The following is a 72,089-nucleotide window of genomic DNA, read 5'->3' on the forward strand; positions in this document are numbered from 1 at the left end:
TAAACGTCCGAACGCACATTCCACCTGGTTGCAAGCCCGGTTAAGGTGAGCATTAAACTGTTCCTTGCTCGCATCCAGGTGGCCGGTGTAGGGCTTCATCAGCCACGGCATCAGGGGGTAGGCGGCATCAGCCACTATGCACACTGGCATGTGCACATCCCCAACCGCAAAGTTGTGATGCGGGAAAAATGTTCCTGCCTGAAGCCTCCGGTAGAGGTACGAGTTCCTGAAGATGCGGGCATCATGTGCCCGCCCTGACCACCCAACACAAATGTCAGAAAACTGGCCACGATGGTCGACCAGGGCCTGGAGGACCATAGAAAAGTAGCCCTTTCTGTTAATGAATTGGGCTGCTCGATGGGGCAGTGCACAGATTGGAATGTGTGTCCCATCGAGCGCTCCTCCACAGTTCGGGAAGCCAAGGGCAGCAAAGCCAGCCATGACGCTGTCCAGATCTGGTAGACAGACGAGCCTGTTCAGCAGCTCCGAATTGATGGCCCTCACCATCTGCAGAATGAGACAGACAACAAAATGTTAGAAGGGGTGCCTTATCTCTTAGGAGGAGAACCCACCACCCACCTTCCCTCTCAAACACCCCGGGAATCCCCTCCTCAGAACTCCCCCCCCCCAACAATTCAGGGTGAGTGGAGTAGCTCTCTCCCACTCACACTCCATTTTGCCCTTCCTGACAGTCTCCCTTCCCCCCACCCCAAACTGTGACTGTCCCCAGACAATGACTTACCTCCATCAGGATTTATCTAACAGTAGACCTGCCCACTCCAAATTGGTGTCCCACGGAGTGGTAGCTGTCAGGGGTTGCCAGCTTCCAGAGGGCAATGGTGACCCTCTTTTCCACGGGGATAGTGGGCCACAGGTGGGTGTCTTGCCGTTGCAGAGCAGGGGCGAGCCAGGTACACAGCTCCTGGAAACTGGTCTTTCGCATCTGGAAGTTGTGTAGCCACTCTTGGTCATCCCAGGAAACTGAGCACTCCAAACCAGCACTGCAATGCCTTGCTTACCTCCTAGAGGGACAGCAAAGGCAGCTGCAGAAGCAGAGCAACGGGTGTTCAGGGGCGTCCCTTTAACCACGCGTCTCTGCAAAGGGCAGGCAGCAGCACCCGGAAGGAAATGCTGCCCCCATGCCCTGGCAGAAGCAGTTCCGGGTGGCTTTTAATTTCGAAAGAGCGTCCAGCTCTAATATCATCAATTCACAGACACTTACCTTCCTTCCTCCCCCCCCCCCATCCCCCTCCTGTTCTGCAATGTGATTTGTCCTTTTCATATTTGTTCATTTTTTTTAATTGTATTCTTTGGTATATATGGTTGTGACTACTTTCTTCCACTATTTGATCTGAGGAAGTGGGTCTGGCCCACGAAAGCTCATCATCTAATTAAAGACTAACAAGATGGTTTAAGTGCTACATTGTCCTGCATTTTGCTTCAGCAGTCAGGACGCTCTTTTTCGAAAAAGTGGATCGATTTTCCGAGCCGCGTATTGTAGTCTAGACGCGCTTTTTCGAAAGAGGCTTTTTCGAAAGATACTAGATATACCAGGGTATGTCTACACTACCCCGCTAGTTCGAACTAGCGGGGTAATGTATGCATACCGCACTTGCTAATGAAGCCCGGGATTTGAATTTCCCGGGCTTCATTAGCATAAGTGGGGAGCCGCCATTTTTAAATCCCCGCTGCTTCGAACCCCGTGTAGCGCGGCTACACGGGGCTCGAACTAGGTAGTTCGGACTAGGGTCCTATTCCAAACTACCGTTACTCCTCGTGAAACGAGGTGTACCGGTAGTTCGGAATAGGCACCCTAGTCCGAACTACCTAGTTCGAGCCCCGTGTAGCCGCGCTACACGGGGTTCGAAGCAGCGGGGATTTAAAAATGGCGGCTCCCCGCTTATGCTAATGAAGCCCGGGAAATTCAAATCCCGGGCTTCATTAGCAAGTGCGGTATGCATACATTACCCTCCTAGTTCGAACTAGGAGGGTAGTGTAGACATACCCCTAGATACTAGACATAGCCATGGTGAGGACTGGCCTGCCTCCCAAGGCCTGTGAAAGCGAGGGATCATTGTCAGGAACCAATCCTTGCAACAAACCTCGGTGCCAACTCTGCCCACATATATACACTAGCAACACCATCACAGGACCTAACCAGATCAGCCATACTGTCACTGGTACATTCTCCTGCACATCTACTAACATAATATATGCCATCATGTGCCAACAATGCCCCACTGCTATATACAATAAGCCAAACTGGACAGACCCTATGTAAAAGAATCAATGGACACAAATCAGATATTAGGAATGGCAACATACAAAAACCTGTAGGGGAACACTTCAATCTTCCTGGACACACAATTGCAGATCTAAAGGTAGCCATCCTGCAGCAAAAAAACTTCAGGACCAGACTTCAAAGAGAAACTGCTGAGCTACAGTTCATCTTCAAGTTTGACACAATCAACTCTGGATTAAACAAAGACAGTGAATGGCTTGCTAACTACAAAAGCAGCTTCTGCTCTCTTGGAATTCACACCTCCAGATCAGCTACTAGAAGTGAGCCTCATGCTCCTTGATTGGATCCACCTCATCATCTCCAGCCTGATCCTGGCCTGCATATTTATACCTGCCTCTGGAAATTTCCACTACATGCATCTGACGAAGTGGGTCTTTGCCCACGAAAGCTTATGCTCCTACACTTCAGTTAGTCTATAAGGTGCCACAGGACTCTTCAGCGCTTTTGAACATTCAGACTAACACGACTACCCCTCTGATACTTGGTCCTATACACTGACATTACAGCTAGAAGTCTAGCCATTTTAGAGTTTCTGGTTTCTTTATGGATGAAAAGTGAGCAGTTAAAATCTATACACCAACTGATTTTAGACTTAAATGAACCTATCCACAGTAGAGAGATCTTCCATTTCATAATTTTTCTCTGGAAAAAAAAATTGGGGATGATAAAAAGGAAAAAAAAACAATAAAGAGAATCTGAGTCCCAACAGTTAAATATCCTTCAAAGAGCAGGTAAAATTAACTAACCCTTTAGTTAACCAGGGCCAGATTCTCAAATGTGGCCTCCAATCATTACTATAAAATTATTTGCACACAACAGGGCTAATCACTCTACCGGTGTGAATTCAGACTCACTCCACTGACAGTGACTCTACAATCATGCATGCAAAATGGGTAATTCCATGCATTTGTGTCCATCATGAGAAATATATACAGGTTTTAAGTCCTCAAAGAAATGTGCATGCAAATTTTATGAATGTACCCTAGGAAGTTTCATATCAGCAAGTTGAATCAGAAAAGCAGAGCTAGGTGATTCTTCCCCCCCCCCCCCCTCCCCCCGGAGCTATATTATCCAATGAAAGGCTTACAATAAGTTTGCACCTTTGACATAAGATGATGATGTATGTCTGGATTTTCTGGTATGCATCCCATTGCTGTTGGCTGATTCTGAAGGGAAGAGAGTAGAGAGACAGGTCCATATAAGGGCTTTGTGGGAAAAGAGGGAATGTTTAAAAGATTTATGAAGAACACTTACAGTAGCATGAGAATTACAAAGCAGACGAGTACTGTATGAAATACTTACTCCCCAAAGAAAAATATGTCTAAGGTCTGTCTCCAGGAGGTTCTTACTGTCTACAATTCTAGTCAAAATGATGGCACACCAACACTCCATTAAGAGAAGTCAGCACTTTATACCACCTCTCCAGTTAATATAGTTAGCTTTCTATATCTTGTATTACAAAGAAGAGCCTGGGCCACTAGGAAAAGAACTTAATTTTTCCAACATCTCGTGGTCGTATGAAATTAAGCAGCTTAGTGAAAAAGAGTTTTTAAAGGGTGCAAATCCCAGCTCTGTGAAGCAAAGATTGGAGAGCTCATTGAAAGATACTCACATTTTGCTAAAACTTTCTGGCAACTTGAGCCCCAATTTTAAGTTCAAATTTCATGATACTGATGCTGAATTGTTATTGACGTTTTGTCACTGAAAAGATTAAGCTAAAAATATTAAGCCAAGAACATTAGAATGGTAGAAAAACAGATAAGGCAGAATAAAATTATTTTATGGCCCTAATTTTGAGCTAAAAGTATTACCTCAGACAGATTAGCATAAATATTGATTTCAGTGTAGTTACTCCACATTCACACTGTGTGTTTTGAGTGAAAATTCTGGCCATTTCAAAGGGCATTTGGTCACATTACTGAACACCACGTAGCTTGATATGCTTTTCAGCTTCTGACCATGAGATTCTTAGAATTGGAATATTATCGTCCAAGTACCAGGATTAAGGCACATCGGCAGAGCTGTGCGAGATGCATATCACCAGCTCATATTAGGTCTAGCTCTTGCCATTACCACTAATCTATCACTCTGGTGAGCAAGAATTTGGAATAGTTAGGGTGATCATATTTCCCAAAGGGAAAATGCGACACTGTGCAGAGCTCGACCCAACAGTTTTCCCAAGCCACTCCCCTCCCATCACCAGTCGCTCATATCCTGCTCCTCCCCTCCCCATCATTCAAACCATGTCTGTCCAACACAGACTGAAACCTTTCCTCACCTCGCCTCCAGCCCATCACCCCCTGCAACAGGCTGGCATTTCTGCTCAGCCTCCTATGCCGCACACACACACATTCTTTGACACTATACCACATCACTTTTTTTTTTTTTTTATACAAGAGTTGGCATTTGTCCCATTTGCACTTGTCTTTTTGATCAGCTGGTAAAAGCAAATGGGAGAATGCCCTCTTTTGCCCCCCAAAAAGTCAGGATGGCTAGCACAGGGCTTGAAAAAAATACTGTCCTGGCCAAAATGTGATGTATGGTTACTTTAGGATAGGCTCCAAAGGTGTTGTCAAATATATTAGAAAGTTAACATTTGAACCTCTGATCCTCATTCCCACATAGGCCCTGTCAAGCTTAGGGGAGTTTTTCAAATATTTTTTTATTATTGCTAACAACAGTTCACTTCCGCTGGTGCGGACAGAGACTCTGTCGAGTGGAGACAGACCATTGCCTTCGGTTAGTCCTCTGAGCAAGGCTAATTATCATGGTGACTATCACTGTTTGCTGGATCACCTGCTGCTGGTGGAGAAGAAATATTAGCAGTGATGGAAATATTTCCTTAGTGTAGACAGGACCAAAGAGCTCAGAATTCTAAGTGACATAAACAAATGCATTTTTTATATGGATGCAGGAAGACAAGAAGAGAAAGTGAAGTTAGTTACAAAGGGAGTTCTGCCAAAGTAAGGATTTAGCTAGGCACAAATACAGTCCACATAAATGATGCAGTATCCTTGGACCAACTAATCAATGTCACCCCTTTTGGGACTCCAATAACCCTAACAGTCTCCAACATACAAGCAAATTTGCAACTGCTTCTCACAACCATAACCTAATCCCGTGACAGATTCTCCCCACCTCAGACCTCCATCCAGGGGTGGATATAGGGCAGGGCGAACGGGGCGGCCGCCCTGGGCCCTGCGCTTAAAAAAGCCCCGCGCATGCGCCGTGGCGCCACCGCACATGCGCATGGCGTCACGGCGCATGCACCGTGGCAAAGGGGAGCCCCGCGGAGTTATGCTGCCCGGAGCCCCGCAAAACGGTCATCTGCCCCTGCCTCCATCAATATTAACACCAGCATAATATGGTATACTATAGGCAAATCTGAGCTAGTACAGTGATCACTGTATGTAGTAAGAATAAATAAAGAAATAGAAGGGACAATGCAGTTTCCAAACATCGGCAATTGGAAAACATCCTAGGATTAAAAGGTTTCAGCAAAGGAAGAAAGAGACAAGCTAGCATATTTAACACTTTCTCATTGTTGCTAACAGAATTAACGTTCATAATTAATTAATTTATGGACACCTGCTTGATATCAACAGAACAGACACACCCCTGCAATTACTTTCCCTTACAAAGGCACATTTATTTCATTCTGATGACACATGGCTTTTCTAATTTCCTGTGTAACCACCTCCAGCTCTCTGTATATCTTCCCATTTCAAATTGCCAACAGGCTTCATGCATATCTGTAGATGTTTGAAAACAGCAGGAAGAGCTTTTTGATGTTTCTAAAAATGTTCAACCAAAGTTTTTTCTGGGTAAGCACAACAGCGCAATAGCCTCTGTTTGCAGAATCTCTCCTTTAGCTCATGTCATTCATATGAAAGGACTTCAGTCTTCTGAGAAAGAGTGATTTGCCATATCGTTAACATCTGTCCAAACTGCTGTAGTCAGAAGTCTTTCTTATTAATGACAATGCCACTGTGAAAATAAAGCAGCAGGAATCATAGTGATATTGGTACATTTTCAGTAGTCAGCAGAAGACCTTATTTTCTATGATTAGCTCTTAACAATGTCAAGTGAGAAATTTAAATTAACGAGCACTTCACTTATTGAAATTTCAGCACTTTTGCTATTTTCATTGATTTCTATTTACTTTGGCAAACTCAGACACAAAGGACATATTTCTAGATGTGACTAAGCAGACTAGTAATATACTAGCAAAGATGGATAAAGTGATTAAACATTACACTTAACTCTGAGACTACTCTGAAAAATTAACATAATAGAAGAAATAGGTTATTTATGAAGCACTCTTATGGTTTCTGTGTTCCAGTCAGTGTCACCTTAAAGTTATTTTCTTCTTGATCTTTCCATGCTAATGACTGGCCTATAGTACTTTCACTGGATGGTAAATATGGTGTCAACATTTTAATATAATCCATTTAAGTTTGCACTATTTTATTCATTGTTCAATACATACCAGAAAAACAGCAATGTGTCATAGCTACATTCTAGCCTCCTGGCAGAGACCAACATAAAGGACTCAACAATACTTAGCCCTTGTAAAAGTGAAAAAGGTTGAGAAGCACGCAAGGAACTTTTCCTCCCACACCCTTTACATTCCCTGCACGGGGTCCAGCTGCATTTCCTGTTAGCACCACCTACAGTGCTAACCAACTCAAAAGGTACAGAGAGGGTGAATGAAAAGACAAGGCCATGGCCCCACTCCCAATGGCTTGTCGAAAGAAATGGTCAAATGGAAAAAATAGAGCATGAAATAGACAGGTGAAGCTGTAGGATGGCCCACCCTCCAGGAATGTCGAGGAGTCTCCAGGAATTAAAGATTAATCTTCCAGATGCTGCAGCAAACAGATCACTGAGAACTCTCAGAAGGAATATCCCAGTGGGGGGCAGCACTACCTTGGCACCAGGAACTTCTACAAGATTCAACAATCCATTTTGGGATCCTCTTGGGTATAGGGAGGGCAGGACTGACTTCAGCTCTGCCGGAGGCTCAGTCAGTAGGATAGCCATTTATTTTTCTTCTGGGTGGGTGTATGAGCCAGAGTCTTCAGGAGAAGCTCCCATAGTAAGTCCTAGAAAATCTGACAGCCCTACGCAGTAGACTGTCTCAAGTCTGAGAGCATATGACAGCAACTGTTCTTGGAAAGTTCTTTGGCCTGTATTGTCCAGGTAGTTAGATTAGATTATCACAATGCTCTCTTCAGGCCTAGGAATGTAATCTATGAATCTATAACAGTGCATTACAGTGCACCTGGAGTTTGCTGCCAATCACATCCCAACACCAGTTTGGTTCTGTCCTGACCTTCAAACAGGCTTGTGACCCAGAACTATATGCTGAAGTCAATAGGAGTTGCCATTATAGCCATATGGATGTAACCAGTAGTGAAATTTTACCCTACAGCAGCAGAATATTCCTATCTTCAAAACAGAAGCATGTTTACAGGCAAATTCTGCAAGGTGATAAGATGTCATGCATGCTCAGGGTCTTGTATTTAATCACCCAAAAGATGCATCTACTAAAGCTTGGTAATTAACATGAACAGTGGCCCTGTGTCCATAAAATCTTAGAACCATATGCTGTTCTGGATTTGCATGTGCAAAACCTTCTGACATTACCGAAAGAAACGTGCATGCATCAAGAATTGTATTTGATCCTTAAAGAAGAATCTGTTACAAAATTGACAGATGTGGAAAAAGAACTTCACTTATTTTGACCTCTTTTATGCCACATAGACCACATACATTTAAGTCCATGGGAATTTTTCCACTGATTTCATTAGAAGGATCAGGTCTGTAGGGATTTGCCTAATTGTATTTGTAAGTAAAGTATGAAGCCTATATTGCTTGAAGATTTTGACACCAATACTTTCCCTCCTAATGGCGCACATCCTAGAAAAATAATTCAGGACTGCTAGGCCCAGGGCTTTCTTCTTGAACTACAGGAGCTTGGCCACAGCAAAACACCCTAATATTTACAGAAGGCCAAACCTGCCATCCTTACTAATGATGTGGTGAAGATGACTCACAGAAGCCTCTTGTTAAAATTCTACCACCAAAGTAAAGGGAGGGTTGATTTTGGATGGAGTTCACCCCTTTCTCCAGTCAGCTAAGTCATCTTTAGGGCTCAGACACTTCTGAAGAGCAAATAGTTTGGTTTGGGGAAAGGATCAGATTTCAATCATTTAGTATTAAAAACAGAAAGGTCCTTGATGAGCATGCCTTAACCCACACAACGTCTGAACCAGCAATCCTTCATTCGAGATCACTATACTCAGCGATTATACACTGCATACTGATATTAGTTTGGAAGCAAGATAAATTAAACTAAAAAAAACTTTATTGCAGAATAATAGTGTTCACATGGAAAATTATACTAGTGTAACTATAGTGCTATAGTTATACTGGTATAGGTTGAACCTCTCCAATCCAGAACTCTCTGGTCTGGAAACATCCGTTGCTTGGAATGATTTTAATTAGCTTGATGTCTACTTTTCATGGATGTGACCAACTTTCCTGTCATACAGTTTGTTTACAGCCACCAGTCCTAGGTCTCAGTGTTCCGTATTATTTAGCTCCAATTTACCCCTAAATCCTTAAATGTAGGTAATGCTGCTAGACAATACTGACCTCCCATGGTCTGGAAAATTCTCTGGTTCAGGACTGGTCAGGTCCCAAGGGTGCTAGACTAGAGAGGTTCAAACTGTATAATTATGTCAGTAATTTCCACATGTGGACAAAACAAAAATGTGAACATTTCCCTCAAGTGCCCTTATCCTGTATGTTTGTGAAGTCATCTCGCACTCTTTCTTGGTTACAGCTACAGTATATGAAGGTTTCCGCTTAACTGGGAAATTAAGAGAAAACATTTACCAATTCCTTATTTTTGTTGTCAGGAACATGGGTGCCTGTGGACAAGTAAATTTTAGCCTGAGCTGAAGGGAAAAATATTTCGTTTCGTCTCCTTGCTTACTCATTCAAAACTAAAACAGTTGTAGTTGTACCCGAGTAAAGATTACAGGAGGTCCAGAAAGCCTTTTATTTAGATCACCAAGCCCTCAAGCTACACCTTTAAAACTTTTGGGAAAGTTTGGATTCAATCAAAAGAAATTGTACTGTAGCTTGAATTTCTCTGTCAGTAAGCTACACAATAAGAGACAGAAATTCTGTACTGTATTAGAAGCACTCCATGATTTTTAGAAGAAGAAAGTGAAAAGTCACTTGTCAGAAACTACATTGGGATACTTGGTAGGCAGCATGTAATTATTTGAGCTGGATTTTGGCAAGAGTTTGAGGATTAACCTTGTTTGTAAAAAACATGGGCTTTTTAATTAAAAAGTCAAGATATGATTTTGCATCTCATTGTTGGAAACATCTTAGAAAGGCTGTTGAGCTACTATGCCATGTGATCAGCACTACTCCAAGTAAAATTATAGCTGATACTTTTTCCTATGGTGCTTCTGTAGCAATGCTAAAAAAAAAAGCTACAATGTGCACTCACTAAAACAAACACATTTTAATTAATAACCCTCTTCCCTGCATCCTTAAACTGTGTGTATTTATTACAACCAATGCATTACAATTAACTGAAGCAATGCATACAGAAACATTCAATATGGCAAGATAAGAGTATACTTACCCAGGTAACAAGCGATATAGCTGTGTACACAGCTACCAGCAAGCTCTCTATAGTTTGTAGACAGGTATTTGGTACAGTTGTGCAGGAAAGGAACTACCTTCCCCACAAAAATTTTCAAGATCTTGAAAGAATTTTATGTCTGGAATTAGAATTAAAAGTCAAAATTTCATATTTTATGAACCAGTCCTCCCCCCAAAAAAATGGGATTGGTTCAGCAGCTGAAACATTTTGTTTTTATTGCAATCTTTTTTTATGTTTTTAGTACAAATTAAAGTTTCTAACCAAAAAGTTGGGTCACAAATCCAAAACTTTGTTTTGAAAAAGGTCAAAACTAGATGTCCCAACAATTTCAAAGTTTTAAGAAAAAATGGCAAATTAGGAGATTCAGTGAAACTGAGCCTTTCCTGTGGATAGTTTTGGTCTCAAACCCAGATTTTCTGGTGAAACATTTAAATCAGAAAATTCCCAATCAGTTCTAGTTTGGGACTAAGATTCTTGAATGCAGTTTTCAAATGTGAACAAAGAGATTCCCTTTATTGTACTAGGTAAAGGAAATGTACCAACGAATATTGTACACAGCTATAACATAACATATACAGCTATACTAGCTCCATTATATAAGAATGTTATTTTATAGACACATTAGCCCAGGTTTTTATGCCAATTAGGTAAGTCTTAAGTAAATAAAATCCTAGTTCTACAAAATGTAGCCACAATGTGCTGTGTTTTTGTGCTGCACAGTAAAAGCCTCCATAGGAACTACTTAGTTTAATGGGAATGGAGAGATGAGGGGGATGGAATTTCCCAAAGTTATGCTATTCACCCTCAACCTTGATAATAAGGCCAGATATGTTCTTCAAAATGCTGTTGTCTGCAGCTACCATACACATGCTGCTCCTAGTGTTCAACCCTGGATTCTGTGGCAAGGGCACAGTTGAGATCATGCCATGATGAAGTGAAGGTAATCACAGACTCACAGCACTTGCAGGTAGCCACCCCCCAAAAATGTAACTGAATTGCCTCTGGAAAGAGAGTTAGATATTATTGTAATGAGTCATGGTGGGGTGGGAGGTATCATGCTTGACTTAAGGGCAGGCTTTTCTTATGTTGCCTGTGGGAACCGTTTTTGACAGGTGATCAGATAAAGAAACATGATTCTCCCCCTTCCCCCACCCCATGCAAGAGCAAAATGAAGCCTCTGTCTATTGCTAGGATGTGTCTGGAGTGGGGGGGGGGGGAAGAGGACAAAAATTATCTTTTGTGTGGAAACCATCTGGCAGGGAAGGAGAATATTTTGGAGGATTATGATCTCACTATTAAGAGGAGTGGTGCTATGTAGTATGGATACAATTAAACAGTCATCTCTTCAAAATGGAAGCTGAGGAAATAGACTTTCAAATGTGGGGGGGGGCAACGTGTTTTAATTAGTTTGCCATCAGAACCTCCCTCTTGTTCCTCAGGAACAGTCTGGACTAGACCCCTCTTGTGGTTCTCTGACCCTATGATAAGAATTAGCTTAAAATAATAATTTAGAGAGCACTGAGACAGATGGTATCAAATGACAGACACTTGGCATTTTCTACCTTGCAACATCAAACTTAACAACCTGCAATTCAGAGTAACAAAGGGAGTACTCATTGCAACTTCAAGTTGAGAGGATAAAAAGGTATTGCTCCAGCATTAACTCCTCTCTTTCATATTGTTACTGATATGGAAATATACATTGATTGCCTGTCATTAAAGAATTGTTTTGCCCCACAATGCAGTGGTTTGCGTATTTCCCCAAAAGCACTGGGGGAATGAATCATTACTGAAACAATTTACTTTCAGTTAGTGCATGAATGCCTTCCCATGATGCTTTGATGCTTTGTTTGTCCTCCTATAAAAATTATTTATGACCCAAGTGTGATCTTTTAAATCAGAATACTTATTCGGAAATCAAAGCTCTAGCATGCTAATGCAAGTAGAAGCCCTGACTAATTTTTCAAAGCCACGCTGAATATTCAAAAGCTGGAACTGAAGGAGAGGAGTTAACATTAATTAATATTTGAAGCAGTAAAATAAAAGCAACAGTGAAGCTAATTTTGCAGGACAATTAATCATGAGTCTTGCTAATTACACATGGGATTTTGCAAATGATTTTTTTCTCAGGTAGCAGAGTAAAAATGATAATCCACTACCCATCAAAATCATTGGCTTTTTACCAATGTCCCCAGCAAGAGCAATTAGTGAGAACAGCAGAGCCCTAGTAATTGCATGTCAAGAGAGGAGAATGTTAGAATTTTAATTGCTCCAAATAAAGACCACTTGCTTATACATACACCTGATTGTCCAAAACAAGTCTGCAAACCAGAGCAAGAATGTAACCACTTCCAGGTGTCTGCATAAAAATAACTCTGTGGGAGAAGCACTCTCTAAGCAACACTTGCAGTTTCTGAAAGAAAATATCAATATGCACTTACATTGTGAACTGCAGTGTCATCACTTGGCTATAAGAACTGCAACAAAAATATCACCCACTTGGGGGAAATGTGCATATTTTTATATTTGCCAAATATTTATTGCTGACATTTTTTGAAAAACTTTAACTATCTTCAGGGTGCCAACAGCTTCAAATTTACTGAATTTTAGGATCACCGATAAAATGTTTTTAACAAGACATCTCAAGAGAGCATAAAATAAAAATTACCATATTCATGAGTGCAAGCCTGTAAGATTGCAATGCTATAAACTGGATGTCTATAATTTGCATGTGACTTTCTTAATTAAAAAAAAAATCTCTAGTAATTGGAAACCCCAGAACTGTTTGCACTTCATCCCACAACCTTTACATTCTACCTTCTTTTGTTTAATATATGTACACACAGACACACACAATTGCAAATTATCAATAATATTTAACTGTGTATCAAGATCTAAATGATGATGGATACATTTAAATATTGCTTTCCAGGAAATTACTACTCTACTGGTCATGAAGTAGCTTAACACATTTATAGTTTAAACATAATACCCATGTTTTGCTCTTCAAAACATGCACCATTTACTCTCATTTTTAAACCAAATGACCAAATTGCCTTTTACGTGCCTCTGGTTCCTATTGTCTTTTGGTCTTTTCCTTCCATCTCTAAGTACAGCATATTGAGGTGTTAAACTGTGTATTTCCTGCTATTAGCTTTGTTTGTTGGGCATCAAGATGACAGCAGTAACCTTTACTTGCCTCAGTATATTCTTTGCATGTTCAGAATCAGTTTACACTGTTTATTACACCATGATTACTTAAAAGAAAAAAAGCAGGTCATACAGAGTGCTGCTTTCTTTCCTGAATTACCAGCAGATCACAGGTGTTTATCAGACTCCCGGAGGTGATTCAGGTAATAAACACTAGTATGGCAGCTTAAATGGTTACAAGCTTTTCCACAGAACTGAGTCCTTGCAGTCCTATCATTTTGCATATATTGCTCACAAATGGCAAATTATTTATGCAGCCTCTTTAAGTGATTGCTTATGGCTTTTATTTTATTTTTCCAAAGCAGAAACCTTTTTAAGATGTGACAGTTTGTTCCCATGACAAGGCAAAGTATACATTTATCCATATGTCTGATTTGTTTAAGTTCCTGTAGATGCATTTTGCCTGTGACCTTGCTGTGCCCTCCCATTAGTTCAAATGCCATTTCTGAGATAGCACCAAAGTCATAACAACAGTTACTTTATCTGTAGTTGGGTACTGAGGATAACAAGAATATCCAACGTTCTGTTATGGGATGAGTTTTGTTTAGAAGTTCTTTATGGGAAGTACAAAGACAGGAGTGGAGGTTGAAGCTGTCAAACATTTTCATAGGCTGGCCCATACCTTAATACAAAGGTGGGTTGCCTTCCTTCCCATTCACGAGTGTGCAAACTACCACCCTCTTCCATTCACAATGACAGAACAGCTCTGTGGCTACCACCCAGGAATTGCTTACATGGAAAAGCAGTGTTAGTGGAGTGTTTCTGTATATTTAAATGTAATTCAGCAGCTGAGAGAAAAAAAACAGCATGATGTGAACAGCCAGCTTTCCATGGACCACCAATTTGAGAACTACTGTGCTATAAAATGTAAGCTGTGACCCAGTCCTGTGACCCAGTTCAGTCCTCCTGAGGTGTAACAGTTAATTCAAACTAAGGACTTAGTTCGGATTAACTTCTGACTGCCGCCTGTAGCCGCGGGCAGTCAGTTCGAACTAAGGGGATTTAAAAATGGCGCCCGCCTGGGAACATGCAAATGAAGCCCGGGGTATTTAAATCCCGGGCTTCATTTGCAAGTTCGAATGTCTACATTAGCCACCCTAGTTTGAACTAGGGGGCTAGTGTAGACATACCCTAAGGGTGCATCTACACTGCACCATAGGTCAAATTCAGATACACAATTTTCGTAGCTCAAATTGCGTATCTTATTTCAAAGTTATTTTGAAATAACTTATTTTGAAATTTGGCGCTATCTACATATCACTTATTTCAAAATAAATTGCTATTCCGAAACGTCCCTTACTCCTTGTGGAATGAGGCTTACAGGGACGTCAGAATAGTGAGTCTGTTATATTTCGAAATAACAGGCTTGCTGTGAAGACCCGGGACAGTTGTTTCGGAATACTCCGGTATCCCGAAATAGTGTTTCAGTGCAGATGTAGCCTAACAGTCTAAATAGACAGATGTATTATCCCCATTTTGCAAATGGGGAACTGAGGCACAGGAAGATGAAGCAGTTTGCCCAAGATCACACAGTAAGTCTGTGGCAAAGTCAGGAACACACATTCTGAGTCCCACACCAATGCCTTAACTTTAGGGCTATCCTTCCCATGCAGTTGAACACAGCAACTAAATGCGCCATTTTATATCAGTTTTCTCAAAACGCTGTAAAAACTAGTTCAGAAAGAAAGCAGTAGATATTGTCACGCCTTGTCATTTATTGTACTAGGCAGTAAATAATTAAAGTTCAGATTGACCTCTATTCTTTTAATACTCTCTATTACTTGTCTATAATTTAGGTTCTCTAGTGCTGTCTGTATTTTTGGTGCTATTTTAACTTGTCATTGTTGTAAATCTGATCTTACCTTACAGAACATGAAATACTGTTTGTGGACACCAGCCAGTACATATGAGCAAAAGAAAGTGCAGCAGGAAACGCCAGTGGTTTGGGAGAAGTTAGAATGGTTTCCGATAGCTTCAGTTTCATAATTCCAGACACATTGGTGGGTAATAATTTTCAGAAAAGAAAGAGTGGCTCAGCCCCAGATCTTTGTCAAAAGAAAACAAATATAAATTCAAATGAATTCATGTTATAGGAATGTCCCAGGTGATTAAAGCTTGGAAGACTCCAGAACACTTGAGCAGTCCAGGAGACATGTCTTTGTTCATTCGTTTTCTTTTAAAAGGAAAAAATATCACTAACTCAGTGAGGCCACAACCTAATCAAAGTCAACACTGAAATAGTGACATTGGTGACCACTGAAGAAGCAACTTTCTCTTAAAAAAAAAAAAAGAGTAATACATTTAAAAATATTTCACTGCCCAAATAGCTTGGTGTAATCTCAGTGACTTCAAGAGAATTACATCAAACAAGAATCTGGCCCCATATTTTAATTGCACTGTGTTGCTTTATTAGATGGAAAAGTTTTCTCCCACAACACTGTAAACAAAGGAACTAGACAACTGGTACTGAATATGGCACATGATTTGCTAATAGGGCAGAGAAATGTATGCAGTACAGCTGTTTATATCAGGCAAACAGGTGCTTGATTTTGGATTTGCTGACTAACTGCAATTTTAATGGCTTTTCAGTGAGATGTAAAAGGGGAATTGTGGAGTCCCCCACACCAGCTGAGGCTCTGGCCCAGAATGTGTCAATAAAAAAGAAAACTGCTTGGCATTCAATTGCTAGATCTTTTTGGTCAGATCTGGTGGAATTTTTAAGGGATACAATTCAGCATAGAGAGGGCAAGTAGGAAACACAATTTCGTGGAGTTTCAGAAAGGTGCATGACTGTCACTCTCAATAAATTACAGCAATTTATATGGCTTTTTTATTACAGGTGCAAATAAATATGGACACATCATACAGAGACTTAACAATTAACCACAAATCAGGTAAATATACATCTATATGCTACCAAAAAGCCCACAAAAATGCAGGCACAAAATCAGAGGCTAGGTTAAGGATAGATTAATTTATCTAAATTAATATTAAACCCAGGACTCTGCAGCACAGGCTGAAAAAGAAGAACTGGTAGCAAATGTAGAATTTAGATCATATCACCTTCCCTCTTCAGGGGGTACTGGGTCCAAGACTGCCCTATCAAAGCTAACAGCAAGAGAAGTAATTAACACAGCAGTGTTCAGAAAAGAACAAGAAACGCTAACCAGAACAGAATCTCTCAGAGTGTGATTGTTAGCCAAGAAGCAGAGTTCTAGACAGCTCTCAGACTCTCTTTTTTTACATTCTTAATGGTAAAGTATAATTAAAAAGACTGCTCTCCCAAGCTCAAAGACTGTCTGATGTTTTCAAACAGGAGAAGATACTGAGTGGGAAAAAAATAAAACTGCCTATAGTTTCACATTACACAGACTAAACTCAAATATTGTCTTTTGAAGTCAAGCTTAGTTCAGTTTTTCATTCTCAGTTGCTTCACAATCCCTTTCCAATGTATAGCACTATTAAAGGTCAAATAGTGTCCTTCTGAAAAATTATCAGAGAACCACAGTGACTCTAGCTAAATGTTGGTAATGCCCCAATCCCTGTCCCCAACCTGCCCTACTCCTGTCACTGAAGAGATGTATACCCAATCCTGTCCAATCTTATTCCAAATTGCTCCTTACCTTTTTCAATATCATTTACCTTGGCGTTTTCCCTGTTTTACGTTTCCATTTGTGTTCCTACTTTTTCCATTCTTTAACCTATTTAGACAGCTGCTTGGAACCTTTTCAGGTGCTGAAATATGAAAATGTACAGTGAAGAAGAGAAGAAAAAGAAAAAGAAACAGGGCAGCATTTCTCAAACAAGGGGTCCCCACCCAAAAGGGAGTTGAAACCCTATTGTAAGGGGTGGGGACGTCATGTTTTTGCCACCTTACTTTGATACCACCTTCTGAGCTGGGGAACCAGAGAATAGCAGTTGGGTGTCTCTGAAGTTAGCACCACCAGTAGCAGCAAAAAGGGTGGCATGGCAGGAGAGATGGGGTTGTTACTTTTGGGGAATGGGGATGATCATAGCCTGGAATATTTTCAGAGGGGGTCCCAGAAGAGATAAAAGAAAGGTTGAGAACCCCTGATATAGGGTAACAGGATGAAGGTATAAAATATCATCAAAATTTGTCTCCTGCAGGTAGGCTCCTTAAAAATTACCCATAAAGATAAGATTCAGGACCCAGAATTCAAACACTTCTCATGACATTTATTTCTTTTCTTCTCCGGGTAACATTTTGAGTAATAAAATCCTAGAACACTAGAACTGGAAGGGACCTCGAGAGGTCATCAAGTCCAGTCCCCTGCCCTCATGGCAGTACCAAGCACCATCTAGATCAGAACTACTCAACTTTGGAAGCCCCGGGGGCCACAGTGATACTCACAGCACATGCGGAGGGCCACAATTTAAATGTGGTTGAATATACATGCAAATATATATGCAAATAGTTTCACACTGATGGGCATGAATACAAAAATTAAGGCAAGACTACACAACACACAGGCCCCATTTAAGTCAGTTCTGCTGATATTAATAAAATACAATATTTACCCAATTTCCACCCATATGACAGCACTATTAATGAGCAATGACAGTCCAGGAATTTAACTATTAAAACACACATCAATAGAAGACTATTATATTGACTACTTTTTTGTTTTTCTCCCAAACGCGGGCATCCTTTTAGATACTTGAAAACTGCTATCATATCCCCTATCAAGCTGTGCCTACACTACAAAGAAAATTCAGAAAAAGGTATGCAAAACGCAAACTGCAATTTGCATATCTTTGTCTGCTTTTCTTCCAAAAGAGGCTTTTCAGAAATGTGGCCTGTCTACACGGGGCCAAATGTCAGGAAAAAAGCCCTCTTTCAGAACATCCCTTATTCCTCATAAAACGAGGTTTAAAGGTTACTGAAAAAACGCATCTGGTTTTCCGAAAAAAAATTTTGGAAAAGCAAATGCATTCCTTGAACGCAACAGAGCTTTTCCGGGATACATCTGGTATCCCAGAAAAGCTCTACAGTCTAGACATACCCTCAGTATTCTAAACTAAACACACCCATCTTCTTTCAGTTTTCCCTCATAGGTCATGTTTTCTAGACCTTTAATCATTTGCTTTTCTCTTAACCTTCTCCAATTTCTCCACATCTTTCTTGAAATGTGGTGCCTAGAACTGAACACAATACTCCAACTGAGGCCTAATCAGTGCAGAGCAGACCAGAAGAATGATTTCTCAAGTCTTGCTCATAACACTCCTGTTAATGCATCCCAGAATTATGTTTGTTTTTTTGCAACAGTGTCACACTGTTGACTCATATTTAGCTTGTGGTTCACTATGGCACCTAGATCCCTTTCTGCAGTACTTCTTCCTGAACAGTTGCTTCCCATGTGTGAAACTGATTGTTCCTTCCTAAGTGGAGTACTTATTTGTTCTTATTAAACTTCATCCTACTTATCTCAGACCAATTTTTCTAGTTTGTCCAGATCATTTTGAATTATGACCATATTCTCCAAAGCATTTGCAACCCCTCATACTTGGTATCATCTGCGAACTGAATAAGGGTACTCTCTATGCCAATATCTAAATAGTTGAAGATACTGAACAGAACCAGTCCCAAAACAGACCCCCGTGGAATCCCACTTGTTATACCTTTCCAGCATGACTGTGAACCATTAATAACTACTTTCTGAGAAGGGTTCATAACTGGCTGGATAACCAATCTTATAGTAACCCCATCTAAGTTGTATTTCCCTAGTTTATTGATAAGAAGGTAATGCGAGACAGTATCAAATGCTTTACTAAAGAAAGTTAATAGAAAGTTGATAAAGAAAGTTAGACATTTTCAGCATGAATTAGCACAAAGCTATCTACCATGAATATAACTGAATATGACTATGATTGTAATAAACTGGAAAAATGCAGCATCCAACAGACAAAGCTCTTCTATATAATTAAAGTAAATCTAGAATTCACTATGTAGAGTCCTTGGGTGGCTGCAATACTCTATATGTGAGAGCAGATCAGTGTTCCCTGTAAGCTGTGCACTTATGTGGCTGCTCAGGAGAGATTCAAATGACACTCAGCCTGATTATCAGAACACCCACAGCTAGATGCCTTGGTGCACTTAAAATTATTCTGCGCATGGATGGAAAATATTAGAGGAAACATTGGAGCAGATACAATCAGCCAGAAATCCCTTTCATTAGGAGCTAACTACTGCTTCACCTTGTGTGACTATGCTGTGAGACTGAGTGAAGATGCCACAAACAGCTTTTCCCCTCCACCACCACGAACCAGGCAAAAGTTAGCTGTGCTCAGATGCCAAGTGGTGCCCTGTGATCACAAACGTGGTTTTAGATATGGTTTGAACCTTCCATGGATGTCTGTCCCAGGAAACAGGTGCTGGGGAGAGGAGTAATACACATACATACACTTTTCTTCTGCAGCAGCTATATGGAGCACCTGCTGCATGGGCTGCCCCTATGCTCGTCTAATAATTCATCTATACTCATCCTGTTTTGCTAAACTGCTTCAGTTGCACACACCAAGTTCGGTTAACAAGAGGAGAATGTAGTTCTAAACTCTGTAAGAGTGACTGGAGATAATAGATAATAGCTCATAATAAATTTCATTCTTTAATTAAGAAAAGGGAAGGGTGCTCTGTAATTATCTATGTATAATAGATAATTATTATGTAGCCTTCAATTTCTCCACTGCAGGGAAACATCTCATACTATTTTCAGGAAGAACTGAACTCATGGCTGCAGATATATACCTGTGTTTGTTGCCAGATCATTTCCTTATCACTGAATCTGTGGCACATGAAGTCAAAAGATACTCCCAAAATTACATTTTTCTCCTAACAACATAGGCTACACCAATGGCATGGCTTTCTTTCTAAATGCTTGCACAGCATCAAAACAAAGTCATGGGCATGTTAACACACTGAAAGCATGACGATGCTATGCAGAAGGTCAACTTTTTTATTTTCCTTTAGCCTCCAGGTCTCCATTCCAAATCTATCCCTTCTGCAGAATCCAGCAGAGTTCACAGTGTAAGCTCCTCAATCTTATTAAATGTCACAGAGCTTGAGTGGTCAGGAAAGGAGCACTCATTGGGTGGATGGGGAGCAATCAGCAATTGAAATGGTTCTCATATATAAATATTAAGTCTCAGAGCGGTAGCCATGTTAGTCTGTAACTTTGTAGTTTTTAAAGTTTTAGTATTCCACAGGACTGTTCATTATATAGAAGTATAGTTCATCAGTAGTGCTACCCGGCCCAGATAGTGAAATGATAATGGGACTAAAACACTTAATACATCCACTACTTGCTACCTCTTCTTTCCATAAGAAGTCCTCCCCTTTTCTATCACTGTTTCTGGCAGGGGGTTCACTCTCACCACCATCAATGCTTTAGCAAGTACATCATTCTCTGGACAATGAGGTAAGATCAAACAAGAGCCTTCTTGATGAAGTTCACACCCAGGGTCAAGATTCCAACTCTATAATGGTCCTGAACCATAAAAAAAAACAGAATTCAATGCCATGTCCTAAACTTGAAGAATGCTCAGATCTAGACATTGATCCATATCTGCACTTTATGAATTGAACCCAGCTCTGCAATTTTGTAATAAATTCCTTTAATTTCATCTCCTTATTTCATCTCTACATGTTTCTGACTCAAAGTAGATCCTTTCAGGCCATGGCTCTAGTACTTTGAATTGTGTCTCTTCATCATGTATGCTATTTGATTAACAGGTGACCTTGGCACTAACCCTGGTCCAGACTTTAAAAAAAAAAAAATGTCCTGAGCCACGTGGATGGAGATGCAATGAAATTAATGGGATGAATACGGTCCATCATACTGTGTCAATGATTAGGCCAAGTCTGCCATTTGGTAATAAAAGGTAATATATGCAGAGCATTAGTCATTATTTCATAATTATTCTTATTTATTTTACTTTAATACCAGGAATAGCCTTACCTGAAATGCAAACAGTGTCCCGCTATTTTCTCAACAAAGCGTAAGTTTCTTCCTTTGTGCAAGCACAGTAGTGTTTCACATCAGATGTACTATTCAACTCACATCTCCTTTTCTGTGGAGTGGGGAGAAAGCTTCTGATTGAAAGAAAAAGCAATCTTCATATTAGATACACAATGGTAAAGACCATAATGGCATCTAAAAGCATTTCCAGTAACACTAACAAAAATTTATTGCTTTCTATATGCTTGTTAATTACATTAATCATGATGAACTCTAATATTATCTACTAATAATCTTATATTGATATAGGTATAGATGCAATGTATAATATATATAGGAATTCTACATTTGTCTGCATGAAGGACAAATGGAGTGCACTTTTTTCATTACAATTTCAGCTGCATTTTCTTCCTATGCCTTAGGTAAAGTCAATCATATATTGCCATGAAAAGAAATCCATAACTCATACTGTTCTGAGGTCAGTATTTCCTATTTTGGGGAGAGAAGGTTCACTTAGTATTGCCATAGAGCCTGTTATGTAGCTCTGAAAAAGGGGTAGCACATTCAGAGATTTACAGGCTTCAACTGAAAACACTTTATGAATGTTAATAAAATTAATCTTCATATTCAAATTCCTTTTATGCATTTAATTTATCATCTGTTGACAATAACATTTTATATTTAATGTTGGAGTAAAAAAGGTTTCACAATAAAATGGAGAATGTCAATAAATATGCCTAATACCTCTTTTAAAAAGTGCTCATATTCATGAGCACCATATATAAGTTTTCTGACTAAACTCTGTCAGCTCTTGGATGTCAAGCAAATGTTTAACAAAAGTCCACAGCATGCATTTATAAGTGAATTTATAAGCATGAAAGTGAATGCTGTTGAAGTATGTGCTAATAAAGAAAGGATTGTCCACTGGTTGGGGGCTAGTCCAGGACTCCAGAGATGAAGGCCAGCTCTACTGCAGGCTTCCTCTGTGACCTTGGTTTACATTGAGTTAGTTTCTGTGGGCCTCAGCACTCCACTTGTAAAATGAGGATGGAAATAGTTCTTTTTCTCACTTGGTATTGCGAGGAATAATACATAAAAGTTCTGAGGTGCCCAGGTACTATAGCAATGAGGGCTAGAATGTACTCTACATAGATAATGATCATATTAAACCACAGTATCTACTATGTATCAGTGAAGATCAGTCACACACACCATAGACAGTCAGAGTGGGTGTTGCTGAAATAGTCAGCCACAGAAATTAGATGTGACAGGACCAATAGGTCATCCAGTCCATACTTCCTGGGAGTCAGTGCTGCTTGTGCTAAATCAATGTGGAAATCTATAAATTGGCAGTTCCTATATAATTACATGAGTGTATTCGATACCCATCTGTTCTCCAGAAGCTAGATCATTATGTTTTCTCATTCTAGGGTTTTTCTCCCCCTACCACCACCCCCCAAGTCCAATGGATGAGAAAAAAAATTAGAATTGGTCAAAAATTCAATCCAGATTTTTTTCCCCCAACAACCTTTCTGTAACCAAAAACTTTCACAAAAGCTTTCTCTTTTTAAAATTTACATTTTGCCATAATAGGACATTTTAGAATTTCAAATATTTTTTGTTCAAAATGTTTATGTTTTCATTTCTTCTCCCTATTTTTGTTTCTTTCATTTATTGTTGCTACTGAATGCAGTACCACAAGGGATGCCTGATTAGCTATTTTAGAGTTTTTCTTTTTCCTTCACTTTTGCAGAAATCACAAAGAAAAAATTAAACTCTACTCTGAAACTTTTCAAAAGTTGGAAAAATGTTGAAGAGTTCTGGGATAGCAAAAAAAAAAAAACCCCTACCACCTATAAACTACCAACCCCAAGGAATGTGAGCTTCATAGAATCATAGAAGATTAGGGTTGGAAGGGACCTCAGAAGGTCATTGAGTCCCAACACTGCTCAAAGCAGGACCAATCCCAACTAAATCATTCCATCCGGGCTTTGTCAATCCCAGCCTTAAAAAACTCTAACAATGGAGATTCCACCACCTCCCTAGGTATGCCATTCTAGTACTTTACCAATGCGTAGTGAAATAGCTTTTCCCCCAATATCCAACCTACACCACCCTACACACTGCAACTTGAAACCATTGCTTCTTGCTCTGTCATCTGCCACCACTGAGAAATGACTGGGTCCATCCTCTTTGGAACCCCTTGCCCCTTCAGATAGTTGAGGACTGCTATGAAATTCTCACCCCATTCTTCTCTTCTGCAAACTAAAAAAGCCCAATTCCCTCAGACTCTCCTCATAAGTCATGTGATCCATCCCCCATTTTTCTTGCCTTCCAATGCACTCTCTCCAATTTGTTCACATCCTTTCTGTAGTGGGTGGGCCAAAACTGAACACAGTACCTCAGATGTGGCCTCACAGTGCCAGATAGGGATGTGTGTGTGGGGGGGGGGGGGGAATCACTTCCCCCTATCTGCTGACAATGCTCCTGCTAATGCAACCCAATAGGCTGTTAACCTTTTTGGCAACAAGGGAACATTGTAGACTCATATCCAGCTTCTCATCCACCGTACACCCCAGATCTTTTCCATCAGAACTGCTGCTTATCCAGTCAGTCCCCAGCCTGTAACAGTGCTTGGGATTCTTCCATACTCTGTGCAGGATTCTTCACTTGTCGTTGTTGAACCTCTTTTGTCAGACCTCTTTTGGCCCAATCCTCCAATTTGACTAAGTCATTCCAGACCCTAGCCCTACCCTGCAGCATACCTACCTCTCCCTCCCCCCTTACTGTCCTTCATGAACTTGCTGAAGATGCAAACCATCCACTCATCCAGATAACGATTGAAGATGTTGAACAAAACTCGCCCGTGGACTTGCCACTAGGGTGCTCGCTTGAAACCACTGAAAACTAGACATCAAGCCATTGATCACCAACCCCTGAGCCCGATGATCTGACCAGCTTTCTGACCACCTTATAGTCCAGTCTGCCAGCCAAGCTACTGTAACTTAACAGCAAGAATTCTTTCAATGAACTCAGAAGCAAAAAGGAAAACGGGGAAAAGAAGGAAACCAAAAAGAGAGAGAGATGATTTTTTTAAATATTATTCTGTTCTGAACCCTGAAAAAGAGGAACAGCTTCAAAATTTCACATAGTTTTTGTAAAATTGATATTTTCATTTTTGAGTAACTCTAGCCCTACACTTTCACTAATATAGTCAAGAATATTTATTATGAATGATTTTTATTATGATAATGCCTTAGGACCAACCAATATTGGTGTCTCTCTTGTGCAAGGCACTGCCTAAGCAGAGTAGCGGACAGTCCTCATCCAAAGAGCTCAGAACTAAAATAGGAAAAGTAGACAAAGAGTAGGGGGAAATAGTGTGTGTAATACACACACTAGAACTATATCTAACTATATAGAGGGGGAAGAGAATCTCAGTTGTTCTCTGCATCTGAGCTGTGATGCTGCTTTTTTAAGTATTGAATTCACTCCTGCTGCCCAGCTTTCCTTATTCTAACTGTTCGTATTTACTGCCGTTGTGCTCAGCCTAAACCAGACTGTGCTGTGCCTACACAGGACAAACTGCTTTTAATTGTCACTACTGCAGAGACACTCTAATGAAGGATACTCAATTTTGAAAAGTATAATTTCCTTATTTGCTTATTTTTTGGAGGCATCTGCATCCTTTACAGTTCAGATTTCACCTTTATTTTTTTCTGTGTTTTCAGAACCAACATATTCCCAAATATTTCTCAATGATAGGATGTCCAGATGGGACTGCTCATCTGAATCTGATCATCAGGCTACTGACTCAATCTTACTAAAAACCCCTCAAAATTAATCAAAGTTACTCAGAACCTGGGTGAAGAGAATCAGAGTTTAAAGGAGAAGCAGATCACCTCTGCCAGAACCCCAACAATACAGAATCATAATCAAACCAAAATTAGAATCAGAACCAGATCACAGTTGACTCAATCACCCAGAATTGAAATGAGAATTGAGTCACAGCCAACTCTTCCAATCTGTGAATGTTGAAATCTGTTTTAACTGACAAATATGTATGGACATGGCTGTGTTCTTTTCCAGTCATCTGCGTGACAGGGTCACAAAAATGATATAAACACCCTAGATTCTTCACTTTGCCCCAGAAAGATTATCTGGCTTTTTTTTAAAAAAAAGAACACGGTGTTTGACTCTAAAGGAAAGAAAGAGCATCTCATTCTCAGTCCTTAGTTGTAAACTAATTTTATTGCACTTAAATCAAATTGTCAGCTCATACGTCATTTCCAGCTAGTTCTATATACTGTATATTTTATGTCTGTGGTTCCATGTTGTACTTCAGAAATACATTCACACAAAACAAGTGTATTACAAGAACAGAAAACTTTAAAGCTAGAACACCTTAAAGAACAGGAAGTTTCTATGCTCTAAGAAGTTTATGTATTATATTGATTTAAGAACTGCCAGACCAGACCAGACCAGTGACTTAGACCAATGTCTTGTTTCCAACAATTAGTCATGGAAACTCCAGAGAAAGTTCCAAGAAATCCTGGAATAGTCTATCACGAATAACTTCCTTTTGGATAATTTTCTTCCTATTGCCAGACAGTTAGTAGTCATTTTATGCCCTGATGTATTAGCATATCCCAATGTTTCCTATCTATATGAATGTAAACATCCTATCAAACTTTTGGTATCAGGGACTTATGGTTACATGTTCGATTCACTGTGTACAGAAAAGTCTCAGAGGGGTAGCCATGTTAGTCTGCAAATATAAAAACGAGTAGTCCTGTGGCAGCTTAGAGACTAACAAATCATATATATAGTAGCCCAGTGTCTATGAGTCTGTAACGCCGAAATGCTGACTGTTCCCTCTAGGCGGCGCTGTTGCCTGAAATGCTGGCTGTTCCCTCTGAGCGGCCCATGTTGCATGGGGAGTATGGGGCCCAAATGGCCGCTTGCTCCCCCATGGCAGCCCGGCTGAGCAGCGCAGAAGTCAGCCGAGCGCCACGGCGGAGAGGAAGGGGGGGCGGGACAGTGACATGCGGCGTCACCGCCCCGCCACCCTTCGTGTCCTGCCATGGTGCTCGGCTGACTTCTGCACTGCTGCATGGGAGCAAGTGGTGCAAGCAGCTGTTTGGGCTCCGCGCTCCCCATGCAGCACAGGGAGTATGCAGCCCAAAAGGCCATTTGGACTCTGTGGTCCCCCAAGTGAGAGGCAAGAGGGGGAAAAAAGCTGGGAGAGAGGGGGGGAGGCAGTAGGAGGGGAGAGAGAGAGAGACAGAGCGAGAGACCGGAGGCTCAGGAGAGAAGACTGACATTGAGGAGAGACCTGAAAATCCTGTCTTATGACGGGCTAATTGGCTAGTTATTATATATCGTGAGCTTTTGTGGTCAAAATCCACTTCCTTGGAGCACATCTACACTGCAAGGCAAAAGTTGATGCAATGTCAGCTACGTCAATTGCGTAGCTAAAGTTGAAATAGCTTAATTAGGCTTTTGACGCTGTCTACAGGGCAGGAAATTGAAGGAAGAACACTCTTCATGAGGAGTAAGGGAAGTCGAAGGAAATGAGGGTTACGGGAATCAGAGTAAGAAACTTGCTATCTCGAAATTATTTTGAAATAATGTCTTGCTGTGTAGACACGCTCTTTGTTATTTCAGAATAATATCCGTTATTTCAAGATAATGCTGCTGTATAGCTCTATCCTCCGTGAGTTCATCTAAGGAAGAGGGTTTTGTCCACAAAAGCTCAAGATATGATGAGTTAGACTCTAGGTGCCACAGGACTACTCGTGTAAAGAAAAGTATATACATGCCTACCACACATTTTGTGTGATATGCAAAATATGTGACCTTTCGTGAGGTATGAAGGTTTCATTGGCACTAACTTGGGATCACTTCCACAGCTTACTCATGGCTTCATTGCTTGTGAATAAAAAAGGACCATTAAAATTTTTACACCACAAAACACTATTATGTACTTTACATATGCCGTTTTATTCAAAACAAATAAATGTTACATTTATTCTGCATTTCTACGATATAACAATGAAATTTATTTTTTCATATGCACACATCCCCATGGACAAATTGTGCATTTTTGAAATTTGTTAACTTGTACCTTCAGAGTTATCTTTTGCACTTATGTACTCTATCTTACTTAACAGGACATTTGATTGATGGGTTACTAAGTTATATATAAGCAACTCAGTACAGCAGTTTTGTAATTATGGGACATCACAGCAAATACTGGTCAATGAAAAAGTCCCATGTTCATATTTTCATAGCAAAACCAATTATTTGCATTTAGAGAGAGCTTCTAAATTGGACACTATGGAGTTTTACTCTGTTTGACTGAAGCTGGATTCTATGAATATTTTATGCCCCGATTATACCACTCTTCTGAGCTCTGCCATGTCTACAATGGACCTGAAAGGTCAGCTTAAAGTATGTGTGGCTGGAGTCAGCTTACCTTAAGCTGAGCCATGGTGACATCCACACTGCAGAAGGCTGATGAGAGCAAATGCTCCCATTTGCTTCCTTTACTCCTTATAAAAAGGGGGAGTACTGGATGCTGGCAGGAGTTGCCCTCAGCGTTTGATTTATGGGTCTCTGCTAGACCCACTAAATTGAATGCTAGAAGTTCGACCTTTGGAGTGTTGATCTTGCAGTAAGTATTGGCGTTCCCCTGGTGTGTTCTATCCTACTAGCTTCAGTGGAATAGTAACAGAAAAAATACTTCTGTGGGTGCAATGGTGATTAGCATTGAAGGCACTAATTTTATTTTAATCCTGCACATAGATTGTGACGTACTGAGGGAGATTTTCAAGTTGTAGGTAGGCATCTAAGTGTCATTAGTGCCCTTAAAAATCTCCCCGAAAATAGCTGAAAAGAGACCTTTAAAATTACGGCTGAAATTCTGAGCCTAGTTCTGCCCTTAGATTGACATGTAAGTGTAACTATTCCCAGGTTACATCCACACTGAAACACTATTTCAGGATACCGGAGTATCCCGAAATAGCTATCCTGCATCTTCACAGCAAGCCCATTGTTTTGGGTTTGCTATTCCTATGTCCCAGTAAACCTCATTCTACGAGGAGTAAGGGATGTTTTGGAATAGCTCTTTATTTTGAAATTTGGAGCTGTGTAGACAGCGCCAAATGACAAAATAAGCTATTTCACAATAGCATCCAAATAAGATACATAATTTGCATGGCTCAAATTGCATATCTTATCTCAAGTTAGGTGCAGTGTAGATGTACCCTCAGAGAATCTGAGGGCAGATCCAAGCTCTCCATCCAGAAACTGATCCCCTAAATATATTGCTGCAAAAACCTGGTACTATCTCAAATCAGTGCCCATAGTAGCATTCAAATTCTATTATAAAAGTCTTGAACATTCTTACCTTTGTCTGTGCCAAACTGTGACATTGCTAGAACTGGTAGTGGGGGTTATTTAATGTAACCTTTATATTATGTGATGGCTAGATAAACTTTATTAAAACTACCTCTCATGTTCCAAAAGAATGTTGCTGCATTATGTAGCTCCCTTAATGTTCATCCTATTATATCTCTGGTTACCATGGCAATATCCTCCTAGGTATTTGTAAGGTCAGAAAAAGAAGAGCTAACCCTCTTACTCCTAGAATAACTAATGTGGTTCTGTTACTGGCTTGATGTAAATAGTCTCAGGTGACAGCAAACTATACATATAGTCAATTACAACTGTTCAAAGGAAATGATTTGTTGTAACAGCCACTGTTCAACCTCTGTGACATCAATGTTTCTATGGCAACAGTTGCCTATTGCACTGCTTAGAATTGAGTATTGATCAAAGTAGGACCAATGCTATTTCAGAGACTTGCTACTTTTCTGTGTGGCAATTTACGATAGGAACTCATAACATCACTGTATATTTCAAGCCCCAAGGAACCAATTTAGCAGACAGTTACAGTAGAATATTAGCAGAGGTCAATAATGGAAGTCTGATTATAGTCCTAAGACAATTATTCAATGCTTTTGTTGTCTGCCCTTTCAACATTCCACCAGCTATTAAAATTTTCAAATAATAATATTCATGCCTCAAGAAAGTGCTGAATTCATTCATCTTCTATTTTAAACTTTATTTTTCATTGTTATGTTACCTATCAATAAAATTATTTAGCTATATTAGCCAAGCTCTGACCTCTCAGAGGTAAATAACTATTGATCAAGAAGTAAAGCTCTAGTGGTATACTCAGAGTTTCCATTAATGGTCTCATTGGCCCAGCAGATAAGGTGATTCTTACCGAAATGCAGACAGTATGGGAGTGAAGGATAACACTAGGCAATTCCTTACCCTGAACAATGAGATAAAAAACTACTGACCCCAGCTATATGATGAGTTCTTCTCCTAGTTCTGTTAGCAGTAAAGTAGAAATCCTACTATAAAATAAAATCATTTTAAAAAGAGACGCATAGAAAGTGGAGGAGTTTTATAGGAGCTGTTTTCCATCCCCTTCACACAACCTCTGCATCTGTGCAATCAAAGCACTTCATAAAGAATTAGGGAAGCCTCAACTGTCATCTTATTAATTTTCCTTTGAAAAAACAGAGAAGGCCCAATTTTGTTCAGTGTTAATGACAAATATGGAAACATCAATGATCATTAGGAATTTGTGAAGGAGTCATAATAAAACAACCTTGATGTCATTCCTATTCTGCACTATTATTAGGGCTCTATCAAATTCGTGGCCATGAAAAAATGTGTCACAGTCCATGAAATCTGGTGTTCTGTGTAATTTTACCCGATACTATACAGATTTCAAATGGGAGACCACTGTTTCTCAAACTGGGGTCATAAACCAGCTGCAGGGCAGAGGGGTCACAAGGTTATTTTATTGGGGTTGTAGAATTGCCACCCTTACTTCTGTGCTACCTTTCGAGCCAGGTGGCCAGAATGAAACAGCTGTTGAATGGGTGCCCATTCTGAAGGCAGTGCTGCATCAGCAGCAGCACAGAAGAAAAGGTGGTAATACCATTACCATGTCATTCTTACTTCTGTTTTGCTGCCTTCAGGGCAGGGTGGCCAGAAGGTGACAGCTGGTGACTGAGGACCCAGCTCTGCAAGCAACGGTGCAGAAGGGTGGAAATACCATACCAGGCCATCCTTACTTCTGGGCTGCTGCTGGCAGTTCTGCCTTCAGAGCTGGGCTCCCAGCCAGCAGTCACAACTCTCTAGTTGCCCAGCATTGAAGGTAGCACCACTGCCTGCAGCAGCACAGAAGTAAGGGTAGCTGTACTGCAAGCCACCCCTGATAACCTTGCCACCACTTTCCCCTGCAGCCTTTTTGGGTTCAACACTGTGAAATTTCAGATTTAAGTAGCTGAAATCACAAAATTTATTATTTTTAAAATCCTATGACTGTGAAATTGACCACAATGGACCATGAATTTAGTAGGGTCCTAAGTATTACTGAAGTAATTGGAACCATAGACAGACAGATGCAAAATTTCCCCATATTGTGTTTTATTTTCCCAGGGAAGAGGCCCATAGGGATTTATGTTACTTTTATAAAGGAGGTAATTGGAGTTAACTATACTATTCCACAAGCTGCTCAGTAGGAAAATAGGTTCCAACCACCATTAATAATATTAGGTGGAAAAAGGTTAATGGAATTAGAGACATATCCACCTGCAGGTGAGTAAGTTGTCTCTATAAAAAGCTGCCCAAACATAGCAAGAAGTAAATGAAAAGCTACAAGAAACAGAACATTGAGGACAGGCTCACCAAGGGAGTGGGAGGACAAAGGTGGCAGCTGCCCAGGACCAAGCAATTCAGAAGGGCCTGGTAGTGGCAGTGATGGCTGGAGCCCCACGCTCTTTAAATTGCCGCTGGAGCACTGTATAGTGTTCTACGGGCAGCACTAATGGCTCGGAGGAGGGGCTACAGTGCAGCGTGCTCTGGGAAGTGCCAAGGGCCGGATGGTCCCAGCCCCACTCCTGCTTGGAGCATGGAGCCAGGACCTCCCCACACACACCCCTTTCCTAAAGGCCCAGCAAGCCTGCCAGCTGCCCTGGTTGAGAGGGGAAACTAACAGCTTATTCACCCAGAAGACTTATTCTGCTGGGGCAATATAGGGTTCTGTTTCCTCATCCTTCCTGTTCAATCTCTGAGGAAACAATGAAACTCCTTGCCCTGTGATGCCAATAGGATGTTGATGCCAGCATTCCCTGTGTCCCTTTTTTCACTAGATTCAAGCAGGGCAATAGCCTACTTACCACAGCAGCTAGACAAGATGAAAGCTAGTTGACTTGGATACCAGATGAGGCAGCTACATGTTGGATGGCAGGAAGATGCAATCAGTGTGGTAAGTTGCTTAATATCTCTAACAACTTTCTACTGAGCAGCTTGGCCTGCTTTTTAGTGAAGTAGGAGCTCATTTGGGTCCTCTACTGCCTCCAGATATCCAGAGATCAGCAGCCATAAGTACCTGTTTATGTATGCTGGGTCAATGATATTGAGAACCTTCTTGAGACACACAGACCTCACCCAAAGACTTCATGCTTTGTCACCCCTAGACTGGAAAATAACAATCAGATCTACATATAACTATTCCTGAAGACACTTTAGAAAATGTGACTAGTGCAGAATGCTGCTCATTTACTTAGCAAATATTTACACATGGAACATATTGTACCCGTCCTTCACAAAGTTCATTGGCTCCTAGATGTTTTTAGTACATATGAAAAGTCTGGTTTTTCTCCTTTTCTAGTTTGGGATCAACTCTCCACACATGTGCCAGCACAGCAGCTGAGAGCAGAGTGAGCATGCAGTCCTGAGATTTGTATGGCTCAGAGCAAGGTGTAGAATGTTTCCCCCACCCTCTGTCCAAAGGAATTTGAGTTGGTTGACTTTCAGAGAATATTAAAAGGCCCAACTATTTACTCAGGCCAGCCATTTCAAAGTAGAAATAGGACATACTAAAAAGACCTACAAAAAATTAATGTGTCTTAGAAGATTCCTCTTCAGAATTTTGACCAAAAACATTGGAACAACCTAGAAAGAGATAGCTTCAGAGAATCTTTCTGAAATTTCCTAATGAACCCAGTGAATGCTGGAACAGGACTTGCAGTGCTATGTGGATATGAACAATAAGGTTTGTAGTTTATGTTCCTGATCACTGCATCACAGGGTCATGATTTAAGGAGCTCTCCTAAGACATAACATTCAGCATTGTGATGAACTGCTGTGAAACTACACAAACTGTGGGCTCATCTACCTCTCATTCTTCAAACTCAGTTACGACGTCTTAATATTTGCAGAAATGTAACCATCCTTCCCATACCACCTTTGTTATTCCTGCATTTCCTCCTGTAATCAAGCCATGGTTATTCCTTTTACCAACATATACTTGGCCTCATTGGGCAAGAGGAATCAAAGAAAAGAATTAATCTTGTCTTTCTTGGCACACCTAGCCTTTTGGTAAGTCAGTCATAGTAAACAGGTACGCTGCTAAATGTGATTCCTCTTCAGAATAGCTGCTAAAGCAGAGTGGGAAGGAGCCAATCTTGAGTCGATGCACCACTCATCATTATCAATGTCAAAACCTACTGTTCATCAGCTTGGGTAGCAGCATTGTATGGATACATTCAACAGTTTGCATGCCAATCATTTCACATTCTCAGCATTCAGACTTGCTCATTGGCTAGTAAGAAGTGGTCATGCCCTGAAAATAAATTCTGAATTCATGTCAGGAAAAAAAGGCAAATTTTAATAACTGACAGTATGTAGAGTTAAGGCAGGATAATAATCTTTGCTTGAGTAACCACTCAAGGAGGACTGCTATTCTTCTTAATGAAGGTTACCTCTACAGCCAAAGCCAGCAGTATAACGCAGTTGGACTTTTATCTGCTCACTCTTTGTAATGTCATCAGTTCTATGACTCTCATTCCTGAATAATAGTTTAGAGTTAACAGCTGTTTAAAAAAACCAAGAAGTAGTCAGATAAAAGGAGGTTGCTGCTGCTGCTACTGCTGCTGCTGCTGTGTGCTCATTGTCCTTTGCCTACAGCAAGGCAACACCTTCTACCCGCCTCTCTGGTATTTTCCCCTTAGCAGCATTGTTAGGAAGTTAGCTTTGGAGTTTATTCCTAAACTTTAGCTCAGAAGGGACAAAAAAGATCTACAGCAAAAACTCTTCCATGTTGGTCACTATCATGTCATTGTTCAAAATCTTGTCTTGAAGATTTGCTTTTATAACCCCTTTCAGAAAACTAGAGAGGGGCTTTTCTACGTAAAGCCAGTTTATTCAAGTCTCATGCTGGGGACTAGGACCCAGCCCTTAGTTATAACAAGCACAAATAGCAAAGATAAGTTTATGCGAGTTCCACACAGGCTTCAAATATTCCAACCCTTTACAATTAAGTGCTTAGCATGCATTACATCTGCAAAAGAATGCTGCAGAGCTATTTACTTAAACATTTCTGTTTGGTGAAATGTTTCTGCCAAAATTACGAATCTAAATTAAAAAGGAAGTTTGGTCAAACAGCAGATTCTGTTTATTCCTGCCCCAAAAACATGAAGGGCATATCTACACTGAAGGGCAAAAGTCAAATTAAGATACGTAACTTCAGCTACGTCAAATGTGTACCTGAAGTCGAAATAGCTTAATTCAGCTTTTGGCGCTGTCTACATAGCAAGAAGTCAAAGGAAGAACACTCTTCCTTCAGCTTCCCTTACTCCTTATGAAATGAGGGTTACAGGAGTCAGAGTAAGAAGTCCTCCATCTAGACATTATTTTGAAATAATGGTTTGTTGTTTAGAAGCGCATTATGTTATTTTGAAATAACATCAGTTATTCCAAAATAATGCGGCAGTGTAAACGTTCCCTAAGAGATGATTCTCCTTCTACTTACACCAGTATTAATCCAGAGGAACACCACTGGATTCAATGAACTCATACCAGTATAAAAATGGTGTAAAGGATAAGAGATTCAGCCCCTCAATCTATAAATAGAAACTGTAATAATTTAAAATTTGGAGCCACTGCACATTCTGGGGGGGGTATATTAATTTTTCTTTACAAAGGTAAAAAAAAAATGGCAAAAAATGCTAGAGATAAAAACACTTAAGTTTCTGTAATATTAGAAACTCCCCATGGGTGGGCCATATGCAGACTTTGTTGGAGATTATATTAGAAACTAAATTAAATCCCATCTTGCTCGTGGAGGTATTGTTTCTTAATTCTCAGCATTGGTTAGAGGTGGACAAGGGGTTAGGTGTAGTTAATGAGGGTTTTTTCTGTGTTTCCAGATGCTCACAATCACAGTAAACAATTTCAGTAATGTCAGAGGTTATTAAAAATAAAATTACAGGAAGTTGTCACATTAAAAACACATTCATGTGTTCCTCACGTTGATCTGTCTAGTGTATCCTAATTCCTGAGCCACATATTTTAAAACCAGACAGGATCATTGTGATCACTTAGCCTTACATGCTGCATAACACAGGCTATAGAATTGCAATCAGTGATTCCGATATTTAACCAAGATTGTGGTTGAAATAGAGCATCTTATTCAGCAAGATATCCTGCAAACACTTCTGTGAGGAATTTTACTCCCACGATGAATAATCTCATAGAGCTCACAGAGGCAAACATACTCACGGGATCAAAGAAACAAAACTCAGTTTATCACAAGCAAAATTCTCCATTAAAAGTGGAGAAGTTGTTGCATTTTATTTTATAAAGCTTCTTGTTCCCTAGATTAGGAAAGAGCAAACCCTAGGTCTCAAAAAAATAAAATCTATGAAAGAGAGAAGAGGGGAACAGGCATCCCAGTAATTAAGGTTCAGGATGGTATATTTTTAGGTGTGATATATATGACTGTTGAACAGTGGCAGTCTAGGGTCTTAAAAATACTGACAAATTAAGTAAATAATCTTAGACAGCATTCAATAAAGAGAATATCCAAAGTGGATTTGAAAATAATTTGTTGTTATCATCGTCATCTGAGTGCTATCAGTGTGTGTTGTAATCCTGTACAATACATAGAAATGGGCAATATTTTGCTATTACTTGATTCCTTTTGGTCTTTATTTTTTTCTGACTTTTACCCCCTCTGTGGGCTCTTAGCTTTATAATTACCATAGATCTTATCTTGTTCTCTATTTTGGATCTTCTCATTTTAGAGAGCTTGATATTAGCACAGAGTTTTAAAAGTGATGGACAAAAAAAAAAAAAAGAGTTCAATACAAACATACTGCATTAAGCTACATTTTAACTCTGTGTCTCTGTACCCAGCTTCCATTGAAGAAAAGGGAAACATTATTTGAAACCATGATACAACCCTTTCACATTAATAACGATAGAATAAATAATTTAAATCAGTATAGTATGCTCTCAGACTCCTATTAGAAGAAGAGGAAGAATCTGCAAAAGTGAGAGCTACATTTCAAACAAAGTTTTGGGGTACTCAAAACCTGGGGTTTGGTTTGGGCTTCTCTCTAATTCCAATAAAAGCCTTTCAATTAACCAATCTTGTAGCTTTTGAGAAGATTGTTTCATAAGTTGAATGTGTTACAAAAAACAGAACTCATTCTTATGAGAGAGGGAGCCAGTTTCTTTTAAGAAGGTGAAGGGGAAAGGAATGCTCAGTTGCTAGACTAAGAGCTGGGTTCTATTTTTATCTCTAATAATAACATGCTATGTGATCTTGTCATTTCACTTCACTTCCCCTCCCCCCACTTTCACGATCTTCGTCTCTCTTGTCCATTTAAATTGTAAATATTTCAAGGTAGGTACTGTCTCTTGCGATGGGCATGGGCATTGCTTAGCACAAAGGGACCTTGATGAGATCTAAATTTCGTAGACTACAATAATCCAAACAATGACAACATTCAAATAATGCCAATCACACCACATAAGACCAAACAAGAATTATCAGAGACATGCCAAAATCCTTTTGTGATAACAATGGAACCTGGAACTTTTGAAAGAATAAAAAGTTAGTACCGAGGGAGGAAAAAAAGGAGGGGTGGAAAAAAGGTGAGATAAAGGAGAATTAGAAAGGCAAAAGGAAATAGAAGGATAGCTAAGTCAGATGAAAAAAAAAATTCCTGAAAATGGCCACTTACAAAGTGCAACTTTCCCATGCTACAGTATGCAACATGGCATATTTAAAAAGGATTTAACATCAGTGCTTTACTAAGTAGTGTGGACACTGCCTACACCTTTTTATTTGCCTAGTGCAGTGCCTTATGCCCATAAACGTCATCCACTCAGCAAGTCAAATTATTGCTAACCTACAAAACACATTAGGTATAGGTTTAAATCAGTCACATTTTAAGATATACTGCATTTTTGTTCCTAACCAGATTTATAATATATTCACCATTTAAAATAGCCAGCGAAATGTTCTTCATAATGTATTGTTTGTTGAGTTGTCTTATCTCTGCCAGCAGCGTAAAGAATACAAGCTCTAATTTGTATTGGCCCGTGCTTACTACCAATATAACTGCTAGCTACCAAAAACACTCTGGAGCCATGGGAAAATGAGCTGAGCTGAAACTCATTAGAATTAGTGATATAATAGTAAAATTAATGGGCAAACATGGTACTTTCCATCATAAGCAGTTTGTGCTAGGATTCTATGGCAATGAGAAACCTTTTCAGGTGACAGCAGACAGGGAACAGCCAATGAATTATGTGTGAATGTCTAATGGTGTATAGCAACATTAAGGTATGCTTAATGGCAATGTTCAAATTTTGTTCCAGTTATCAAATCCTCCTATTTTACAGAATATTAAGCATTTGTGTACATTATCAATTGTCATCAAAGTAATTTCAGCACAATAAAACTGATCCACACCATCTTCATGCTAAAAACTAGTACAATCATCATTGCAACTGACTAGGGGAAAAAAAGAAATGGAAGGCAAAATTCAGAACATAGAAGTTTATTAGTCAGAAAAATCTTCTCCTTAAGGTTTATATGCAGGATGTAAACACATTGCTACATCATGTGCCACTCCTTAGTCAATATTTACCAGGCAAGTGGAGTAATAATGTGCAGACATCATTGAACTCAGACTGCCTTCTGAATTTATAGTTTTCAGCTCATGATAGAGTTGCTCTGTATAAATTATGACTGGGATTATGCTTGGATTGTGCCACTGGCACAAGTTATTTCAGATCCATCTCTTGTTTCCAGATGGTTCATCTGTTTGTTTTTTAAAGATATTCAAGATTCATTATGTTCAATATTTGAGATCCTTTGTGTTTGCCACACATTTACACATTTTTAATGTGGGTTAGCTGAATAAATCTGTTCTCAGACAATGGCTAAAAAGCTAACATCTGTGGTTTTTCATGACAAATGATGACTTTAAAATTTCCCTAAATACTTGAGTCCACAATAAAGTATTTGTCTATGAGATTATCCAACTATTATAAAACTTCCTGTTCATCAAATATTATAAGGAACAGAAAAAGATCTGCCAATCTTTGCAAAAATTATTTCTTTCATTATATAAAAGTTAAAAACGTGCAAGTCATCTTCCATATTTATTTTACTCTAGTAGTAGGTATAGCACATGAAGCTCATCAGTGCTGGGGGGGATAGCTTAGTGGTTTGAGCATTGGCCTGCTAAACCCAGTATTGTGAGTTCAATCCTTGTGGAGGCCGTTTAGGGAAATAGAGCAAAAATTTGTCAGGGATGGTACTTGGTCCTGCTGTGAAGGCAGGGGACTGGACTCAATGACCTTTCAAGGTCCCTTCCAGCTCTAAGAGATAGGCAATCTCCATTAATTAGTGGAAGGTTCTTATAACAGGGTTGACACAAATCATGTGTAATAACATCAGTAGAACTTGGCAGCATTTGGAGCTGGAGTACCTCAAGGGCAATTATTGTGTCTGACGATAGAAGGAAATTTAGTCAACAGTATTCTTTAGCTTCAAACTTAGTTCTAACATCACTTTCATGCTCTGGAGCTGGTCCTACAGCTTGAATATTTCTTTTAAGATTCTCTCTGTGAGACCTCAGTCCTGGACCTAGTATCACAAAAAAGCACCCTGGCAGAGAAGCCAAGGACTAAAATAGAAAAGAATGAATGATCACCACACTCCCAATAGAAGTGTTGTTATTGTTTGTATTACAGCGGGGTGTAGAGGTACCAATCAAGAGCAGGGATTCATTGTGCTGGGCATTGTCCATACACAAAGTGAGAGAGAGAATCTCTGCTCCCAAGAACTTTAACTCCAAATAGACAAAACAGAAAAATTACTAATTAACCTTATTTTGCAGATGAGGAGCTAAGACACAGAGATGTTAATGAACTGCCCAAGGTCACAAAAAGAGACTGTGGAAGAACTAGGAACTCCATAGAGCAGGTAGGGGATTTTTTTTTAAGTGGGACCCTATCAGTTTTGAGGAAATTCTCTTCAGGAAAGATTTCTCTGGTTTGAGAGAGAATTGGGGAAGGGTGAGCCTCTCTCTCCCCTCCCACAGAAGGGAACAGCAGAATAGCCTAAGCGTGGTGATTAAGGCACTCACCTAGCATGTGAGATATTGAGACTCAAACCTCTCCTCTCCTTCAATAGGAGCATGGACCTGAGCCCACATCTCCTATCTGCCAAGTGAACACCTTCACCCTCCAGCTCATTGGATATTCCAGGGTTCATAGATTCCAAGACCAGAAGGAAACATTGTAATCATCCAGTCTGAGCTCCTACATGACAGACCATAGAACTTCTGTAGAATATTTCCTAGTGTGTATCTTATAGAAAATATCCAGTCTTGATTTAAAACTGTCTGATGGAACATCCACCACAAGGGTTGATGAGCTGTTGTAAGTTATTAATTACTTTGACCTTTAAAAATTTAAGTCAGACCCTAACACATTTGTCTAGCTTCATCTTCCAGCCTTAGGATCCTGTTGTACCTTTCTCTGCCAGACTGAAGAGCCTGTTGATTAAAATATTTGTTCTTCATTGCATACTCAGACACTTATCAAGTGAACTGTAAACTCTTATGTCTTAGTTAAGACCGACTCAAAGAGCTCAATCTGTTTATCACTATAAGGCTTGTTTTCTAATTTATTAATTATTCTGGTGGCTCTTCTCTGAACTCTTTCCATGTTAGCAACTTTGTTCTTGATTTGTGCACACCAGAACTGGACAGTCTTCCGGAAGTGGTCACAACATTGCCACACATACAGTTAAAACAACATCTCCACTCTTACTCAAGATTTCCATGTATCCACCCTGGACCTCATTAGCTCTTTTGGCCACAGCATCACAGTGGGAGCTCATGTTCAGCTGTTTATCCACGATGATACCCAAGTCTTTTTCAGTGACTAAGGACTCTTTCCTAGGAAGCAATCCAGTGAGTATGGCCTGCATTCTTTATTTCTAAAGATATACATTTACATTTAGTTGTATTAAAACACGTATTGTTTGCTTGCAGCCAGTTTATTAAGTGTTCCAGATCACTCTGCATCGGTGACCTGCCCTCTTCACTACTTAGCACTCCCCCATTTGTGTCTCATCAGCTAACTTTATCCGTGATTATTTCATGCTGTCTTCCAACTCATTGATAAAAATGTTAAATAGCATCAAGCCAAGAAAAGATCTCCACACGACTCATTGGAAACACACCCATGTGATGACAACTCCCTCTTTACAATTACTTTTAGAGACCATTTAAAAATATGGAAAGTTATCACATTAACCTAGTGCACATTAAATGGATTAAAAACTGGTTGATAGGTCTCTAAAAGTAATTGTAAAGAGGGAATAAGTAAAATGCCTTCTCTTGCATTACCAGTATTATATCTACCAAATTTGTGACCACATGGGAAAAAAATCCAGTAAGTTTAACAGGATCTATTTTCCATAAATCTGCACTGATGTGCATTAATTACATTAAGCTCCTTTAATTCTTTAGCAATCAAGTCCCATATCAGCCATTTCATTATCTTGCCCTGAACTGATGTCAGACTGGTGCACCATAATTAACTGGGTCTTCCCATTTATTCTTTTTAACTATTGGCATGACATTGGCTTTCTTCCCATCTTCTGGAACTTCCCCAGTGCTCCAAGAAGATTCTCTCTCATTCCCTGCTGTTGGGGGTCTGTGGCGGTGTATGGATTCCCCGTCACTAGGGTGCGGACACAGTCTCCTTGGCCAGGAGGCAGCTGGTTGTCTCTACAGTCTGCGAAACTTCCCTCGTCTCCGGGTAACCCCGAGTCCATAAGGGGCCCTGCTCGCAGGGCAGTGTGGCCCAATGGCAAGAGTTATTATACACCCCCCCCCCTTGTTCAGGACAGTGTGACCTACTAGCCAGAGTCAGTAAATAGCCCTCAGTTCAGGGCAGTGTGTCCTACTAGTCAGTCAGTAGGATGGGAGCTAATGCCCTGGTAGGGGTACCTGGGCCCACCCAGCTCCACCAAGTGCCAACCCATGGCCCTGTGAGCATCAGAACAGTCTGCCTCTCCCTCGGCGAGGAATTGAGCCGAAACACGCCAAGTATACTTTGGTGGAAGAGGCTGCCCCAGCACACTCCCTGGGTTACTTCTTACTGCTTCAGTCAGACTAATGTCCCACATGGTAGCTGGATCTTCCGGTTCTCTGACAGCAGCTTCTCCCTGGAACTTCATGGGGGTTGCATGGAGGCCATCTCCCAGGTCTCCACCGTTGGGTTTACTGGCTGTAGCAGCTCAGGAGATCCGGATGGAGGTCCCAGTCCTTTGCTGGCCAGCCCAGACTGAGCTGCTCTGCTGCCTTTTATACTGCCCCAGCATTTGGAGCATGCCCCGTCTGGGTGAAAGGGCTAGACTTCCTCTTCCCACAGAGTCTTAGCCCCGCCTGCGTCAGTGCAGGGTATGCACTCCCCATCACAGGGACATAATAATAATTGTATAAATAATTAAATACTCATTGGGCCAGAGAGAAAGAGAAAGAGGGAGGTAGCCTAACTCTGTAACTCCCTGATTAAGGCACACATTTGGTATAGAACTGGCCTATGCTCATGTCCCTGTTCTAACTAAGACATAATTGGACTTTGAATCTGGGTCTCCCACATGCCAGGTGACTGCCCCAACCACCAGGTTATTGGCTATTCTGGAATCAACATCTGATATGGCTTGTGTGTTTTTTTAAGCCTTGAAGACTGTTGGTTTTGGATCAATGTGGAATAAGAAAATTTTCAAAATCTCACAAAATGTCATGCAATTTATGTCTAAGCGTACTACTAAGTAGAAGCCCCAAGTTTACTCTTATCTCCCATTCAGATTACAGGCAAGGACATAGAGGGCAGCCTGAAGTGTTGGAGTCCTGCTATACCAGTTCTGCAACTATTTTGATTACATTCTAATCAAAGTCCCATTGATCTCAACAAGAATGTTTCCATGGGTATGGGATCAAACTCTTAATCTTTATCGATCCATATTTCCATAAGCACTAAATAATCATAATTAAATATATTAAATCCAAAAAGAAGATGTATAAAGTATGAATAAGCAGCTACCAAAACTTTTAACTTGGCTCTTCCTACATTTATCTATTATTAAACCCAGCACTGATGTGGAGAGGTTACAGAAATTACATTGACAATACAGTGGGAAAATGTTGTCTGCAATCTGTTGTATATTTCTGCTACAACTGCAGACCTGTACCTTCGACACTTTTATTTTAACTAAGTCATAAAATATTTTCTGATATATAGCCTAAACTAGCTTATTCAGAAAAAAAAATGAAAACAGATATAGTAATCTGATATATATATTTACTAGACTCCAGATTTCATAGCATGTCTTTTCCTCTCCTATCTCGTTCATTTTGTACCATTTTCTATCTGAGTCATAAAGTCTAGTTTTCACTTGAATAACCAACAATGCTAATGTGGCTTAATTGTGGCTTTTTCTAATGTTTCCTGAAATTGCCCAATATTTATGGTGTAAGAAATATATTCTAAAACCTCCTACCAAAACAGAGCATGCAAAAAATAATTCTGTTAAATACCAGGCCTTATCATGTTTGTCCTGCAGTACATTAAATCTTTAACACTGATAAAAGTTTGCGGATTTTATATAAAAACACCAGCTTTTAGATCATGGCTGGACTTTTAGTTATGGTGCAGAGCTAAATGTTCCTTGCGTAGGTGAGTTTTTCTCTGATATGATACAATGTCAAGGAATAAATATGCAACAACACAAACATGTCACTGTAGATATGAGGAGAAATCCTGTTACTTGTGAATCTTGAATGCCCTAAACAGGGTAAGACTGAAGGTTATTTTGGCCAAAGGGCCAAAAACATGACTATTTTGGACCTCATTGTGTCAGAGACATGTAGTTGGATAATTTGTATCTGAGAAGCCCACAAGAGATTACACCATGCCTTATTCCCAAGCCAAGCTGCAACAGCTTCTCTCTCTCCTATGCTCACACTCTAAAGAAGAAAAAAAAATAGCTAGTGTATAAGCAGTATTCCTCATGTAGCCTTCCCTAAATCCTTCCCTTCCTGTACTGGGGAGCCACAATGGTTCCACTTTATCTGAGAAGAGGGAGAACAAGAATTGCTTCATCCTGAGCCTACTCTCACTTGGTAGTGGGGGTGGGGCGGGGTGGGGCGGGGCCTCTACACAAAACAGGAAGAAATGTAACATTTATGTTGTGTTCCACTTTTGTACTTCGGATTCACAACTAAAATGTCAAATCCAAACTCCCAAGCATGCTGAGAAAATACAGATTGTGTCACCTTTTTTCTGATCAGCCCCTACTTTTTGTAGGTCAGGCCCATTTCTATCTCTTGCCCAGTATAGTGGTGCAACAGCAATTTCTCCTATCACAAGCCAATCCATAAGAAGCACCATAATCCATATTAAATGGAAAGCCAAGCTCAACCCAGTAGCTGTAAGCCAAGTAAGAGAGTGTCTGCAAACATTTTATGCCACAGTGTGGTTTTCAGACGGATAGAGAGGTTACCTCCCAAAGAACTTCTCTTCTTATTCATGATTCTACTGACCACCACTTTTCCCTTCACTATAATATGATTCCTGAGGCAACTACAGACGTCGTTTACAAAGATGGGATTTATGTATTTTAGCCAAGATAGGACGTTTCTGCTCTAGGAAGAGAGCTGCTCAAGGAAATATTTTGTGGAAGCTCTATGGCCTGTGTTCTATAGAAGCTCAGACCAGATTATCCTAGATGGCCTGGTAAAGAATCTGAGATAGACGAAGGAGTGGAAAACCAGGCAATGGTCAGGTTCTGCTACTGATCAGAGTCAGGAAGACCTTTTCTAACTAACCAAAAGACTAATACTTGCAGCCTGAGAAGCCAGCATATGTGGCTTCTCTTACAGTAGGTTTTTGGGATTTGACTACACCACCTGAAGCATCGCAGAAAACACAATCACAAGGGGGCTTTACCTAGTCAATCCTTCTGTCCCTGATGTCCTAGCTAGAACTGGAGTATTCAGAGTTCTTTCATTCCCTATAGAGGTCTTAAACTCACAGTCAAGGTCATCTCCTTAAATTGTAGAGAAGCGAGTCTCTATTGGTTCATCAGGTGTAAGCAGAGCCAATAGCCACAGCAGAACCACCCAGGAATGCACAGATACTTAGGAAAGAAATGCCCCCAGGTCCTTACTAGTCCTGGATACTCAGAATGAACAATGTATTCTGCACTGGGCTTTACAGATGGATTTTATAATCCAAAGGTGCTAAGGTTAGTCCCACCGACGAGGAAAATTTTGGTTTAAAATGCTGCATTTCCATAGCACCTTTGGAATGATGATCTAAACACCAAGCAAGTTAGCCTGCTTATTATTCCAATTTTATTGATAAGGATACCGAAGCAGAGATATTGTTGGCCTGATTTTAGAAAGCATACATACTAGAAGTCCCTATGTAATATATGAATTTCCATTATTACAAGTGAATTTGGCATACATGCATGTTCACATGGCTAGTGGGGTGCATAAAATCGTTATTGGAATGCAGAAATTATGCATACAGTTGTACACATGCTTTTGAAAAAAATAGGCCCTAAGTGACTTATTCCAAGTCAACATGTTTGATACAAACAGAAGGAAAATCAAATTCTCTTGACTGTGTCCTAGACCATAAATACAAGAACAGTTTTGCTCAGCATTTGAGTGTCCCTCTAAAAGCTTAAGAGAAGTAGCAGAATTTTTGCCACCAATGGAGAAGCATATTCTCTCATCTTCAAGGAGTGCTTATACTATTCATCATTTAACACTTTAGATAATGATAGTGTTAGATAATGAGCTATTAACACTGTTCACCTGCACGTTGATGAAAATATTTGTACTGGTAGCAAGCCACTTGAATGAGGAAATAAAACAAACTGTGTACCCACATGGTATTTCAAGTTTCTATCCATCAGCTCACAGTTTCTATCCATCAGCATGTCATATTGTAGAGGACAAACAGATGTGCAAAATAGCTGTTTAATAGGGGAGAAATACTGTAAAATTGTTTATAATGGGACCATGGGTTCTTATAGGCAAAATAAATTACAAATAGATTTCTCAATTACACTTAGAGGCCTCATAGTTGATTCTTATATAATGTTCAAAATCAATTTTGCATGGAATTCATGTGAATGTTTCATTAATAATAAAACAGCAGTAGGTAACCCTTTCTGCATTCCCACAACGACAATACTCAATGGGAAAGCAAACAGCCAAAGCTTACAGCATTACCATAAAATACTCCAATCTGCATGCTTTGAACATTCAAATCTCTATCTGGGACTATCAAAAAAATACAAAAATGAGGAGAAAAACTAACAGCATAAAACCAAGATACAGTTCAGCATGTTTCGCAGTCTCTGCTCAAAAAAAGGACTGTAATTAATGGAGCGTCAGAAGGCCAGCATGGAGGTGGATTATCAGTAAATCTCTCCAGATTTCCATTTTACCAGTCTCAAATAGTCCACAAATTTAAACCACTGCATTCAGATAACTCTCCTTGAAACTGTAGAGAACTCAAGAATTAGAGCAACAAGCATAGAGTTTACGTTAATTATTCCTATTATTTGTATAGCATCAAATAATAGGAATGCTATTAATTTTTGAATGCACAATTTACTTTATTTCTTTCTTTCCTTTGTGTTTACTCTTCATATCTTATTTTTGAATGCAACAAAATACTGCAACAATACTCTTTACATATAAAGTATTGTTATGTTTAGAGAAAGGGGAATCCTTTACAGTAGTAATGTCATATAACTGTTTGAGTAAGCATGTTCTCAAACACCATTCCCTCTGAGGCTGAATTCCTGCACACCCTGGAATTCTGTTATTTTCTACTTCAGGAAAGCAATTGCTTCACTTTAAGCACATATTCAAGTTCTTACATGAACAGTTTCTGAGGCTATAGGTGAGTTTTGGGCACACAAGGAATACAATATTAGATTTTCAATATATTGAGGCCCAACACTCCAGGAAACTTATCAGAGAGATGTTTAAGAAGGAGCACTGGCACCCTGTAGTCCACTGGATGTCTAAGAACCCCAAGTTTTATATGATCAAATTTCCACCTATCTTCTAAAGAAAGAGTTGAAAGTTCTTCCCCAGGCTGGAAAAGGGAAATAATGTCTCTGATTTGACCCTGGTGCTTATGAATTGGTAGTCATCTTTTCCTGATAAAAATCAGTCAAACAGGGAACCACACATACTAGGCAGAAAAAGAAAATGTCAGGCTTTATTACACAGCAAATTAAAAAGGCAGCTGAATTTGTGTGCTTTGATTGGTTAATATAAGAAATCAGAACAGTGACTAGTTTAACATAATTCACTGCTCAGAATTTGAGACATTACAATTAACAATATTAAAACCACTTCTTAATAAAATGATCCAATGACACTCCACTGGGGAGTTAATTTGAACCTAGTTGTGGGCATGAATTAATATGCCGTAACTCATCCTTTGGTATGTCCTAGTTCTTAAAAATTAAAATGTAGACAAAAAAATATTCAAAATTCAGGAGAAAGACACCTCATTGGTAAAAAATAAAATCAGAGGAAAAAAACATGTTATCAGTATAAGAGTTGGAAGCATGCCTTTCTTTCTTTTCAAACATCTGAAGAAGCGAGTTATTTCTCATGAAAGTTTATGCCCTAATAAATGTGTTAATCTTTAAAGGTGCCACTGGACTCCCTGTTGTTTTTACTAGCACTAACCATTCATGCACTATACATTTCAAAGTTCAGGGTTAGGAGAAAAATTAACCTTCAAAAGCTTTTCTTGTTTCTGCCTGGACTGTGTAGGTCTTTAAATATCATTTGTGGGAGGGACATATGAAGAAGGTGATTGCATCTCCCAAAATGACAGCCTATGTTTTATTTGTTGTAACAGTCTTTAATAAAATTGCTATAATCTAAAGCAGAAGGTCATCCTTACTCTGAATTTCCTGCCTCCTGTCAGTTTAAATCGGATCCTTAATACTATCCTAATGGCAACTTTTCTATATTTAAATTAATTTTACTTTACCAAAAGAAATAAACAACCAAAAAACAAGGTTTGAAGGAACAACAACCAAAAAAACCCCTGATACTCTGATCCCTCATGACTCACCATTGGCTGCACTTTCCCACCAGAAAAATTACCCTCTCCTTTTGGAAAAGTGGCTCAGCGCCATCCCATCGCAGAAATGGTTTCAAACTGTCTTGGAGTGGTGCCACATGGAACAGGCCAGATGCCAAACAAACTGGCTGAGGTTTGGTTGGTTTTTATGAACTTCCAATTTGAAACTATGCTATACATAATGTGATTAGACCCGACTTGAATGTTATCCCTTATTTTGTTGAAGTTTAATTATTTCCTTAGTGTACTGTCATCCCCCCATTTAACTAAAACATATGCATTGCCAATGTGATGTAAGGTTTATGTCTTTATATACCAACACTTCATGAAAGCAAGTATTATGCTCTGCAATAAAATGATTTCAAAGTGAATCCATTTTTATGGCTCAGTCCTGCAGTCTTGCCCAGCCCTTAATTTCAATGGGAGTTGTGCCTGAGTGAGGAAATAGGAACAATCCCAGTTCCAGATGAGACACATGCTGTGTAAATGGCTGGGTGTACTTATTTATTTAGATTCATTCCTACATTATGATCCACATAAGCAGACGGCTGAACCCACACAAGGCCAAATTAACTCCATACATGCGGATCACAGTACAGAACCAGGGCCTTGATTCTTATACCAAAAACAAATGTGATTCGGTGCACATATTAACTGTATTAGAAACTGGTTAACTCACAGGTCTCAAAATGTAATTTGTAAAGGGAGGGTTGATTCGTGACCTTGTGGTATTTAATATCTTCATCGATGTTATTTTTTTTAAACAATCATCACTGATAAACTTTGAAGAGGATACAGAAATTGGGGAAGAGTGAGATAATGAAGATTGTCACTTATTTGGAGTGATCTAAATTGCTTGCACCCAGCTTACCAAGCAAGCAATACTTGAGGGAGACTCCACCCCAGGTCATAGTGACTCTGATAAAGATCTTAGAGTCATGGTAGATGATCAGCTGTACATGATTATCTGCTGAAGACAATAAAAAAAAAAGCTAATGATGTATCAAGTAGAAGCATACAAGTTATTTAACCTCTATTTGTCAATGGAGCAACCACTGCTGGAAGACTGAGTCCAGTTCTGGATGGAGCCCACAATTTAAGAATGATGCTGCTAAATTGGAAAGACTTCAGAAAAAAATCCATGAGAATGCTGAATAGATTAGAAAACGTACCTTACAGTACTAACCTCAAGAAGCTCCATCAGTTTGGCTTTCCAATGAGTTAAGAATTAACAAGTAATTTTATTACACTAATAGGTACGTACCCAGGGAACAAATATATAATAATCTAGAGGGGAGTTCTATGACCTGTGTTACACAGGAGATCAGACCAGATGATGATTGTGGTCCCTTCTGGCTTTGAAGTCTAGGAACCCTACCATGTGCCATGACTTTATATGACACCTTTATAGAGCTATAACCCTGTGGTTTTTGTGCCAAATGATCTGTACTGTAACAAGGTATATGTTTTAAAGAGGGAATATACAGTAGGTTTTCAAATTATTCAAATGTTAATGTCAGGAAAGAGCATTATGATAATTTAGTATGAACTTCTGCAAAACAAGCCAAAGAGTGAGAGGTTTGATATCTTGGGTATTTTATCTCTGTATATCCTGTTCAGTTCCACCCCAGATCACTAGTGACCAAAAGTCATTAAGATCTGACAGTTGTTTGTTGGCCTATGAAAAACAGGTGACGTCAACCTACTACCATTGGTCACATGTCCACATTTCAGAAATCCCTAATGCAGGATACCAAATGGCTGACTGGTGAATGAATGGCCAGTCAAGTTATTTGAGGTAAGTCAATGGGCCATATTGAAGAAACTTGCACTGGGGGTGTCAAATTCCATGATTATCAATCCATTATCTTTCATAAGACCTAAATTAATTCATTCCTTTATTAAATGAATTTGATAAAGCTATATCAAAGGTAGCCTTACACTTAAAAGCCATGACACAGGGAATGCTGGATGTACACGCTGTGCCTATATTGCATGTGTAAGGTTGACAACATAAAAATAAAAATGTACCTCTGGGATTTTTATCCCAAGCAAAGCATTTGAATTATTATTATTCAGTTGCTTCCCTACAAATATAAGCCCCAAAGCACTATTGAAACAAACAGTAGGTATTCTTTGAAAGGCTAGCTTTGCTTGGTAAGGTGAAGTGCTAAATGCACATCTTTGCATTCAGCTCCAGGAATGTGAAAGTAAATATTTGGAAGTTAAAATGGGGTTTTCACAGTATCATTGTATAAATCAAGGTTCAATGCATTACAGGCTGCCCCCAACTTGCGACCCAATCAGTTATTGGGATAGCATTACAAGTCAGGGGCATCATAACTCGAGCCTGCATTTACGACAAGCGCGTCATGTGCTATTGTAAATGCAGGGCCGAGGACGTAAGTTGGGGGATTTCGGCCCCTTCTGCATTTACGGAAAAGGTCATAAGTAGGGGGGATTGTAAATCAGGCCGTCATAAAGCGGGAGCCTCCTGTATACGGTTATAGAACTCTGAAACAAATGCTTCTTTAATATAGAAATGTAACACCTTGTTGTGACATCCAGTGCCAGCACTGGCAAGACGTGGGCTAGCATGTGGGCTTTGCCACTGTACAGTTTTGCTGGATTACACTGTCCATGACCACACCACCATAATTTCCCCCACCCCTTTTCCTTCATGCGCTGTGACCTGGGCTTTCTATCAAACATTCAATGTGGGAGATTCAGCAGGAGGGCATTCTCAGCAACCATCATGTCAAAATACATCAGGGGGAGGAAGCTGCCAGGTGCTTTGAACAGCAAATGACTTGACACACTCTCCTGGCCCCGGGTCTCGATTGGCCTGGGAGCAGAGGAGTGGCAAGGTGGGTCGCCGGCCAGATCAAACAGCTTGGCGGGCTGGATTCGACCCGTAGGCCATATCTTACTCACCTCTGGTGTAAATTCATTCCTTGAATATCAAAGAAAAATAATAGCCTTGGTGGCTGGGGGAGGCAGCAGACAGATGCACTGAACTGTGAATGTGCAAGCTCTTCACAGAATCCTCTTTGGACCAGTGGTTAAAGCAGATCAACAGTGAAGAATAGGAGGGGGAGCTGTCAATCACCACAAAAGCCAAGCAGAAGAAGCAGCAATGGGGAAGAGCAGTGTGTGCTTTATGGAAGAGGTGGGAAGGAGTTGTGCTCCCCCTTCACTCCCATTAAATTAAATTCTGCTTAGGAGGCAGGGATATCCTCTGGGCAGGAAGATCACATGTATCTCACAATAGATCTCGAAATTAAGGCAAAGGCAGTCTTTTCCTGGACTCCTGCTGTCTCCATTTCTACTGGCAGCTATCAGAACAAGCTGCTGGCAAACTCCATGGGAAAGAAAGGAGAAGAACTATGCCCAGAACCAAAAATAAATGATGAATCCAATTTCTTTGGTTCCCAAAGTCTCAGAAGCACCAGTCACGGAGGCACCATCTTGCATACTTGATACAAGATCTCCACTAACTCACCAGCCTTTCTGCAGCCACTTTTAAGATACCACCATGAAATAAATTATCCAAACCCTTGCTTTAAACAAACAATTGACAAGCTTTTAATTCCTCCAGGGGTTGAGGTGAGCTCTTGAGAGGGCACATGGGATGAAATAGGAAAAAACATGAATTCTGTGGCAACCCAAGCTGTGAAGAGAGGAAATTCTTGACTAAAATCCAAAAGAACACCACAAAATAACTTAAAGGAGGCTGGGGCTTGGCAGAATTAATGATACTGCAGAAGCTTCATTATGCTGGGCGCACAGATGGGGAAGGACTATAACAAACATCACACTTGAACAGCCCCCTCTACACTGAAAGTCTAACTTTTTCTCTCCTTATAAGGAGAAATCTGAAGTGCTGGGATTTGCTCTGTGACATACTCTAACTCATGAGACCAGCACAGAATACTTCTGGCATTTGGCAATTAATCAAGAACTGAATAGGTCTAAACTGTCTTCTCTGATCACAGCCCTGCTCAAGTGGCCCTGCACTGGTCAGGGTGACCAGCGTTCTCCCTTCCTATTATGTGGTGTAGTAGTTAGAGCCACTCCATACAGTAGCAGCATACCCAGGGGATACAGGATTGGTCTGTGGATCCATGGTGACACAGAACCACTGGCCACATGCTCTCACACCTTACCCACCCCAAATTCCCCTCTCCTCAGACCCACAGGGATCAGTGTTCTCTTTCCTATGTGCTTTGCACAGAGCACAGGCTTTGACCCAAGATGTGGAAAGGCTCCGTAGCCCATATTCTTACTCCTTTGCAATCTTGGCCATGTAACTTAGAGGGAAAGATGGGAAACCTTAAAAGAAACAAGCATTTAAAAAGCTTCCACAATTGTATGTGTCCTTGCCAGTCCTTTATCTTGCCCCAGGTCAAGGCCTTCTTAGAAAGTGTTAAAAATAGGAAGACACTGAATACTTGACCTTGCAAAGAACTGTTTCAGTCTGTGCATCACCAAACAATATACTCTCACACTTTTTTGGTTCTTCCTTCTAGGAATGCTTTGCAAATCTCAAACTACACTCCCTTCAACAGAGAGCAGATAAACCTGTTGAAATGACTAAACCTTCTGAAACTGCCCTTGCCTTCATTGCAGGAATTCTTGTGGGACACATTTGACCTCCTGGCCTCCCAAATCAGGAGTTAAAGTAGAGGAGGGTAAAGGAAAGCAGACCAAAGGAGAGTACAGTGCCTGCCCCTTCTTGCCCTAAGTAAGTCCTTGCTCAAAAAAAAAAAAAAAAAAAGCCCAAAATCACACACCTACTTTCTTTACCTATTCATTAATGTTCAGTTTGGTCACAGATATGACTGTTTTATTGCAATAAAATACTGCTTGTGCTTGTTTGGAAATATAGCTTTATTCTGCTGAATAGGGAAAGGAACAATACAAAAAAACCAAAGGCACTTCTCTTTCAAACCAGCTCTGAAAAGTTCTAGTGCATTCTTGACAATTCAATCAAATGTATCAGGATGTCGGTATAATGAAGAATCCTTGTAAAATACACCCTCTAAAACAATCCAAATGTATATCAAACTTAGTTATTAAATAGAACTACTCACTGAACAATATACTTTTATATTCACTAGCTGGACATGTAAACAGCTTTGCATCTTTATCTTCATCTTTTACAGTCACAGTAGCTTGTAGTTATAGTTTGCCTCATACTAAGAAACCCTGTCCAAGTAATTTCTCCTGACATACATCCACAGGGAAGTATAGGTCTGAAGCCTGTGCACAGGTTTGGACATCTGGTTTAATGCATATCAGTTTAAATGGTTAAATATTTCACTGTATTGATATAGCTGCACATATTCATATGGTAATATTCAAAATCAGTCAGCTAAGTACTGACTTGTTTCTTCTTTTCCTTTAAAATAACCATATCCACTAAACACATTAAAAGCTCAGACAATTTACAGTTTAAGAAATAAAATCTAGACATAGCTACTGTTGAAAAGCAAATCAAATTCTCTCCCCAAAGCACTGAGTTTTTAGCAAAGTTTTACTCTGTGGTAAAACAAAACTACAGCTGTCAGAAATATGGCAGTCTAACCTCTTAACAAATTAAAAAATACCATCTGTAGGCAATGTGGTGCAGATTAACAGATGTTGCAGAAGTACAAAGCCTAAAGAAGGGAAAATGGCTTGACAGTTCTAAGGTTAATATGTCTGAAAAGAGATAACATATGTTTCTCTGACTAAGAGAAAGAGAGGCTGCAAAATGCAGTAATTGCTAATGTTTATAAATAGCTATTGAACCGCTAATGCACAGTAAATATCTGCATACATTTTTTTAAGTTTCCTTAAGAACAGTAAGTAGATCAATTAGAGAGGACTACAAGTTCAGCATCTTTCCATGTACCATTAGTTGTCTAGTTTAGCTGGAGAAGGTCCCTACACTATCTTTAATCTGCTTGTAAGGGATTTTTGTGTGTGTGTGTGTCCAGGAACTCCTCTCATTAAAACTAACTCTTTTGAAATATGCAACACTGGCCAGCTAGTCCCACTTGCTAATGGTTCTGAATTGATTCTTAATTAGTTGCAGTTTTGGACAGAATCCAATTAAAATAGCTGAGTGCTCCAATAGGAGAAAGGGATTTGGCTAAGATGTGTTCTGCTTTCAGCCCCTGAGATTTGCATTGAGCTAGCACCAGCAATGGCATGTATGCAAAATGTAGCAGAATTTAAATCATATTCTGGGTTCAGGTTTTGAACAAAAACCTTCATATGGTAATTTATCCTCAAGCTATAAAATATGATGAAGAAAGGCATCCAAATGCTGTTAAAAATTTACATTCTTCCAGTGCTCTTCTAGTCTCTCTTAAGGAAAAGACAGGATACTAATTCAGGAGAGGAGTATGAAATCTTTTTAATAAATCACTGAATATTTTCTGTACAATTTTATTTGTTGTATATTTTCTAACCTTCTGTTTATATTCTAAAAAGCCTCTGGGAAGCTAAAGATTACATTTTCTTGTTTTTCCTTCCAAAAATGACTGAATAGTTGCTACGAGCTGAAATATATTTTTGTTTATGAGGGCAATCAAAGGCCATTGGACAGGTACTGCTTTATGGTTTGAGTTTAATTATAGAAAAGTGTGGTATTAAAAAAGCAAGGTCTTCTTAAGCCCTATCTTGAGAGGGTGTCACTACGGTTAGGTGACAGTGATGTCACATGAACAGCTTTTGTATTCAGCAGCAATAATTCACTGCCGGCATGTGGGGATTGATCCCAGCCACCGTATCCCCAGAGGAGCCTCCACCAGGAATGGACTCACATACTCTTTGATCTGCAGATTAACATGAGCAGGATCACAAGCCTTTGTCTCTTGTAAACATCTTAGGTCCCTAAATTTCTATCTAGCAAAAGGCTGAGTCTTGTGTTTATTTGGGTAATGAATTGCAGTAATTAATGCATGCATTGATTACTGACTCTCCCTTAAAGGCCATTTCCATTTTTAATTTATAGAAAATGCATACAATTCCCTTAATCAGAGCAGAGCCAGGATTTGCAAATAAATATAACACACAAAAAGAAAAAAAAAAGAGAGAGATTACAGGGCTGAATTAAGGTGGACAAAAATGGATTTAATATTGCACTAAAGGCATTTAAATAACAAGGATTACATTCTGTAATTTGGGGGCCAAACTTAACCCTAGAATAAACAGGCACCAATCCTATTGATGTTAATTAAATACTTTCACAAGAGCAAGGTTTGGATGTTCATTTTATGTCATATTTGACCAGGATGTTTTAGATGCTGGATTGCTTTCTTTCTGTCTTTTGCATTACAAAGACTACATCATTTACTAAGCATTCACAAGTGGAAGGATCCTAATAGCTAATCTGCATTTCAGTTGTGAATTATTATTATTTCAGTACCAACAAAGTGCTTGGCACTGTAGAAGGTGCACGTTATAGACAGACCCTACCCTAAAGGGTTGAAGATTTTGCAAAACCAAACAAGCTTACCAGCTAATAAAAACTATAATTACCTAGCCTTAAACTGGTCCTTTCACAAACTAGGGGCCCAATTCTAAAAATAAGATAGCATCACACCACAGTAAAATCCAATGCTCCACAAACAAAACAGTATTATTTAGAAAATGAAATAAATAACATCAATATTTAAAGATTCCTGTGATACCCCTTTAGGCACCAAGATTATGCTTTTTTTATTTCACACCAAAGTTCTTTGTATCTATAAAATTTCTCTCTATATATATATATATATATATATAAAAATGCGTGTAATATATGCCTCTGTGTGTGTGAAAATATTGCAGTATAAATACACAGCAAGGGAGACAATGCTGTGCTGAGGAATGCAATCTAATATTTATCTGAAATGCACAGGTAAAATAAATTAGAATATACCCTATGGCATGTATGCAACATAAAAGGACACAATAAAAAAATGATTTGGAAGCGCATACAAACTAAAGGAATACCTGATTAACCTTTCACTGACTCCTGTGCCACGTGATGCAAAGCTTGCCTTCTTCCTAGAGTGATGGCTTTAGAAGAAGATGTTAAATTTAACCTCTGGCGCAATGATAAATTGACAATAAAAAATTCAATGGCTTGGTAATTACCAATCACTTTGGACATCGGCAACATTTTTCAGTTCTGTCAGTGCTCATTGGCACAAAAGCTTCAGCTGAAATTCTCTCGATCTGCCTCTTTTTAACTTTGTTTTCATGATGCAGATTAAATCTGCCACCCTATTACTGATTCATTTTCCTAATTTTTCATGTCTGCACCATGGCCCAGCTGCACCAGGCTGATAATTGTGGAGCCCAGCCCTGATGATTAACATCAGAAGAATTAATTATGCCTGCCATTAAAATTCCAGGTTGCACATGGTGATCAAGAAAAATTAAGTTTCTCTAGACCTCTAAATCATTTCACCTTTGAGGAGAATGATAGTGCCTTGACAGCTAAACTGCAGCCTGTGTTCTAGAGAAGGACTAAACCATGTACCCTTTGTATAATCCATTTCATACCTTCCTAATTATTCTTACTGGTTTACTCCACTTTTTAGAAAGATTTGGCATTCAGCAAAAAAAATTACAAAAGTAAAATATCTAGCTGAGCAGTGGATTCCTGTCAAAAACATAAACCTTTTTACCTTCTCTTTTCAAGAAGCATCTGTTATATTAATTTATAGATTAAAATATATATGGAGAATAAAATATCCAGCCATAGAGGTAGTGGTACAGAAGTGTATTGAGGTAGATCATTTACTTGTACAGCAGTTACAAAATGAAAAGAAATAATAATTTTAGTGCTAGATAAAGGCAATGGTATTTCTCAAAAATAAATTGATAATGAAATAAACATAGACTCCTATGATCTTTAGGCTAAATAATAATGAGTTTTTAAAAAGCCTGTTGATTGACTCATTTCCAAAATGACTGTTGCAAGAGAAACTCAAAGTGTATTTGGTCTAGCCTAAGGTATGAAATTTACTAGAGCCATAAAAAATAAGATGATATGCATTTATCATGTTCTTTTTCTACACACTGTTTTCTTTTTAAATTACCATACATATCATGTATACTACAGGGATAGCTTTAGAGGACTGCAACCGAGTGTCATATTTTGATGAACAGATGTAAATATCTTATGCCTAATGGTAAATGTCACTCACCACTTTACAAAGAGTATGCATAAACTATGCATCATATCTGCTTCATTTGTTATATTTAGGCAGTGCTACCATGGAAGGACTATTTACATGCAGATAGTCTTGTTGTTTTTATAGGTAACAGACTTCTAGAATAAGCTTAACAAAATAGGAGCAAAGCACATCACAAGAACAATTATCTTCATCTATAAAGTATGTTATAAAACAGGAAGACTCAGTGCACTGAGAGATTGATTAACTTCTACTGGAAATCATGTGCATGGGGAAATAAGAGAAAGATCCTTACACTTAAAACTTAAATCCTGAAGCTTAAGATGAACGTCATTGCCATAGCTCAAAGATATTGTATTCTATATAAAATAGGCCATTTAGTACTTGTGATAATTTTATAGTACTGTCCCACAAACTTGCATAGTATTCATGATTAAATGAACGTTTATTGTATTTGTAGTGATATTCCAGGAATGCCATAAAATGAGCGATGAGGTCACATATTTAAACATTTTAAAAACACTTCTTAACTGAAAGCATTGAAAGTTGCTGCCTACCAGATTTTCAGCTATTAATGTTCATTCAAACCCCTTTTCTTCATAGACACAAGCCAAGTTCCCTCTCATTTCTTCCATCTATGTGCAGAATAAATTTTGTTATATGCACCAGCATCAAAAACATATGCTGCCAGCTGTGTCAGAGTGCCCTCAGCCTTCTAATCAGCTGGATGGCATATGAATCTCTTGGATGGGTGCTCAGCTTACAGGGAGCAATAGTCGCAAGTGTTGAATTCTGAAGTGTCCACATTTCCATGAAATCTCAGAGGTTGAAAGAACACAGAAGAAGACTGTCAAAAGGTTTATGCAACAAGATGAGAAAAATATCAACAGATTTTCCACCTCTGTCATCAATGAGGAGAAAGTAAATTAAAGGTGAAATATGTGACATGCAACATGAGGAAAAACAGATCAACACACTGGTCTTGTACACTGCACCATTATATGTCAAATATGCATTGAAAGACTAAATTTTTAAATTATCATCTTATGATGACTAAAGACAATGAATCAATACACTACAGTATTAAAAGGTTTCTCATACACTCAGGCTACGTCTACACTGCAACCCTACTTTGGGATACCAGAGTATCCCAAAATAGCTATCACGTGTCTTCACAGCAAGCCCATTATTTCAGGTTCACTATTCTGGAGTCTCTGTTAAACCTCATTCTATAAGGACATTTTGGAATAGCACTTCATTTTGAAATCTGGCACTGTGTAGACAGCGCCAAATGACGAAATAAGCTATTTCAAAATAGCATTGAAATAAGATACACAATTTGCATAGCTCAAATTGCGTATCTTATTTCAAGTTACGGTGCAGTGTAGATGCACCTGCACAGATTAATTTTCAACATTGCCATAGAAAACAAATAAGATGGTATCAATGAGTAACTCTCTTTATTTCAAAATAACAAGTGGAAACACTACCACTTATTTTGAAATAATAACTCCTGCTTTCCATGAGTAAAAACGCTTATTTTGAAATAGTTATTTCAGGAGCTATTCTTTCAAAATAAGTTATTTTGAAATAATTTCTTAATGTAGACATTCCCATAGGCACTACATACCTAAAACCCACAGAAAAGCCAGTCACATTAGCACATGCATACGAAGAAAGTTACCTATACACACTATGGCTATGTCTAAACTATATCCCTCTTTTGAAAGAGCGATGTAAATTAGGCAGATAGAAAATGCATATGAAGCGGGCATTTAAATATCCACATTTCATTTGCATAATCGCGTCACAACATTCTTTCGAAAAAGGGGTATTTTGAACTTGAAAACGCTGTCTAGACATGGTTCTTTCGAGAAAAAACACTTTTTCAAAAAAAATGAGTACAGGATCTTCTGAAAAAGGGATTTTTTTAAAAAGAACCGCATCTAGACAGTGGTTTCACTTTTGAAATACCTTTTTCCGAAAGAACACTGTAATGCAATTATGCAAATCAAGCGTGGGATATTTAAATCCCCGCTTCATTTGCGCTTTCGATTGGTCTAATTTACATCGCTCTTTCGAAAGAGAGATGTAGTTTAGACATGCCCTATGACTCTCTCCAAACGTGGTGGAGATGCCATTTGGCAAGCCATCATGAAAGGAGCTTGGAAGAATACTCTGGGATTAAGCCTTAAAGTGAAAGGAGTTATGGAGAAATGCATGTGCTTAAATTCCCCTAAAACAGCCATAGACCCCCTACACACAACTCATTCTGCAGGTTATTCCTGCTAACTTACAAACAAATTCTGTATGTAGCATTTTGCCCCCTTTATGGGTGAAATACAACATCTGTTTAAGACTACACAACAGCATTAGGGATAGTCCTAAATCATAGAGTTCAAATCCAAATGCAGATCTGTTTGGATCTGAAACCAGGATTAAGATTTGGCCACAGATGTAGGGGACTACCATGAAGTTTAAATCAGGAACCACTATCAGGATGAACTATCACAAAGTTAGTGGGTTTCAGTTCTGAAACCAGAATTTTGGTTGACCTTTTCCTATTCAGACAGGAACAAAAGTTACTATATATAATGAGAGTGAGGAAATGTAGGCGAAATTTTAGAGTACAATAATGTTTATATAGTCTTTTGGAGATGCAGGTAACTGTATCAGAACACTGCTAAAAATTAGCTAAAAGACATAAGAACGGCCATACTGGGTCAGATCAAAGTTCCATCTAGCCCAGTATCCTGTCTTCCAACAGTGGCCAATACCTGATGCCCCTGAGAGAGGGAACTCCACAAGGAAACTTCAAGCAATCCCTCTCCCTTCACCTATTCCCAGCCTCTGACAGAATCTAGGGGAACCATTCCTACCCATCTTAGCTGCCCAATGCTAGCCATTGATGGACCTAAGCTCCATGAATTTAGCTAGTTCTTTCTTGAACCCTGTTAAAGTCCTGGTCTTTACAACATTCTCTGGCAAGGATTTCCACAGGTTGACTGTGTCCTGTGTGAAGAAAAACTTCCTTTTCTTTGTTTTAAACCTGCTACCAATTAATTTCATTTGGTGACTCCTAGTTTTTATGTTATGGGAACAAGTAAATAACTTTTCCGTATTCACTTTTTCCACACCAGTCATGATTTTATAGACCTCTATTATATCCCCCTGAGTCTCCTCTTTTCTAAGATGAAAAGTCCAGATCTTTTAAAACTCTCTTCATATGGGACCTGTTCCAAACCCCTAATAATTTTTGTTGCCTATTCTGAACCTTTTCCAATGCCAATATATCTTTTTTGAGATGAGGCGACCACATTTGTACGCAGTATTCAAGACATGAGCATATCATGGTTTTATACAGAGGCAATAAAAGGTTATTTGTCTTATTCTCTATCCCTTTTTAAATTATTCCTAACATTCTGTTTGCTTTTTTACTGCTTTTTGAATGGATGTTTTCAGAGAACTATCCACAATGACGCCAAGATCTCTCTCTTGAGTAGTTATAGCTAAATTAGTCCCCATCATATTGTATGTATCGTTGGTATTATTTTTTCCAATGTGCATTATTTCACATTTATCAACATTAAAGTTCATTTGCCGTTTTGTTGCCCAAACATTTAATTTTGTGAGATCTTTTTGAAGCTCTTCACAGTCAGCTTTGGTCTTAACTATCTTGAGCAGTTTAGTATCATCTGCAAATTTTGCTACCTCGCTGTTTACCCATTTCTTCAAATCATTTATAAATAGGTTGAATAGGACTGGTCCCAGTACAGACCCTTGGGAGACACAACTAGTTACCTCTCTCCATTCTGAAAATTTACCATTTATTCCCACCCTTCGTTTCCTGCCTTTTAACCAGTTCTCAATCCATGAGAGGACCTTTCCTCTTATCCCATGATAACTTACTTTCCTTATGAGCCTTTGGTGAAGGACTTCATCAAAGGCTTTCTGGAAATCTAAGTACACTATATCTACTGGATCCCCCTTGTCCACATGTTTATTGACCCCTCAAAGAACTCTAGTAGATTAGTAAGGCATGATTTCCCTTTACAGAAACCATGTTGTCTTTTCCCCAACAACAGACAGGGCATGTATTTGCTCGGTGCCCGGTTACAAATGAGTATCTGTGGCTTCAATGGGACTATCCATGAGTGTAACTGCTTAGCAGGAGGGAGAGGTTCACTATCTGCTACTAAGTAACCTTCTCAATGCTTTGTTGGTAAATGGAATGGTAAATATGATTATCCCCAAACTACAGTTAAATTGGTATTATCCCTCATTTTCAGATAGGTTTAGGAAGATATAACTTGCTTAGGAGCTAGTCTTTGTTTAATTTTAAATGTTTTAAATAAAAGGGGCTGCTTTCACTTTCTTTGAAGAGTATCTCACTATCTATTAGATCTCATTCTGGAAGATTTTCTACATCCACTGAGAGCAATTCTGGGCACCAGGGCAGAAATCAATGGGCCCCCTGCCCTCTTTCCTCAGTTGGTACCATAAACCCACTCTCCCACCCTGCCAGAAGATCCCTGGGCCTGGCCAACTTCATCCTCCACCTGCAGGGATTTGTTAGCATCTTTTAGGCTTGAAGAGCACATTCCAGATTAAATGTCATCAGAGCCTTAGCAATAGGAAACTATCACCCCCCAGCTCCATTACTAGGTGTTTCTGCATATGCAGTCCAGAATTACACTGACATCCCTTCCTGGCATATCACATTGCAAAGTCTGCTTGCATTTCACATAGCAATCGTCCCATGGGATTGCTTGCCGAAGCAAGGCATGTAAGATTTAACTCCTAATGAGTTCTATTGGTCATAATGATAGGCAGAGGTGTCAGCACATTAGCAGCCTAACCACCGCTACATTTTTTGTAGGCCTCATGGCAAAGGAAATTTTGAAGGAGGAATATGAAGGAGAATGATAAGGCTGCTTTGCATATGTTTATGGGGTGCTCCTCCCAAGTGTGAGGAGCAGCATGGGAATTATATGCATATCTTTTTGTGTGTATAAATGCTTAATGATAGGAGTGCTTGTAAAACAGTTATTTGTCCCATACAATATTCATTACTTCTATGCTATTTGGATTTTCTCAGGATTTCTTTCCCCCTAGAATTTAACATACTCTCAGAACTGAATGTACTAGGTAGAAAAGAACTAAAAGAACATTCAGAATACCCTAGGAGAAATCACAGAAGAAAGAGAAGTAGCAGAATTCGTGATTAAACAGACTTATGCTTCAATGGACATAAACACTGCCTTTCAGCAGCTAGATATATCTGTTGTGTACAGTGAATGAGTCATGTTATAAATATAGACCAAAATAGAGAAGTATTTTAGTATAGTATTGGTGAGTGAGCCTTCAATGCAAAAGCCCAAATCTGTAAATCTTTACTCAGAGAGGTAATCTTTGAACAGGTGGATAAAAATCAGATGTTTTAAATAAAAAATATGATTTAATTTAAATTGGATATTTTTAAATCAATAAAATACTAAATTTCTCATTTATAATAAGTTATCATAGAATCAATCATAGAATACTAGGACTGGAAGGGACCTCGAGAGGTCATCGAGTCCAGTCCCCTGCCCTCCTGGCAGGACCCAGTACTGTCTAGACCATCCCTGATAGACAGTTATCTAACCTACTTGTAAACGTGTCCCCCCTGTACTCCCATGTGAGGCGGGGGGGTTACGCTCTTTCACCTAATCCCATGGATCCAGCCCCCTAACGATCGTCCCACCAGAGTCCCAGTTAATTGTGCTACTAGTTTCTTAGGTCCTTTCACAATGTCGGTTGGTTCGCCTCCCGGATGGGGAGAGGGTGGCCCGGGCCCGCCCCCTCTCACGGACCCCAGCCCAGGGCCCTAAGGACTCGTACATCCAGCTTGTCCGGTCCAACTGGCGGGGCTTTAGCCGAAACGCGCCAGCCAGCAGGCTCCCTTGGCCTGCCCTGGGCTGCTTCCTCTCCCCACCTGGGTTGGCCCGCCGAGGCGGAGCTTACCTCCTCGGTTTGGGGCCCATCCATCGTCCGTTCCCAGGGGGAGACACTCTCGGTACTCCCCCCCCCACACACACACTCCCGGCCGGGGTTTAAATCCCTGCGCCGCGACCCGCCAGCGGGGCCCCGCCCAGCGGCGCGGTGTGGGCTCGTTTCCAGCCCCGCGTCCCTTTTCCCATTCCCCCAGCCGCCGCGCCACCGCCGGTGCTGCCGAGCAACTGGCACACCGCGATCAGCTGGGGAGCCGCTCGGGTGGCCCCTCCCGGACTGTCCAGCTCCCGGCCCTCCGGCTCCCCTCCGAGGGCCGCTAAGCATGCGGCCATCGGGTAGGTCCCAGTGCGGGGCGCCTCTGCCCCGTCACACTACTCTTAAATATCTCAAGAGGTGGAGATTCCACAACCTCCATAGGCAATTTATTCCAGTGTTTAACTACCTTGACAGTTAGGAACTTTTTCCTAATGTCCAACCTAAACCTCTCTTGCTGCAGTTTAAGCCCATTGCTTCTTGCTCTATCCTCAAAGGCCAGGAAGAACAAGTTTTCTCCCTCCTCCTTGTGACACCCTTTTAGATACCTGAAAACAGCTATCATGTCCCCTCTCAATCTTCTCTTTTCCAAACTAAACAAGCCCAATACTTTCAGTCTTCTTTCATAGGTTATGTTCTTTAGATCTTTAATCATTCTTGTTGCTCTTCTCTGGACCTTCTCCAATTTCTCCACTCAGTGGTCCCCAACCTTTTGTGGCTGCCAGGCGCCCGGGGGCGGAGCCGCTCACAGGCCGAGCTCCCTGGGCCAAAACCGGCATGTGCCGTGACCCCAAGCAGGGGCTGCCCATGCGCCCAGGGCCAGCTCTGGCATGTGCCGCGACCCCGGGGCAAGGGCCGCCCATGCGCCACATGCCTGGGGCTGGCACAGCCCATGTGCCGTGCGCCCAGGGCAGGGCCAGCTCAAATTATTTGGCGGGCACACAAATGGCCCAGCGGGCGCCATGGTGCCCACAGGCACTGCGTTGGGGTCCACTGCTCCACATCTTTTTTGAAATGTGGTGCCCAGAACTGGACACATACTCCAACTGAGGCCTAATCAGTGCAGAGTAGAGCGGAAGAATGACTTCTCGTGTCTTGCTCACAACACACCTGTTAATGCATCCTAGAATCATGTTTGCTTTTTTGCAACAGCGTCACACAGTTGACTCATATTTAGCTTGTGGTTCACTATAACTCCTAGATCCCTTTCTGCCATTCTCCTTCCTAGACAGTCACTTCCCATTCTGTATGTGTGAAACTGAGTGTTCCTTCTTAAGTGGAACGCTTTGCATTTGTCCTTATTAAACTTCATCCTGTTTACCTCAGACCATTTCTCCAATTTGTCCAGATCATTTTGAATTATGACCCTATCCTCCAAAGCAGTTGCAACCCCTCCCAGCTTGGTATCATCTGCTAACTTAATAAGAGTACTCTCTATGCCAATATCTAAATAGTTGATGAAGATATTGAACAGAACCAGTCCCAATTAAATCTTATCACAAACATGCTACACTTACACATTTTACATAATACATGCACCTTATTTTGGAACATCATGGTCACAGATCATAATGGTGATACAATAAGTCTATTCCTATTTTACTTCAACATAAATCAGCTTTCCAAAAGGAGCCTCATGCTATACTTGTTTCAAGTGGGTCTTATACCAAAATTAAGTGCACTCTAAGCACTTTAAAAGTTTAAGGACAGCCATCAGCTGGCAACTCAGGATACTGCCGCAACTGCAAATGTGAAATATTTATGCAACATTTAAGATTTAGTTTAATAAAATATAAGTGCTATTGTGTTTGTATGTATGACTTAGTTCGTACCATTCCTAATACACTGCTCCTTCATTTGCAGCTTGACACAGGTAATGAGTATTATGTACTATTTCCTAAATTAATATAAATCAAATTATCTAAAAAAATTAGATACCATATGCCCTCTTAGATGTTGTAAAATGCTGTTCTCAGCTGTACATTTACATATTCTAGTGATCAGATTTGCACCATTGTTTGAAGAAACATATGAAGAAGTATTAGTCGGAGACTTGCTTTAAATCAATTAGTGTGTGTGTGTGTGTGTGTGTGTGTGTGTGTGTGTGTGTGTGTGATGTAAATCAATCCAACTTGGTCTTTGACTTCAGTGTAACAACTTAGGTGAAAAAGAACTATATACAAGAGCAAGGTTTGCAGGATCAGGCTCCAAATTTGCAAAGCATCTCAATAAAAAAAATTACCAACAGCATATGGTACTGGAGCTCAGAAAACAGTAACATACAACCCTTGTAGAGCATTACTCCAAAGGCAGGCATAAACTATCATCGCTGAATGATAGATTGTTACCATGGGGAAAATATGACTGGTTATTTTTGCTTCTATTATCTATTATTTCTTCTGCAAAAGGAATTCCAGCCATGGCTTGGAGCTGTAAACAGTGTGATTCTGCAGGCCTGGACATGGAGCATCTCCTGTGGGTGATGGTACCAGCTGCACATAACAGTACCATGACATGTAATGTGGAATATGGACATTAGAGTTAGGACATGTCTCTTCTCTGCTTTGACCCAGTCAGTGCCTTGTGAGCATTTACTCCCCTGAAGAGAATATGTAAGTGGCTACTTTGTATAAAGTGTGTTCATTTTGCTTAAAACTACTGCACAGTGACATTTTTTTTCTAAAGAGGTACAGTCACCATTGCAAAATATCTTATCATCAAATTAACAATAATACTTCAGGCCAAATTCAGACTGAAATAAGCAGGTACAACTTCACTGAATTCAGTGGATTTGCATCAAAGTAAAACAAGTTCGAACTTGACCCTTTGCTTTCAAACAGTAAAAATTCTTGAAAAGCAAGGTTGTTTTTTTTAATCACAAATATTCCTACTTGTTATCAAGAACCATTAAATTGATGAAGTCATCCACTGATTTGCCAACTCACTGTGGAGGACTTTTAACTATTTTCATAGGAGGTATGGCACAAAAGCTCATAGGTAAGCATAACATGGTGACCTAAATGGAAGGCCAGATGTAGGGGGGAACTGGAAAATTACCATAGGGTTATAGTAGCAACAAAAGGAAAATCATTGGTGGAAAATGCTCAATCTCTTAGATTTTTATACACAAATACAGAGAAGAAAGAATAAATAAGAACTGAAAGCATTAATACATATGCTGAATTATTACTTAACTGGCATCACAAAAATTTCATGGGATAAATCTCATGAGTGGAATATTGCTATAGAGGGGCATAGCTTGTTAAGAAGGACAGGCATTGGGAGAAAAGGGAAAGGTTTTGCGTTATAGATCAAGAATATGTACAATCTGAGGTCCAGAGGAGCTGAGAAAGCAACCAGTTGAAAATCTCTATGTAACGATAAAAGGGGAAAAAATAAGAGTGAGGTCATAGTAGGCGTGTGATAATCAGAGTCTAGGAGGAGAAGAGGTCTACATCCCAAAGAATAAGCAACTGAATTAACTGATTGTGTACATTATTACTGCAGTATATAATGTATTAAGACATCATAAAAAACTGGTGATACTGATAATGAATAACATTGTGGGATGGAGGGATGAATGGAATTTGTAGGATGGAAATGTGTTCCTAAAATATATTTTTAGGGCAGACTTAATAAACACACTTGTCCTAGACAAAGGGATGGTGTTTTGCCTATTTGCCAGAGTCTCCAATGTAAAATGAGCAAGGTAATGCCAGAGACAATAAAGTTATATTCACATATGAATCAACAGAGAGATGAGACGTCAACAGAAAGAGATAAACATCACAGAAGAACTACTTTATCAGGAGATACACTTCAAAATAAATTTCAAATGTTTTCTGGTCTCTGATCAGAAGGGTCTAGTTAGTTATCGATCACCTAAAGGACAAAAAAGGGGCTTTCAATCTGTGAAAGGTGGCTCTCTCAACTATGTGGATTGATGACACTAAGAACTGACTGCAAGTGAGAAATTGACTACTTATTATAATCTATTAAATTTTAGAGAGTAGAAAACTCTTGTTTTATTATAAAACCATCAGTGAAAGAGTGTATCCTTGGTAAGATAACACTCTGTTGAATGTATTGCCTCTTTGGAGACACAGAATTTAATGATTTCTGTTAGGCCTAGTTTACACTTCAGCAGAAGGTCAAATTAAGATATGCAATTCCAGCTATGTCCACACAATGGGAGGTCCATGGAAGCAAATGGTCCCATCAGCTTCCCTTATTCCTCAAGAGGAGCAGGTGTATTGGCGCCAACAAGGGAAGGGAACTCTCTGAGTTCACCAAACCCACCAAATCAATCCCCGGAATATCAACCACAGCAGCATGTATCTTCCGCATAGTGAAGACATGGCCTGAGGGTATGTCTAGACTACACCTCTCTGTCAACAGAGAGGGTATGTCTAGACTGGATCCCTCTGTCAGCAGAGGGATGAAGATTAGGCAGGTTGACATTGCAAATGAAGCGGGGATTTAAATATCCTGTGCTTAATTTGCATAAAAATGGCCACTGTTTTTGCTGACAACACTTTGTCAGCAAAAAGCAGCAGTCTAGAGGGGGATCTGTCGAGAAAAAAAGCCTTTTTCGACAGATCCCTTATGCCTCATTTTTCAAATCAGAAAAAGGAAACGGATGAGGCATTTCTAGGACAAGCAGTAAAAATATCCATAACACAAGACCTGCTAGTAATGGGAGAGTAACTACCCAGACATCTGTTAGGAAAGTAATACAGCAAAACATCACATTTTCAATAAGTTCATGAAATATATTTGTTTCACAAACTGGAGAATATAACCTGGGGACAGTCTTTTGGACAAATTGCTAAGGAGGGGTACACAAATGTAGTACAAATATGTACCAACACAATCGGAAAAGCTAAGGCACAAAAGGGACATAAAAGAGAATAAAAATAGGTTCTTTAAATACATTAGGGGCAAAAAAAAAGACAAATGAAAGTATAAGTCTTCCACTTAGCAGGGAAGGACAGCTGATATCATGAAACCTGAGTTGTTTAATGCCTATTTTGCTTCAGTCTTCAGCCTTTCACTAAAAAGGTTAATGGTAACCAGATACTCAACACAATTAATGTTAATGGCAAGGAAGCTATAACACAAGCCAAAATAGGGAAAGAATATTTAGATAAGCTGGATGCATTCAGGTGGGTGCATAATTGGCTGGATAACCGTAGTCAGAGAGTTGTTGTTAACGGTGCTAAATCCTGCTGGAAAGGGATAACAAGTGGAGTTCCGCAAGGATCTGTTTTGGGACCCGTACTGTTCAATATCTTCATCAATGATGTAGATATTGGGATAGAGAGTACGCTTATTAAGTTTGCAGATGACACCAAACTGGGTGGGGTTGCAACTTCTTTGGAGGATAGGGACATAATTCAAAATGACCTTAGCAAGTTAGAGAAATGGTCAGAGGTAAACAGGATGAGGTTTAATAAAGAGAAATGCAAAGTGCTCCACTTAGGAAGGAACAATCAGTTCCATACATACAAGATGGGAAGCGACTGTCTAGGAAGGAGCATGGCGGAAAGGGATCTAGGGGTCATAGTGGACCACAAGTTGAATATGAGTCAACAGTGTGATGCTGTTGCAAAAAAAGCAAATATGATTCTAGGTTGTATCAACAGGTGTGTTGTAAGCAAAACTCGTGAAGTCATTCTGCCGCTCTACTCTGCACTAGTTAGGCCTCAGCTGGAGTACTGTGTCCAGTTCTGAGCGCCACATTTCAAGAAAGATGTGGAGAAATTGGAAAGGGTACAGAGAAGAGCGACAAGAATGATTAAAGGCCTAGAGAACATGACCTATGAAGCCAGGCTTCATGAACTGGGCTTGTTTAGTTTGGAAAAAAGAAGATTAAGGGGGGACATGATAGCGGTTTTCAAATATCTAAAAGGGTGTCACAAGGAGGAAGGAGAAAATTTGTTCCTCTTGGTTTCTGAGGACAGGACAAGGAGTAACGGGCTTAAAGTGCAGCAGGGGAGGTTTAGATTGGACATTAGGAAAAAATTCCTAACTGTCAGGGTGGTCAAATATTGGAATAAATTGCCAAGGGAGGTGGTGGAATCTCCCTCTCTGGAGATATTTAAGAACAGGTTAGATAGACATCTGTCAGGGATGGTGTAGACGGAGCTTGGTCCTGCCTTGAGGGCGGGGGGCTGGACTCGATGACCTCTTGAGGTCCCTTCCAGTCCTATTATTCTATGATTCCAGCAGGCAGGGTCTGATGAAATTCACCATAGGATACTTAAGAAACCAGCTGAAGAAATCTCAGAACCATTAGCAATTATCTTTAAGAACTCATGGAGGACAGGGGATGTTCCAGTGCAAAGGGACAAACATAATACATCTTTTGAAAAGAAGAGCAAAGAGAACCCCGGGGATTATACACCAGTCAACCTAACTTTGATATGTGGAAAGATAATGGAACAAATTATTAAATGTTCAATTTGTAAATAGTGAAAAGATAGGTTTATAATGAATAGACAACATGGATTTGTCAACAACAAATCATACCAAACCAACCTAATTTCCTTGTTTGACAGGATTATTGGCCTAGTGTACAAGAGGAAGCAGTAGATGTTATATAACTTCATTTTAGTAAGGCTTTTTACATAGTCCCACATGGTATTCTCATAAGCAAACTAGGGAAATAGGGTCTAGATGAAATTACTACAAAGTGAGTGCACAACTGCTTGAAGAATAGCTATCAATGGTTTCCTGTCATACTTGTAGGGTATATCTGGTAGGGCCTGCAGGAGTCAGTCCAGGGTCCTAGATTATATAATATTTTCATTGATGATTTGGAGAATAGAATCAAATTTTGGATAATACCAAGCTACACTGGGTTGCAAGCACATTGGGAGACGGGATTAGAATTCAAAAGCACTTTGAAAAATTGGAGAATTAGTGTGAATTCAATAAGATGAAATTCTTTAAAGATAAATACAAAGCACAAGACTTAGGAAAAATCAAATGCACAACTACAAAAGGGTGAATGACTGGCTATGTGGTAATACTGCTGAAAAGGATTTGGGTGTTACAGTTTACCACAAATTGAATATGAGTCAACAATGTGAAGCAGTTCTGAAAAAAAGGTGAATATAATTCTGGGGTATATTTACAGGGGTATGTAAAGGGAGCTAACTCTTCTACTTGGCACTGGTGAGACCACAAATGGAATGTTGTGTCCAATTCTGGGTAGCACACTTTAGCAAAGATATACACAAACTGGAGAGTCCAGAGCTAAATAACAAAAATGATAAAAGATTTAGAAATCCTGACCTATGAAGAAAGGTTACAAAAACTGGCCATGTTTCATTTTTAAGAAAGAAGACTGAGAGAGGTAGTGGTATGTTAAAGCTGTTATGAAAAGAACTGTGATCAACGCTTTCTTCATGTTCACCTAACATGAAACAAGTAATGAGCTTAATATGAAGAAAAGGAGATTAAGCTAGACAGAAGAAAAAAACTTTCTAAGTATACGGGTAATTACTCTCCAGAATAAGCATCAAAGGAAAGCTGCAGAAACCCCATCAAGGCAAATTTTTAAGAACAGGTTGGACAAACACCTGCCAGGGATGGTCTAAGTTTATCTAGACCTGCCTCAGCACAGGGGCTAAATCTGATGATTTCTCAAGGTCCTTTCCAGACTTCTATTTCTATGATGCTATCATTAATTATTAATTTATTATTATTATTATTAGAAAATTAAAAATTGAAAAATTCACATACACAAAGTCTGAACCCACTTACACTGTAAATTCTCACTGCTTTCAAATGGGATGCATATATAATTTCAGAATGTGGTCCAAAGTGTTTATCTCCTAGCTACAGAAATGACCCATGAAAACACCAGACCTATGTTAAGAGATCAGTATCTCAGTCTGGCATCACAATTTGACTAGCACCATATACACAATATATTATATAGTATATGTATATACTGTAAAACCAGGAGTGTACAATAAACATATACACATAGCAGGATGGCGTAATGGTGTGGCATAGGATAAAGGTTGCATTGGCATGTGATTAGTATGGCTGCATTACTCATCAATCCAGTGAAGCTGGCCTAAGAATGGACTAGAAAAAAACTCAGTTAAATTTTGGGGGGGATTTGATCCAATTGTAAGGATTTTTCTTGTGTGTCACAGCCCAGTGATGTATTTCCTTGCTGTTATTATTAACATTCTGAATTTATTTTTCTTTTCAATTTTGCAGAATATGTCCCAGAACATAAATAGCCAGGATTTTTATCAAAGTACATGTCAAAAAATTACTGTAAGTTTTTACATATGCTTTAGTAAAAGTTTTGAATTGTGGGCCATTCCAGAAAATGTGCATTCACGTGTGCCTTCTGACCTTTGTCCACATCCTCTCTCAGCAGCAGCTGGGGTCTGCCAAAGTATGTGGTTTTGTTCAAAAAATGTGGTTTTGTTCTACAAATAAATTTTACTGATTCACTAATTACTATGACCACAAACGGGGACTCGTTTTTGCAAAACCTCATTTATACAAGTAATCCCATCAACTAATCCCAGTAGGATGATTCATATGTTAGAGTTTCAGAACTCCAAGAAAGACTTGGTTGAGGACATAGATGCCACTGATTTCACTTTTGTTTTAGCAATAGTCACATGAAGGATAACTAAAATAGCAAAGAATCCACAAGCTTTTTTACAAGAACAATACTTAGAATAGTACTTTCCCTATTAACAGTATTGCTTAGAAGAAAATCAAAGCACACACAGGAAGGAGTAATTAATAATGTTTTAGTCTGTTACACTCTGATTTGATGAGGATCTGCTAGTTGGGTCAATATTTCATCCCTGGTGATTTCCCTTTTTACATGCTGCTAATCCATGCTGTGGGTCTGGAGAACAGGCCACTTGCTTTAAACAATCTCTAATTCCTTCCATTTTACAATGTCAGCCATGCTTCAATTTAAAATATCTTAATTCTGAAACAATAACGGTGTCCTCCATGGGCCATAAAATAATGGAACAGAGCAAACTGCTGGCAATTTAATATTTGCTTCTTTTAAATCAATAACTTTAAAAAATTCAGGCAGCCAGTGTCAGAGGAGATATGCTCCACTGTGAAGAAAATGATAATGCAGCCTTGCAAGAAATGTCCTCATCTGATCTTTGGGGAAAATTCTCTAACTTTTGCATAAAATGTTTCTTTTTCACATACTCTGAAATTACAGTGATTGCTGAAAACACTGTTCATGCTCAGAATCAAGCTAGAATCTCACAAAGCAATACAGATAATCATTCTGCAGTGACCAGCCTGTTCCTCAAGGGATTGGTGGAGAAAAGAGAACCTTTTCTTGGAGCAATTTACCCTCATGATTGTGTATGCGGGATAACCAGTGTCCAGAAAGGTCAGGGGACACATGAGAGATGAGCAGCTGAATAAGATGTAACCAAAGACAAAGATAAATAGACATACATGTAGGATGCTGACCAGAAGAAAGAATTAAAAAGATGTTCCCAATGTTGTGGCATTAGTGACAGAAGAGAGGTGATGACACTTCTTCCATATATCAAGTCAACTTACACACATTAACTGAAAGGCATTGAGAAATTTAATGTGACATCTCTTCACAACCTTTCTTTAGAGGCAAACACTGAGGTCCTTACTCCATTTCTATTCAGTCCTTATTGAGGCAAACTCCCAGTTGTCATTAATTAATAAGAACTGAGTAATACAGTGTGAGGCTCTCAGGATTTGGGGCATTGCTGCCTTTCACATGCTCTCTCAGGAAGTGATGAGCAAATAATTGCAGGTTCTAGAACAGTGAGGTCATGTCATCAAAATGGGGCCCAAGGAGTTCTTGGATCTGCATCTCCATGGCTACACGAGTTCTACACTGCCACTGATGCAATGGAAAGATCCTCATATAAGGCTGGTGTATCAGGGTCCCACATCTGTAGTTTTCTACTATGGGCATTCAGATTCCTTTATCCATATTTTACTGATTCAGGAATACAGCTCTATTATGGGTCATGGCTGGGTATAGAGATGAGTAAATTTGAAAAGTGTCTAGAATTAATTGTGATTTGGATATGCATCCACATTTGTACAGAAAT

The 72,089-nt window shown here is 39.6% G+C and overlaps 1 long non-coding RNA gene across 4 annotated transcripts; it reads right to left on the reverse strand.

The window, feature by feature from the left end:
* Positions 1 to 4,641: 4,641 nt before the first annotated feature.
* LOC112545178 (uncharacterized) lies at positions 4,642 to 29,345 on the reverse strand. 4 transcript variants are annotated; one of them, XR_012905467.1, is made up of 7 exons: positions 28,590 to 29,345; positions 21,179 to 21,312; positions 20,530 to 20,707; positions 16,826 to 16,937; positions 15,065 to 15,247; positions 9,972 to 10,110; positions 4,642 to 6,289 (listed from the first exon to the last, which is right to left on the reverse strand). It is a non-coding gene; the product is annotated as an uncharacterized LOC112545178 (long non-coding RNA). The 4 variants fall into 4 exon arrangements; XR_012905466.1 differs by having other exon boundaries at positions 16,845 to 16,937; positions 28,590 to 29,342; XR_012905468.1 differs by lacking the exon at positions 20,530 to 20,707 and having other exon boundaries at positions 28,590 to 29,340.
* Between the last annotated feature and the right edge of the window lie 42,744 nt (positions 29,346 to 72,089).

Source organism: Pelodiscus sinensis, chromosome 7 (genome assembly GCF_049634645.1).
Source record: "Pelodiscus sinensis isolate JC-2024 chromosome 7, ASM4963464v1, whole genome shotgun sequence".
NCBI lineage: Eukaryota > Metazoa > Chordata > Testudines > Trionychidae > Pelodiscus > Pelodiscus sinensis.